The 65,000-nt window shown below is 43.8% G+C and overlaps 3 protein-coding genes and 2 non-coding genes across 6 annotated transcripts; 2 read left to right on the top strand and 3 right to left on the bottom strand.

The window, feature by feature from the left end:
• Window positions 1–8,921: 8,921 nt before the first annotated feature.
• LOC139366673 (carboxymethylenebutenolidase homolog (Pseudomonas)) lies at window positions 8,922–11,963 on the bottom strand. The gene is made up of 7 exons (XM_071104356.1): window positions 11,758–11,963; window positions 11,063–11,277; window positions 10,839–10,946; window positions 10,276–10,418; window positions 9,726–9,817; window positions 9,224–9,470; window positions 8,922–9,059 (listed from the first exon to the last, which is right to left on the bottom strand). The coding sequence occupies exons 1-6, from the start codon at window positions 11,944–11,946 to the stop codon at window positions 9,288–9,290; spliced, it is 930 nt and encodes a 309-aa protein (XP_070960457.1). The 5' UTR covers window positions 11,947–11,963; the 3' UTR covers window positions 8,922–9,059; window positions 9,224–9,287.
• Window positions 11,964–12,060: 97 nt separating this feature from the next.
• Window positions 12,061–12,134, bottom strand: trnat-agu (transfer RNA threonine (anticodon AGU)). Its single transcript has one exon. It is a non-coding gene; the product is annotated as a tRNA-Thr (tRNA).
• A 300-nt stretch (window positions 12,135–12,434) lies between these two features.
• LOC139366910 (E3 ubiquitin-protein ligase MARCHF6-like) lies at window positions 12,435–37,614 on the top strand. 2 transcript variants are annotated; one of them, XM_071104660.1, is made up of 26 exons: window positions 12,435–12,782; window positions 13,391–13,490; window positions 15,223–15,296; window positions 15,514–15,657; window positions 16,019–16,091; window positions 16,324–16,495; window positions 16,660–16,834; window positions 17,041–17,102; window positions 17,222–17,254; window positions 18,271–18,322; window positions 18,447–18,505; window positions 18,686–18,766; window positions 18,885–18,953; window positions 19,193–19,267; window positions 19,388–19,522; window positions 20,756–20,875; window positions 25,237–25,337; window positions 26,289–26,426; window positions 27,486–27,696; window positions 28,640–28,709; window positions 30,174–30,355; window positions 31,759–31,893; window positions 32,177–32,266; window positions 35,970–36,102; window positions 36,687–36,840; window positions 37,089–37,614. In XM_071104660.1, the coding sequence occupies exons 1-26, from the start codon at window positions 12,758–12,760 to the stop codon at window positions 37,174–37,176; spliced, it is 2,751 nt and encodes a 916-aa protein (XP_070960761.1). In that variant the 5' UTR covers window positions 12,435–12,757; the 3' UTR covers window positions 37,177–37,614. The 2 variants fall into 2 exon arrangements, with proteins under 2 accessions (XP_070960761.1, XP_070960762.1); XM_071104661.1 differs by lacking the exons at window positions 12,435–12,782; window positions 13,391–13,490 and adding an exon at window positions 13,656–13,690.
• Window positions 37,594–38,630, bottom strand: LOC139366911 (arylamine N-acetyltransferase, pineal gland isozyme NAT-10-like). Its single transcript, XM_071104662.1, has one exon. The coding sequence runs from the start codon at window positions 38,508–38,510 to the stop codon at window positions 37,665–37,667; it is 846 nt and encodes a 281-aa protein (XP_070960763.1). The 5' UTR covers window positions 38,511–38,630; the 3' UTR covers window positions 37,594–37,664.
• An 8,287-nt stretch (window positions 38,631–46,917) lies between these two features.
• trnaa-ugc (transfer RNA alanine (anticodon UGC)) lies at window positions 46,918–46,991 on the top strand. Its single transcript has one exon. It is a non-coding gene; the product is annotated as a tRNA-Ala (tRNA).
• Window positions 46,992–65,000: the final 18,009 nt, after the last annotated feature.

Below are 65,000 nucleotides of genomic sequence, written 5' to 3'. Positions count from 1 at the left end.
CATGTATGAATGAGGACTGTCCACACAAGGATGTGCATTTACAAATCCAAATCAGGAAAAATATGATGTACAAAAGGTCTGGTATTTTTAGAATGCAGTTTATTGGTTAAAGAGATCGGGTTTCTTTAACACCAGAACAGCTCACATCAGAAAGCTGGGGCGGCAGGTAGCCTAGTGGTTAGAGCGTTGGGCCAGTAACCAAAAGTTTGCTGGATCGAGTCCCCGAGCTGACAAGGTAAACATCTGTAATTCGGCCCCTGAACAAGGCAGTTAACCCACTGTTCCCCGGTAGGCCGTCATCATAAATATGCATTTGTTCTTAACTGACTTGCCTAGTTAAATCAAATAAATAAATAAAAATGATGCTGCCCTCATAGGGATGTGATTTGTGTCCTGAGTCAAGTCAAACCAACCGAGAAGGCCATTGTGTCTGTAAACACAGGAAAAACACAAGACAGCATATTAATGCTGTGCATTTAGAAAGTTACATTAGCAGTGTTCATAAAACCAATTTACTGGTTCCTCACTGGGCAAAAACTGGTAGAATCAATGTTGTTTCCACATCATTTCAACCCCAAAAATCAATGTGATGACGTTGAATCAATGTGGAAAACGGAATGGAATTTGAAAAGTAATCAGGTTGAAGTCATGTTTAGTTGAAAACTCAATCAAATGTCAATTAAAACTAGACGTTGAACTGACGTCTGTGCCCAGTTGATCATGTCTGTGTTACCTGCAGTTTCTCTCTTCAGAACCTCCACCTCCTCACTGGCACTCAATCTGGCCCCCAACATAGTAGTTACAGAAAGCTAGAGATTAAACTGAACCTTAACCTTGAGATAATGTTTCTTGGAGACATTACCTGTTTGCCCCGTCTCACCAGCTGTCACTCTACCATCCAGGGCTGAAATCACAGGAAGAGATTCACAGCCTTAACAACCCCAAACACAACTCAAATATGGGTTCCCAGGATGAAAACATTATCTATCTGATTGGTTTATTACCTGTGTTACCTATCTGATTGGTTTATTACCTGTGTTACCTATCTGATTGGTTTATTACCTGTGTTACCTATCTGATTGGTTTATTACCTGTGTTACCTATCTGATTGGTTTATTACCTGTGTTACCCATCTGATTGGTTTATTACCTGTGTTACCTATCTGATTGGTTTATTACCTGTGTTACCTCTCTCCAGGTCCTCCACCTTGTTTCTATGGAGCTGCAGCAACCTTCATTGTGAAATGACAACTCTTCAGAAAGGATGTCATTTTTATGAGTCTGAGTCCCAGTGAAAGTTCTGGAATAATACCAATGACATTATTTTGCACCATGCCTCTCTAGCTAGCAGACAGTGCAGGAGTTACCCCTGGTTACAACTGATTGGATAAGACCTAGCAGTGTGATATCCGCTCAACCTTTATCAGGATGCAGCTGTTATAGTTACTGTTGTTTAATGCTAGCATCTGCATGTAAAAAGGGAGTCAATGACCGACAGACATTAAGCCTTTGTAATGCCTTAATTAATAACCTCTTGAAGCTAGGGGGCACTATTTTTATGTTTGGAAAAATAACGTTCCCAAAGTAAACGGCCTATTTCTCAGGACTAGATGCTAGAATATGCATATAATTGACAGCTTAGGATAGAAAACACTCTAAAGTTTCCAAAACTGTAAAAATATTGTCTCTGAGTATAACAGAACTGATATTGCAGGCGAAAGCCTGAGAAAAATCCAAACAGGAAGTGACTCTTATTTTGAAACTCCTGTGTTTCTATGCATCCCTATTGCCCATTGAAAGGGATATCAACCAGATTCCCTTTTCTATGGCTTCCCTAAGGTGTCAACAATAGTTTCAGGCTTTTATTTTGAAGAATGAGTGTGAACGACCACATTGCGTAAGTGGACAGGTGGGGGCTCTCAGAGTGATTTTGTGCGAAAAAGAGAGAGGCGGCCATTGTTACTCCCAGTCCTAGTGGAAAGCCAACTGTCCCGGTTGATATATTATTGAATAGATATTTGAAAAACACCTTTAGGATTGATTATAAAAAACTTTTGACATGTTTCTGTGTACATTACGGATATAATTTGAATTTTTGTCTGCGTTGTCGTGACCGCTCTTTCCGGTGGATTCCTGGGCATAACGCACCAAACTAACGGAGGTATTTGGATATAAAAAATATCTTTATGGAACAAAAGGAACATTTGTTGTCTAACTGGGAGTCTCGATAGTGAAAACATCCGAAGATCATCAAAGGTAAACGATTAATTTGATTGCTTTTCTGATTTTCGTGACCAAGTTACCTGATGCAAGGTGTACTTATTGTTTTGCTTTGTTATCGATAAACTTACACAAACGCTTGTATTGTTTTCACTGTAAAGCATCATTTCAAAATCTGAGACGACAGGGTGATTAACAAAAGGCTAAGCTGTGTTTAGCTATATTTCACTTGTGATTTCATGACTATTAATATTTTCTAGCACTATTATTTGACTGTTGTGCTATGCTATTAAGCGTTGCTGACTACAAATATACCGGATCCGGGATTTTTGGTTCTAAGCAGTTGTGAGAAGTAGATTTGCACATCGAGGAAGCCCTAACTTCCGGACTCTTCATTTTAGCTCAACACAGAACAACTAGAGGTTGATCACACAGTAAATACTGTTCTCTCTTTCCAGCTCCTTCACCTCACTCTCACTGGTAGTGTTTTAAAATATAGAATATAGCTAAGAATAAATTGTTCTGGTGTTAACATAACATGCGTTCTGTCTCCACCTTGTTCTTCTGGAGCTGCAGTTCAGTGACAGCCAGCTCCACTCACTGTTCCACCACCAGGTCTCTCAGCTTCTTCAGCTCTGTCCAGATGTCAGGGGTGGTGGTGGTCTTCTCCACTGTGACCCTATTGAGTGATGTCATTTTCTCTGACCCCTCCACTCTCTCCCTGAGCCCATGTACCAGAAAGACAGAACAGCAACACCGGCACAGTTTCACGACCCCTCATTCTGAAATGGAACATTTTCAGAAATTATGAGGCTCAGTCCCTTCTCTACAGTATATACTGTACACTCAGAACGTAGTGAACTTGAAGTCTTGGTGACCAAGAGTCTTCTGTTCTTTCGACCAATCGACTGATAGAAATTTTAAAACGTGTTTTTTGTATTTTTCTAAAACAATTATATGTTGGCTACTGAGCTTGTCTGATGCTTTAAGAACACTGTGATTTTAAATAATTAAAACACAAATGACTCAAGGGAGGCAGAGATCAACATAGCCTAACCAGAAGAAAATAAATTATTCCCGAACCACCACCTTCTGATGGCCTTTGGAGATTCTGCCATTAAGCTCCCGAAGTTCCCAGTAATAGGCTCCGCCAGGAGTCAGCAACCTTTTCCATTTGGAATGCCAATTTCAATGACCAGTTCTATCGATCTGCATGCCAGTTATGATTTTTATATGCACATTTTCATGGAACAGTTTCATGTATTTTATAATAAAATCTACTCATCTCAAAATGATGTCTTAAACCAAAAGGAAAATTGTGCAAAATCTAAAAGTAACTTCCATTGCCAACTACTGTATGTAAAAAAATTGCCAAACAGAAAGCCAACAAATAAAAACATTGCAGGTAGAAAATATCTTGATTTTAAAAATAAATCACGTTGTCTATGCATGGCTTGTCTGCAAGGAAATTAAAAACATTGTATCAACTTTGTTCAGCCTGAAGGTTGCACTATCAAACTTGCATGTTTCCTGCACCAGTGAGCTCCGGAGAGACACAGCTGTAGGCTATTCGTGCAAGGGATGAGAAGTAATCAGGTGGGCCTATTTTATGACCTACAGTTGAAGTCGGAAGTTTACATACAGCTTAGCCAAATACATTTCAACTCAGTTTTTCACAATTCCTGATATTTAATCCTAGTAAAAATTCCCTGTCTTAGGTCAGTTAGGATCACCACTTTATTTTAAGAATGTGAAATGTCAGAATAATAGTAGAGAGAATGATTTATTTATTTCCGCTTTTATTTCTTTCATCACATTCCCAGTGGGTCAGAAAAATGCATGCACTCAAGTAGTATTTGGTAGCATTGCCTTTAAATTGTTTAACTTGGGTCAAACGTTTCGGGTAGCCTTCCACAAACTTCCCACAATAAGTTGGGTGAATTTTGGCCCATTCCTCCTGACAGCTGGTGTAACTGAGTCAGGTTTGTAGGCCTTGCTCACACACGCTTTTTCAGTTCTGCCCACAACTTTTCTATAGGATTGAGGGCAGGGCTTTGTGATGGCCTCTCCAGTACCTTGACTTTGTTGTCCTTAAGGCATTTTGCCACAACTTTGGAAGTATGCTTGAGGCCATTGTCCATTTGGAAGAACCATTTGCGACCAAGCTTTAACTTCCTGACTGATGTCTTGAGATGTTGCTTCAATATATCCACATAATTTTCCTCCCTCATGATCCCATTTATTTTGTGAACCAGTCCCTCCTGCAGCAAAGCACCCCCATAACATGATGCTGCCACCCCTGTGGTTCATGGTTGGGACGGTGTTCTTCGGCTTGCAAGCCTCCCCCTTTTCCCTCCAAACATAACGATGGTCATTATGGCCAAACAGTTATATTTTTGTTTCATCAGACCAGAGGACATTTCTCCAAAAAGTACGATCTTTGTCCCCATGTGCAGTTGCAAACTGTAGTCTGGCTTTTTATGCTGGTTTTGGAGCAGTGGCTTCTTCCTTGCTGAGCAGCCTTTCAGGTTATGTCGATATAGGACTCATTTTACTGTGGATAAAAATACTTTTGTACCTGTTTCCTCCAGCGTCTTCACAAGGTCCTTTGCTGCTGTTCTGGGATTGATTTGCACTTTTCGTACCAAAGTACGTTCATCTCAAGGAGACAGAACGCGTCTCCTTCCTGAGCGGTATGACAGCTGCGTGATCTCATGGTGTTTATACTTGTGTACAATTGTTTGTACAGATGAACGTGCTTCTTTCAGGCGTTTGGAAATTGCTCCCAAGGATGAACCAGACTTGTGAAGGTTTACAATTTTTTTGGGCTGATTTATTTTGATATTCCCATGATGTCAAGCAAAGAGGCACAGAGTTTGAAGGTAGACCTTGAAGTACATCAACAGGTACTCCTCTAATTGACGTCATTTAGCCTATCAGAAGCTTCTAAAGCCATGACATCATTCTCTGGAATTTTCAAGCTGTTTAAAGGCACAGTCGACTTAGTGTATGTAAACTTCTGACCCACTGGAATTGTGATACAGTGAATTATAAGTGAAATAATCTGTATAAACATTTTTTTTTTTAAATGACTTGTGTCATGCACAAAGTATATGTCCTAAACGACTTGCCATAACTATCGTTTTTTTAACAAGAAATTTGTGGAATGGTTGAAAAACGAGTTTTAATGACTCCAACCTAAGTGTAAACCTCTGACTTCAACTGTAGGTCAGAGCATGACATTTTTTTTCCCTTTCATGCTAAGTGGTTATCAAAAGGGAGAGAGCTGGAAAGAATTTTCAAATAGGCTACATTGAGGAACTATATTAATTCTCAATAGATGTAAAAATAGACTTAATTTACTTGCTGTTTGAGGTGAAGAAAAAATGACTTTGAGAAGCTCCACAGCTCATTAGTGGCGAGTTAAGACAATCAGAAATACTATCAGACCCCCAAATGGGCACATTTATAAGCCTACATTTGCACACAGGCCAGGTAGCCTATAGGCTTCTACTTCTATGCATAATCAGGTGCGTGTCCTTACTCAACATTGACAGGAGTGCTCCAAACAAAACACAATGAATATATTGACAAATCGTACATGGAATGAAAAAACTAAAACTTGTTTCTCACAAGTATAGACTAGGTTGTGTGCTCTGAAAACAACGTGTCCACTCTGACAATGAGAACTGTAAAATACTAATAATAATAATGTATTGAATGCATTAACAGAAATTACGTCAACCAAACAAACATTGTAGATTACAGAGGTGGTCAGTGCCGTTTAAGATGAAGACACATTGAACTAGATGAATGGCATATGAATGAGTCATCCAATATGCTGTAATAGAAATAAGGCCATGCTCATGAAAAAAAGAATTAACAGCGATAGGTTTAGGCTACTACATGATACTCTAATTTTCCCTATACACATCATGAGGTTGCTACAACCTAACCTATGAATGAAAGTTTACAACGTAGGTGGACACAGGTCGAGAGACCAATTTGAGGCGGCAGACAGTGACACATGGACAGTGACATTCAATACCGCCTTGCACACTATTGACTGCATCTAGCTGATATAGGGTGTAATCATTAGTACAACATTTGCAAACTAGAGTTTCCATTGGACAAATTCAGGTATATTTATCCCCGTTTTTGTTCCGTTTGCTTCCGTTTAAAAAAAATGTTTTTCAACAGAATGGGTGGAAGGAATACACCCCTGATCACGTGGAAACACAGTTCACTTTCATATCATCCACGTTGTATTCCTTCTATGCGCTCTCCTATGCTCACCTTGTCCCTTCTCTTGTGGACTTCAATGCACAACACATCAGCTGTATGTGACCAGGTGAAGTTGTGGAGAAGTACAGACCAGGGTTGGGTTATAAAAAAATATCTGAAACTTTGAACATCCCACAGAGCACCATTTAAATCCATTATTTAAAAAAATTAAGAATATGGCACCACAACAAACCTGCCAAGAGAGGGCTGCCCACCAAAACTCATGGACCACTCAAGGGGGGCATGAATCAGAAAGGCAACAAAGAGACCAAAGATAACCCTGAAGGAGCTGCAAAGCTCCACAGTGGAGATTGGAGTGTCTGTCCATAGGACCACTTTAAGCCGCACACTCCACAGAACTGGGCTTTACGGTAGAGTGGCCAGAAAAAATCCATTGCTTAAAGAAAAAAATAAGAATTTGTGTATGGCGTTTGCTAAAAGGCATGTGGGAGATTCCACAAACATATGGAAGAAGGTACTCTGGTCAGATGAGACTAAAATTGAGCTTTTTGGCCATCAAGGAAAATGCTATGTCTGGCGCAAACCCAACACCTCCCATCACCCAGAGAACATCATCCCCACAGTGAAGCATGGTGGTGGCAGCATCAAGCTGTGGCAATGTTTTTCGTCGGCAGGGACTGGGAAACTGGTCAGATGATGATGGATGGCTAAATACAGGGAACTTCTTGAGGGAAACCTGTTTCAGTCTTCCAGAGATTTGAGACTGGGACGGAGGTTCACCTTCCAGCAGGACAATGACCCTAAGCATACTGCTAAAGCAACACTTGAGTGGTTTAAGGGGAAACATTTAAATGTCTTGGAATGGCCTAGTCAAAGCCCAGAACTCAATCCAATTGAGAATCTGTGGTATGACTTAAATATTGCTGTACACCGGCAGAACCCATCCAACTTGAAGGAGCTGGATCAGTTTTGCCTTGAAGAATGGGCAAAAATCCCAGTGGCTAGATGTGCCAAGCTTATAGAAACATTCCCCAAGAGACTTGCAGCTGCTAAAGGTGGCTCTACAGACTATTGACTTTGGGGGGGTGAATAGTTACACACGCTCAAGTTGAATGTTTTTTGTTCTTGTTTGTTTCTCAATAAAATATATTTAGCATCTTCAAAGTTGAAGGCATGTTGTGTAAATCAAATGATCCCCCCCACACACACTATTTCTCTCTTGCTTCGCCTTCATTTTGGAAGAAATGTATTTGGTTAAAACTGTTAAACTATTTTCTCTCTTCCAACTATTCACCACATTTTATACACTGCAGTGCTAGCTAGCTGTATCTTATGCATGTCAGTTCATGCTGCAAGAGCTCTGATAGATGGGAGGATGTCCTCCGGATGTTGTAATAATGACTGTGTAAGTCAATGGAAGGGGGTGAGAACCATGAACCTCCTAGGTTTTGTATTGAAGTCAATGTACCCAGAGGAGGTCGGAAGCTAGCTGTCCTATGGCTATACCATGGTGCTACCCTACAGAGTGCTATTGAGGCTACTGTAGACCTTTGCAAAATAGTGTTTTATCAATTGTTTGGTGATGTGATTATATTTAGTATAGTTTTATCTAAAAATAACTTTAATGTTTTACAATTTTTATTTTTATTAAATTCACTGAGCAGGATGGTCCTCCCCTTCCTCCTCTGAGGAGCCTCCACTGGTAGATTAGAAATTATGGGAAGTAATGGTAAATGTACTACTGGTGTGCTGTCAATCAAGACGTGTCATCATTATTTTGTATTTTTTTTGCAACTGCCCTACTAAAAAATGATCGGTCAACCAACAGCCTACCTACCAAACAATCGTCCAGTCGACTAAATGGGGTCAGCCCTAATTAGATGGACATTTAACATATGTTTCTGACAGAAAAAAACATCAAGTGCCAAAGATTGTCATAGCAGGTTACTATCTGATATTCTCTCAGACCATGGGAGAAGTGAACTTGTTCATTAGTTGAAGGTCTCTCCCTTCCTGCTCAGCCTGTGTTGTCGTTTGTGGTCAGCCAAAGTAAACACCTGAACAACAGCTGTGGCTGGAGAGCAGACTGAGCCAGTCTGAATCCAGGATAAGATGTGCACATGAGATTACAATGATACATTAACATGAAGCATAATATCTTTATTGATATCTTTGGGTATTACATGATATTATACACAAACATCAAATCAGATATAAAATATACTTGCATTTATATAATGACATTTACACTTTGCAGTTAAAAGTAATTCCTTGTTTTTATAATGTATACAATGAAGAGGTAATGTGTACAATGCATACAAAATGAACAGATAACGTATGCAAAAATACAGAATGTATACAAGGAAGAGATCATGTATTCAAGGAAGAGATCATGTGTACAAGGAAGAGATCATGTGTACAAGGAAGAGATCATGTGTACAAGGAAGAGATCATGTGTACAAGGAAGAGATCATGTGTACAAGGAAGAGATCATGTGTACAAGGAAGAGATCATGTGTACAATGTACTGCAAGAAAAAAGGGACAAAACTAAAGTCTACTACAAATATGGCAACTACAGATTCCACATTAAAACACCCCGTCAGTTTGAATTTGATCATGATAAATCAAGGACATGATAATCACCAGATAGGCTGCTATTCAGAAAGGACATATGTGGAAATGACCTCAGAACTGATGATCAATTACATTAGCTATTTCTTTTTAATAAGGTTAGTGGTGTAGTGAAATTGGATTTGTGTTTTTATCCTTTCCGTTCACTCTACCATGGACGGCAGATGATTGACAACTGCACTGTAGATATTCTACATGTATTTCTGCAACCAGTTGAGTATGTCTGTCCTGGCCTCCTGGATGCAGGGCTGGTCTGTGGTGTTGATGTCCTCTCTCTTCCGGTGAACAAAGCCATGAGTCTGACCTGGGAAGACCTTCACATGGTAGTCTACACCTGTACACTTCTCCTGCAGGTTCTTCTCCAGGACACTCACCTGGAAGGAAACAACAGGGAATGAATTAAATGGTCATAGGATGGTTGAAACACAACTCAAATAATTTGATTGGATGATACTAAATTGTGGTATAAGGCCAGTAACCGACAGATACTGATGATGACAGTTCATTTCACTCGAGATGACTGGCTTGTAATAAATGGTGCTCAATATAGTTTTCAATATATGAATGATCTACATTGACTTTATTCTTTAAAAAAATGTAGTACTGTGTAGTATTTAATAATACCAGACCTGGTCCAGTGGGATGACGTCATCCTTCTCTCCGAAGATAAACAGCGTTGGGCTCTTCAGTTCATACCTGTCCTCCCTCTCTCTGATGATTCCTGCAGACACGCAGTCACATCCAAACAGCATAGCATTAGCATTACTAGCCTACTAGGCAAGCACAATGGTTGCGTTCCAGACCGACTACATTGCAGCTGTTGCACTGCATCAACCAATGGTTGTGTTTCATATTATCGAATGTGCAGTCGGGAATCAGGCTGCTAAATCATAAAAAAATATATATATATTAAAAAAATTGTCCTTTAGCAGAGGCTCTTATCCAGAGTGACTTACAGTAGTGAGCGCAAACATTTTTATACCTTTTTCGTACTGCGGTACAATCGCCATGCTCTGCCAACTGAGCAACACGCGACTACATCATATGATCTGGTTAGCTACACCTCACGAGATCTGGCCGGCATCTGCAATGTAATCAGCCTAGATTGCGACCGTTGGTAGACTACCTCATGGTTATTACTGTATTCTGATTGGACAGGCCTCTGACCCCTACCCTTACCATAGACAGATACCCCTGCTCTGACCTCAGGGTACTGCAGAGCCAGGTAGTGGGTGGCCACCCCCCCCCAGCAGAAGCCCACTGCCCCAATACGCAGGGCCCCACACTGGCTCTTCAGAAACCTCAGGACTGCGTCCACCTCCCTGGACGGACAGACAGACAGACAGCAGGGAGAGAGGGGAGGAAGGGGTTGGGTTACTAGGGGAGCACAGGGCACACACATTTCAGTTGTAAGTTAACAGAGGGATAAAGTTACTTTCTAATAAAGTTATATTCTATTGACAGAATATAAGACTAACGAGTCTGGCTTCGTGATGGTACCCTCTGCTGGCCAACAGTGGATGTGTGCTGATAGAGATTAATACTGTATACAGATGTGAGATTATGGAGTGAAGACTGGCTCTCTGAGACTACTTTCTGGCCAATGGAATGGAGTCTGGCTTTCTGCGACAACTCTCTGGCATAAGGGAGTGGAGTCTGCTTTCTGAGACTACTCTCTGGCATAAGGGAGTGGAGTCTGCTTTCTGAGACTACTCTCTGGCCAATGGGAATGTTTGCATTACTTGTTGATATTGGTGGGCTTCTTGTCCTCCAGCCACTGCTGAAAGGTAGACCAATCTTGTGATGGACTCCATGGCTCCTTTCCAACGTAGAGGTCAGGACACACTGCACTGAGGGGAGATAGACAGCCAGCATGACAATACTGGTAATACTTGTACTGTAATTCGCCAGTAAATGCCAGGTATACGGTAAGTAACAACATTGTTAAGTATGCATTGTTACGTACATGTATCCATTGGAGGCCAGCATGTCAGCCATGTATCTGGTGTTGGGTAGCTGCCAGCCATAGATGTCCTGGATGATGATGACGGCCTTGTCTGAATCAGAGGGAGGCTTGACCAGGTAGGCCTTGATGTGTTCTATCTGGACCTCCTGGCCAACACCTCCATACTCCATCATGTATCCCATGTCACATGGACACGGCTTCGCCTCATTGGCCATCTGGAAATAGATAACATTGAGAATCACCCACATAACCATACAAACACATACTGGTACACTGAAACACATGGGTTGTATTCATCGATACAGGGATACGGAATCCTTTGACATAAGTAGGTAATTAAAATGTTCCCACTCATTGCGGAGTGCGTCACGCTGACTCTGCTCTAGAGGGCAACATAGCCTACAAGCCTCAGTTATTTCCACATACAATGGAAAGCCCATAAACTCCAGGCACCCAAGTCATAGACTGTTTTCTCTGCTACCGCACGGCAAGCGGTACCGGAGCACCAAGTCTAGGACCAAAATGCTTCTTAACAGCTTCCACCTCCAAGCCATGAGAAAGCTGAACGACTAATCAAATGGCCACCGGACTATTTACATTGACACCCCCCCCTCCATTTGTTTTGTACACTGCTGCTACTCGCTGTTTATTATCTATGCATAGTCACTTCACCCCTACCTACATGTACAAATTACCTCAACTAACCGGTACCCCCGCGCACTGACTCTAAAAAATAGTATATTTCTCCCCTTCCCGTTAGAGTTTAGTATTCTTCCGCGGTGGAAAAGTGAAAAATATGTGAATGGCTGACTAGAAGGAACGCCCTCTTCGATGGCGTGAGCGTCGTTCCCAGTCCGAAGTCCAAACCCACCAAAATGGATCATTTTATAATCTGCATTTTGAGTGTAGAAAATGTAAACGTGTAATAATCATTCAATTCGCCTTAGCCGAGTTGTAACTGGGACAATTTCGAACTGTACAAACCTACCGTCTCAAAAAGGCACTGCTGAGATTCGAACTCAGGATCTCCTGTTTACTAGACAGGCGCTTTAACCAACTAAGCCACAGCGCCACTGATGCCATGTGCGTTAGAGATATTAACAATTCTTGACCTGGCTTTGGTAATGTGAGCATTTGTTGTAAAGTCAGCTGTGTGCAGTTTGCAATTACATTCCGAGATTAACAGTAAATACCATAACGGGGTAACGCGGTGGTGCAGGCATCAATTTAAAGAAATGGGATTCAGTCACAGATATATCGGTATGATGTAGTACCGGCTAAATACCGCAGGATGTCACTATCTACACGGGCCAGAAACCACAAAATGGTACCATGTGACGCAGATTCCGGATGACCGCTGACGGAAAACGGCGCACACTGTCGCAAGGTATCACTTGTGTCGGGTAAATTTCTTATTCGTCGCCTCTATCGTGTTGAATTTGCAAGGAAGAGGTCTGCTAGCGATCTCGGTTTGACAATCGCTACCGGTCCAACATACATGGTCCGAGCGTGTCACGAAACAGGAGGGATTCTGGTGTTCAAAGTGGACACCATTTTATGAAAGTCAATGTATCGGACTTCAAGGATAGTCTGATCCAGATCGGCTAAAAACAGTGCCGTTCGCATTGTGGATGGGTGTGCGATAGCAAACTAACGTTCCTGTATAACTCCAAAAAGAGGGGCAGAGCCTCATCTATGAAGATGGACATTGCAGATGAAGGTACATTTTTTATTTTTTTACAGTCCACTAACGTTGGCTAGCTGAGTTAGCTTAGTGAAACTAGCTAGTTACTCTGTACTCGGTCTCCAAGGCAAAGGTGGTCTCTAACTAACGTTACCTTTCCAACGTCAGTTTTCAGCACATTTTCCGTCCACTGACACCCACAGTGACACCAGTTAGGGCCTGGCTAGAAGCAATCGATCATCAATGGGCTACCAGTAGCTAGCTAGACCGGGGCTAGTTAGTTATATAACCTAGCACATTTCCCCAGTACAGATAATTGATGCGGCTGCTAACACTGGCATGTTAGTCGGTTAAGCTAACGTAATGTAGCTAGCTACAGTAGCGAGGTAATCAATGAAACGTAGCTAACTCCATAGCAAGCTAGCTATTTATTAGCTGATGTCTGCTCTCATGGCTGGTGTTACCATTTATCTTGTCAGTGTAAAGCTAACTACAATATTGTTTGATTAAGCACTGGAACAATGCATTAGGTAGCTTCAAATCGATTGCTAATACAGAAGGCTGTTCTTCCTATGTGTAGGCGGTGTGTGTGTGTCGTCTTGTCTGTCTCTCTGAACCAATGGACAAACATCTTCTCTGTGTAGGGGATATATGTCGCGTGTGTCGTTCAGAGGGGACCCCAGACAAACCCTTGTACCACCCCTGTGTCTGTACTGGCAGCATCAAGTTCATCCACCAGGAATGGTGAGTGTCTCTCTCTCTCTACCTCTCTCTCTCTGTCTCTCTCTCTCTACCTGTCTCTCTCTCTGTCTTTCTCTGTGTCTCTCTCTGTGTCTCTCTCTCTCTGTGTGTCTCTCTCTGTGTCTCTCTCTCTGTCTGTGTCTCTCTCTCTCTCTCTCTGTGTGTGTCTGTACTGGCAGCATCAAGTTCATCCACCAGGAATGGTGAGTGTCTCTCTCTACCTCTCTCTCTCTCTACCTCTCTCTCTCTCTCTACCTCTACCTCTCTCTCTACCTCTACCTCTCTCTCTCTCTCTCTCTGTGTCTCTCTCTCTGTCTCTCTCTCTCTGTCTCTCTCTCTCTGTCTCTCTCTCTCTCTACCTCTCTCTCTCTCTCTCTCTCTCTCTACCTGACTCAATCACTGTCAACTCCTGTCCTGATGAATGATTGACACGGCTTGGGAACATGCAGTCATCAGGAACAATTACAAACATTGTCATTGAATTGCGACCTCAAGATTGTTTTACACTTAAGTGCACTTATTATCAGGAGTCAACTATATACTGTTTTTTTTATTTTACCTATACTGTATTATATACTGAACTAGTATTTATAATCAAACTATAGCCTAGCCCCCACACCAGCTTCCAGTACTAGCCATAGAGAAATCTACTCACTCCTCTGATATAATGGCCATAGGAGAATCACATTTGAGTCAGTAGGATGAGGTAATGTTGATTTAGACACAGCATAGGGCCTCGCTATTGCCTAAGACAGTCCTGAGGCCATTATGTTGACGCGTGTCCCAAGTGATCATCCCACTTATGTTGCTGCAATCACAGCTGTTTTCTCTGCCATGTGGATCTAACAAAGGAAAAACAATTAACAATAAAGCAAAGGATAAGGGACTGTGAGTTTCTGATCTGTCATTTATTGTGCTAGCACTAGTGATGAGAAGCAGTCGGGACACTATTGAACTACTATAATGTGGTTTACTGCCATGGTTTACCACAGCAGAAACATAATAAAAGCCTTCGGGTGTGGTTACACAGTTACTACAGGCGTGGTTACACATTTGTGGTCTGCTGAGCCGGGTACAGAAGTGCATTGGAGCACTGTGTCATCATTCCATTTCTGGTACCGTCTGCTCTGGCATAATGTCAGTGATCTCCAGAGGGCCCTGTTGGTTCACACACGATTCATCCAGATGTACAGGAAGGTAACCACGGCGTAGTTAGTTACATGGAACTTGGGGCTCCCGAGTGGCCCAGCGGTCTTAAGGCACTGCATCTTAGTGCTAGATGCATCACTACAGATCCTGGTTCGATTCCAGGCCGTATCATAACTGGCCGTGATTGGGAGTCCCATAGGGTGGCGCACAATTGGCCAAGCGTCGTCCAGGTTTGGGTTTGGCCGGGGTAGGCCGTCATTGTAAATAAGAATTTGTTCTTAGCTGACTTGCCTATTTAAATAATAAAACAATATGTAACTTGGGTTGTCTTGGTGTTATTAACATATAGTCCTAACTGGCAGTAATAACAATATCATGAGGATTCAAATCAGTGTTTTTAGGATCCTCTGTGTGTACCAGTTCTCATTCACCAGGCGTGCGTGAGACAGAAATATTAAAGAAAGCATTACGAAGTGTTAAACGTCTGAATGAGTCGACTGCTGTGGGGTATGAACAAGTCTTTTAGGGTGTTCAGTTAGTTCCTCACCTAACATTCACCACTCTTACCTCTTGTTGTTGTTTACAGTTTGGTCCAGTGGCTGAAGCACAGCAGGAAGGAGTACTGTGAATTATGCAAGCACAGATTTGCTTTCACACCAAGTAAGTACCCGTCTGTGGCATTGACCTGTCAGTCTCAGAAATGTGAGCTGTTGCAAGAGGTTGACTTCAGACTGGGATGCTCTGTCATTGAATACACTCTTAGGTAAAAAAGGGTTTTACCTGGAACGCAAAGGGGTTCTTCAAAACGTCTCAACCTCCTATTTTTGCTCTGTTATTTATAAATTATTGTCTCATCCCTCTATCTGCTCTGCTCCAGTCTACTCCCCAGACATGCCCCCCCGTCTGCCCATCCAGGACATCTGTGCTGGCCTGCTGACCAGTGTGGGCACAGCCATACGATACTGGTTTCACTACACACTGGTGGCCTTCGCATGGCTGGGGGTGGTCCCCCTCACTGCATGTGAGTAGACTGATACACACACACACACTAATGTGTCAACACTTTACTCTTAAGTAGAGTATCACTCACATAAGGACCTGTACGCTAGCGCTGTGTCCATGGTTTAATAGGATCAGAAGTGGGATTTTGGGATTTTCCCAGTTTTGTTAATCCTATTGGTGTGTTGGTTTGTGTGTCCACTGCCTACACTCTTAGGATAGGGTGGATTACAATACCAGCATTAAGCATACAGTTACTGCCCCTGCCTAAACACATTTGTCCTCAGTCCTAACCAAGATCTTCCTACCTCTTTCTTCAACATGTTCTCCCTTGGTGAGATGATGCCCATATCTCCTCTCTGTCTCTCTCTCTCTCTCTTCAGGTCGAATCTACAAGTGTCTGTTTACCGGCTCTGTGACCTCGCTCCTGACGCTGCCTTTGGACATGCTCTCCACGTGAGTCATGACGTCATATCCTCCTCCTTCGCCAATCAGACTCTACCTCCTCACCTCCTTCCTGTATCAGATCACGTCATTGTTTATTCAAGCTTATGTGTCGGCCGCCTGGCTTTGGTCAGAGCTTACAGATGTTATTGCTTTATTCCCAGTTTCCCACACACATGCAACAAGATGTGCGAGTGCTTTTTTTTGTAGATCTTTGACATTTTCACATCCGGTCTCCCTGTAGAGATAACCTGCTGGCAGACTGTCTGCAGGGCTGTTTCGTGGTGACGTGTACACTGTGTGCCTTCATCAGTCTGGTGTGGCTCAGGGAGCAGATAGTCCATGGTGGTCCCCCCCTGTGGCTGGAGCACCACCAGCAGCCCCAGCCCAACGCAGCCGGACAACAGCCCAACGAGGTAACACACATTCATCACACACACACATACACACATACATACACACACACACACACACACACACACATACACACACACACATACACACACACACATACACACACACACACACACACACACACACACACATTTACAGCCCCTCCACCCACATTGCTCCCCTGCAGGCTGCCGGTCAAGGAGCAGCTGATGAACCCCCTGCCCCTGCCAACCCCCCAGCTCACGAGGCAGAGCCAGAGCCCCCGGATGGCCCACCAGAACAGGGGGAGGAGCCAGAACTAGACAACGAGGAAGAGGAGGGGGCGGCTGCCGAAGATGTGGATGCCAACAACGGGGCTCAAGGTAGGAGACTAGGGCCAGCACTCATCAGATGACTAACATATGGCAACAGCAATACTAAAAGTTATATAGTATGAGATCTGTCTCTCCCTCTTATTTCTCCTCTCTTACTATCTTTCTCTCTCTCTCTACATCTCCTTCTCTCTCCCTCTCTTACTATTTTTCTGTCTCTACATCTCTTATTTCCCTCTCTCTCCCTCTGTCTGTAGATGATATGAACTGGAATGCTCTAGAATGGGACAGAGCAGCAGAGGAGCTCACATGGGAGAGGGTAAGACTGGTTTAGTTTCTCCAACACATCTGTCCTGAATCAAACATATGACATTGATTGACATTGACACATCCATGATTATATCATCACCTCTTAATGTCTCTCTCTTTACCTCTCAGATGCTTGGACTCGATGGCTCCTTGGTGTTCTTAGTACGTATTTATTTACACACCTAGTATGGAGTGGTATTAACACACAGAATGGAGTGGTATTAACACAGAATGGAGTGGTATTAACACACAGAATGGAGTGGTATTAACACACAGAATGGAGTGGTATTAACACACAGAATGGAGTGGTATTAACACACAGTATGGAGTGGTATTAACACACAGTATGGAGTGGTATTAACACACAGAATGGAGTGGTATTAACACACAGAATGGAGTGGTATTAACACACAGTATGCAGTGGTATTAACACACAGTATGGAGTGGTATTAACACACAGAATGGAGTGGTATTAACACACAGAATGGAGTGGTATTAACACACAGAATGGAGTGGTATTAACACACAGAATGGAGTGGTATTAACACACAGAATGGAGTGGTATTAACACACAGAATGGAGTGGTATTAACACACAGTATGGAGTGGTATTAACACACAGAATGGAGTGGTATTAACACACAGAATGGAGTGGTATTAACACACAGAATGGAGTGGTATTAACACACAGAATGGAGTGGTATTAACACACAGAATGGAGTGGTATTAACACACAGAATGGAGTGGTATTAACACACAGTATGGAGTGGTATTAACACACAGAATGGAGTGGTATTAACACACAGAATGGAGTGGTATTAACACACAGAATGGAGTGGTATTAACACACAGAATGGAGTGGTATTAACACACAGAATGGAGTGGTATTAACACACAGAATGGAGTGGTATTAACACACAGAATGGAGTGGTATTAACACACAGAATGGAGTGGTATTAACACACAGTATGGAGTGGTATTAACACACAGAATGGAGTGGTATTAACACACAGAATGGAGTGGTATTAACACAGAATGGAGTGGTATTAACACACAGAATGGAGTGGTATCTGCACGCCGAGGACGGCGTAGTATTTGCATTGAAGGGGTTGTCTGGTCTATAAGCAGTAGCACTAGGATGTAGTGAGGTGACGTTTTGCTTTGTGTCTCGTCTTCCAGGAGCATGTGTTCTGGGTTGTGTCTCTGAACACTCTCTTCATCCTGGTCTTCGGTGAGTACACAAATGAACACTAACTCCCCCTAAAGTAGCACCCTTCTTACATTGAACTAGCCAGGTATGGTGGTTGGGCCCAGTAGAAGGCTGTGGGGTTTGATGCATCACTGTTCTCTTACAGCGTTCTGTCCATACCACATTGGTCACTTCTCTGTCATGGGCCTTGGCTTTGAGGAATATGTAAGAAACATTCTCTAATACACCACTCCTGTTAAACAGTACAAATATATTGTATTTACAAAGATGATTGCATTATTTAATCGATATAGTCAAGACTGGTCTGTTTTACTTTCTGCATTCAACAAAGTTGGCCTCACCAACATGGCAAATATGGTTGAATGCTCTTGTCTTGTCCTCTAGGTCCAAGCCTCCCAATTCGAGGGCCTGATCACAACCATCGTAGGGTACATCCTGTTGGCCATGACGCTCATCCTCTGTCATGTATCCTTCCGCCTACTGACCGGGATCCCTTCCGGTGACCATGCAGTGTTTCCATGGAGACCTTTCCACTGTTTTTGTGTACAAAAGTGTGTGTTTGTCCTTAACTTGTGTCTCTCAGGGGTTCGCTGCTCTGGTCAGGTTCCAGCGGTCCCGCCGTCTACTAGGGGTCTGCTACATCGTTGTCAAGGTAACATTTCGGTTTTAAATCTAGGCTTTTCATATTATTGTAAACCCGAAACGAAGAACGACTTGACTAAAAAATGAAATCTATATGAATGACGGAAGGTCAACTTTAAAAAAAAGAAAATGTAAATCTCCCATTGACATCAATGCATGATTTTGGGAATTGCCCGAGTTTCCCCTGGGGCTTCATAGTCCCTGAGGTCATGTGTCTGTCCATGGTGTTTAACGTGGTGTGTGTTCCAGGTCTCACTGCTTGTTGTCGTGGAGATAGGAGTCTTCCCCCTCATCTGTGGCTGGTGGCTCGACATCTGCTCTTTAGTACGTATAGACGTTTCTCTCTCTCTCTCCCCCTTTTCTCTTCCAACCTTGCCCCCCCATTTCCCCCCCACCCCACTCTTTCTTTAACCGTTCCCACCTCTTCTTCCGTCCGTTCTGCAGGAGATGTTTGATGCGTCTCTGAAGGACAGAGAGCTGAGTTTTAAATCTGCTCCAGGCACCACCATGTTCCTGCACTGGCTGGTGGGAATGGTCTACGTCTTCTACTTCGCTTCCTTCATCCTCTTACTGAGAGAGGTAAGGGACAGGGATCGTGACTCCATGTCTATTTCCATATGATGGTTATTTTATCAATATTTGTGAATAAAGCAGTTAACGCCATTTCTCACATCATCAATTTGACGCGAAAATATCGCACCATATTGAACGAACAAATTGTCTGTCGACATTTTATGAAATTGTGCCGACATTTCCTGTTTCCATCAGCTCGGTCCCGCCTTTTCTTATGCATCTGTTCATTCGTCCGCTTGAATTGGCTGTATGGAAACCTGGTTATAGAGCATGTCCCAAATGGCACACTATTCCCTTTATAGTGCACTACTTTTAACCAGAGACCTATGGGCCCTGGTCAAACGTAGTGCACTATATAGGGAACATCATCAACCATGTGTAGTTAACTCGTGATTATGATTGATTGATTGTTTTTTATAAGATAAGTTTAATGCTAGCTAGCAACTTACCTTGGCTTCTTACTGCATTCGTGTAACAGGCAGTCAGTCTCCTCTTGGAGTGCAATGTAATCAGGTGGTTAGAGCGTTGGACTAGTTAACCGTAAGGTTGCAAGATTGAATCCCCGAGCTGACATGGTAAAAATCTGTCTTTCTGCCCCTGAACAAGGCAGTTAACCCACCGTTCCTAGGCTGTCATTGTAAATACGTTTTTGTTCTTAACTGACTTGTCCAGTTAAATAAAGGTGTAAAAAAAATCGGCTAACTCGGTGTCCAAAAATACAGATTTTCAATTGTTATGAAAACTTGAAATCTGTCCTAGTTAATCGGCCATTCCGATTAATCGGTCGACCTCTAATATACACACACAAAAAGTATGTGGACACCCCTTCAAATTAGTGGATTCAGCTATTTCAGCCACATCAGTTGCTGACAGGTGTATAAATCGAGTGCACCGCCATGCAATCTCCATAGACAAAAACAGTATCCGTGAGCTGTTGGCTAGAGCGCACACAAACCGTCGTTATTTAACGCAACAGTTTTATTTGAAATGCCATGGAAAATGCATTAAACTTTTGGCTTTTATTCGGTACATGAAAATGTATGCGAAAAAGTAACTTAACACTACGTCATCACGCACTGCTTATTATCCGAAAAATGTGCATACTTACTTTATGCGGATTCTAGAATATTCACTTCACACAATCTGTTACCAATTAGATGGAAGCGTAGCCATTGACTGGTTTGTTATAGTGTACTGTTGATTAATTCCTGACTATAGTGTGGTGCTGTGTTGGATCAGGTGCTGAGGCCTGGGGTCCTGTGGTTTCTGAGAAACCTGAACGATCCAGACTTCAACCCAGTCCAGGAAATGATCCACCTACCTATCTACAGACACCTCCGCAGGTTCATCCTGTCTGTGGTACGTACATCTACAGACACCTCCGCAGGTTCATCCTGTCTGTGGTACATATAGTGCATTCGGAAAGTATTCAGACCCCTTGACTTTTTCCACATTTTGTTACATTAGAGCCTTATTCTAGAATGGATTAAATAAATCAAAATGAATCTACAGACAATACCCCATAATGACATCACAATACCCCATAATGACATCACAATACCCCATAATGACATCACGATACCCCATAATGACGAAGCAAAAACAGGTAGAGAACATTTAGTTAATATTATTTTTTCAACTACAATATCACATTTCCATAAGTATTCAGACCCTTTACTCAGTACTTTGTTGATGCACGTTTGGCAGCGATTACAGCCTTGAGTCTTCTTGGGTATGACGCTACAAGCTTGGCACACCTGTATTTGGGGAGTTTCTCCCATTTTCCTCTGCAGATCCTCTCAAGCTCTGTCAGGTTGGATGGGGAGAGTCGCTGCACAGCTATTTTCAGGTCTCTCCAGAGATGTTCAATCGGGTTCAAGTCCGGGCTCTGGCTAGGCAACTCAAGGACATTCAAAGTCTTGTCCTGAAGCCACTCCTGTGTTGTCTTGGCTGTATGCTTAGGGTTGTTGTCCTGTTGGAAGGTAAACCTTCGCCCCAGTCTGGGGTCCTGAGCACTCTGGAGCAGGTTTTCATCAAGGACCTCTCTGTACTTTCCCTTGATCCTGACTAGTCTCCCAGTCCCTGCCTCTGAAAAACATCCCCACAGCATGATGCTGCCACCACCATGCTTCATCGTAGGGATGGTGCCAGGTTTCCTCCGGACGGGATGCTTGGCATTCAGTCCAAAGTGTTTAATTTTGGTTTCATCAGACCAGAGAATCTTGTTTCTCATGGTCTGAGAGTCCTTTAGGTGCCTTTTGGCAAACTCCAAGCGGGCTGTCATGTGACTTCTTTCCGCCTGGCCACACTTCCATAATTGGTGGAGTGCTGCAGAGATGGTTGTCCTTCTGGAAGATTCTCTCATCTCCACAGAGGAACTGTAGAGCTCTGTCAGCTTGACGATTGGATTCTTGGTCACCTCCCTGAGCAAGGCTCTTTTCCCCCGATTGCTCAGTTTGGCTGGGCGGCCAGCTCTAGGTAGTGTCTGGTTCCAAACTTCTTCCATTAAATGAATGATGGAGGCCACTGAGTTCTTGGGGACCTTCAATGCTGCAGAAATGTTTTGGTACCCTTCCCCAGATCTGTGCCTCAACACAATCCTGTCTCGGAGCTCTACAAACAATTCCTTCAACCTCATGGCTTGGTTTTTGCTCTGACATGCATTGTCAACTGTGGGACATTATATAGACAGATGTGTGCCTTTCCAAAATCATGTCCAATCAATTACATTTACCACAGGTGGACTCCAATCAATTTGTAGAAACATCTCAAGGATGATCAATGGAAACAGGATGCACCAGAGCTCACAATACTTGTGTACATTTTTTTAAATAGTTTTTATACATTTGCAAAGATTTCTCTTGGGTATTGTGTGTAGATTGAGGATTTCTATTTTATTTAACCCATTTTGGAAAAATGCTGTAATGTAACAAAATGTGGGAAAAGTTAAGGGGTCCAAATGCACTGTACATCTACAGACACCTCTGGCAGCAGGGTTTCCGTTGGCCCGAAAAGAATATTCCATGATTGAAATACCAAGCAATCACATGTGTAGTTAAATAATAATAATATATATATTTTTTTTAACAATGGCCAAGATTAGAGCTGCTATTTGTATTTCTGAACTGATAATTAAAATGCTCTTCCCATTTGCCATTCAAGTACAAAGGCAACTTAACAGGCTTCAGCGCGTCACAGCACTTTACAATGAACTGGAGGCAGTACGCATTTTGAATACGTACTTAGTTGTTTGAAACCTGAACGTTTTACGACATATTATGAGGCATGTCTAACCTTGCTCAAAGTAGCTTAGCCAAAATCACACCAAACATGCAGGCCATTGAAACCAGTAGTCTGTTTCTCTCATGTTCTATTGATTTTCATTGTCCAGTAGCCAAAGGCACAATCCTAGTCATATTAGCAACCAATGCTAGTTGTTACATCAATAGTCATATTAGCAACCAATGCTAGTTGTTACATCAATAGTCATATTAGCAACCAATGCTAGTTGTTACATCACTAGTCATAGTAGCAACCAATGCTAGTTGTTACATCAATAGTCATATTAGCAACCAATGCTAGTTGTTACATCAATAGTCATATTAGCAACCAATGCTAGTTGTTACATCACTAGTCATAGTAGCAACCAATGCTAGTTGTTACATCAATAGTCAAATTAGCAACCAATGATAGTTGTTACATCAATAGTCAAATTAGCAACCAATGCTAGTTGTTACATCAATAGTCAAATTAGCAACCAATGATAGTTGTTACATCAATAGTCATATTAGCAACCAATGCTAGTTGTTACATCACTAGTCATAGTAGCAACCAATGCTAGTTGTTACATCAATAGTCAAATTAGCAACCAATGCTAGTTGTTACATCAATAGTCATATCAGCAACCAATGCTAGTTGTTACATCACTAGTCATATTAGCAACCAATGCTAGTCGTTGCATCTTTAGATCTCTTCTTTCTACATTTCTAACCACTAGGCTACCTGCCGCCACATGAAACTGCTCAAAATGTGTTTTCCTCTAATTGCATTATGGGGCGAACATTGGTGCATAGCTTACTGCCTTGTATGCATTGCCACATGTATAATGTGAAGAAATAATAGCTTATCAATGTGTTATGCTAAACATTCTGATCTTTTTTACGTTTTTGGGTGTGGCCTAGGACTACTGGTTGGATGAATTATGGATCTATCGTCCCACAACTGTCCCAGAGTCTGTTTTGGACAGGTTATTTCTTTCTCGCGCAGAACGATAAGCTGACCAATAGAATAGGTCAACTGTTCTACTATGGCGGATAGTGGATTGACGTAGGCTAGTAATTTTGCTGTTTGTTACCTGTTGGATGAGGAAAAGTAAATGTGGCCAGTTATTCTAACATATCAGGTTTTGGGGAAGCTAATTTTCACCATAAAAATGCATTTCATGCATCCTCCATTTGCAGACTTGTGTAAGATATTCTACTATTCATAATGTGAAGAGTAGATTGGATAGTCATAATTTAGGCTAATAACATAACTAAATCACCGTGCGTAAAAATACTGTTGAATGCAGGGTGTAGCGACTTAGTGGGTCTAGGCTACATATCTGCTTTTGTACAGGAAAATATTGGCCTTTTTTAATAAACACATTTTATGCAATTCTGCTACACTTTATATGACTGGAGACATTAGCAGAATCTTTTTTAATACGACAAATGACAGAGAAGCCTACTCTGCTGACACTGACAAACAGATCAATAAAGACAACGTTGTCTGATCTATATATTTGGCCAACGAGAGGGGGAGATACAAATTCAATATGACGTCCCATCTAACCTGGAGGGGGAAATGATTGTCCAAAAACAAACAAGTGTCAGTTAATATGCACAGTCACTGGGGTTCTGGCCCATGTTCTCCACTGGTGCCAATGGGATAGGCTACTTTTCGCTCAATTAAGTTGATCATTTTAATAACTAAAAGACAGATTGGAGTCTTCTCTTTACAGCAATAGACAATTGTTTTCTAAACTGTTTTTCCGCGATTTTATATATTTTTTAAATATTACGATATGCCTGGCTGGGTCTCTCTGCTTTTCACTGACTGTCAAAACTCATCACACATCTTTTTGGTATTTACCACACGCTCTGCCTAAATTGCAGGCCCTTCCGACTGGGCTATGCAATTTTAAAACAATCTACATATAATACAAGTTAATGATATTCTGTGGCCAAAACATGCTGTTTGGTGTAGTAGGCTATTTAGAATTTTGGGGGAAAAAATCAGTATAGACAGGAAAAAGCTAATTAGGCTATATCATTTTGGCAATTTTAATGAAATCTACTTTAAGGAAAGCTTCCCGAGCCTTATGGATACACCACCTATATATTCTAACATCTTCTATTGGCTCATCGGAATTCGGTAAGAATGACGCACGCTGTTGCAGCCGACTGGCATGTTCTGTGAAGATGAATTACCATAAACTAAATGTGATTTCTGCCAACCGTGGGTGGACGCCCTAATCAGGCTACGCAAACAATGCATATGGCTCTTGTATATTTGTTTAATTGTCCAGCAAATAAAAATGCTGCCTCCGCAGGTTCACCCTGTCTGTGCTCCGTCCATCTACAGACAGATTTGTTGGTAAAAAGTAGTCCCAGACAGCTATGGTTCTGCTTTGATTGTGTGCTGATCATTAAAGGTGTATGATGTATGTCCTCTCCTAGGTGGTGTTTGGCTCTATCGTTCTCCTGATGTTGTGGCTGCCCATCAGGATGATCAAGCTCCTCCTCCCTGCCTTCCTGCCCTACAACGTCATGCTTTACAGGTATACTCCTTCCTCCCCTACAAATTCATGCTTTACAGGTACACTCCTTCCTCCCCTACAACGTCACGCTTTACAGGTACACTCCTTCCTCCCCTACAACGTCATGCTTTACAGGTACACTCCTTCCTCCCCTACAACGTCATGCTTTACAGGTATACTCCTTCCTGTCCTACAACGTCATGCTTTACAGGTACACTCCTTCCTGTCCTACAACGTCATGCTTTACAGGTACACTCCTTCCTGTCCTACAACGTCACGCTTTACAGGTACACTCCTTCCTGTCCTACAACGTCACGCTTTACAGGTACACTCCTTCCTGTCCTACAACGTCACGCTTTACAGGTACACTCCTTCCTGTCCTACAACGTCACTCTTTACAGGTACACTCCTTCCTGTCCTACAACGTCACGCTTTACAGGTACACTCCTTCCTGTCCTACAACGTCACGCTTTACAGGTACACTCCTTCCTGTCCTACAACGTCACGCTTTACAGGTACACTCCTTCCTGTCCTACAACGTCACGCTTTACAGGTACACTCCTTCCTGTACTACAACGTCACGCTTTACAGGTACACTCCTTCCTGTCCTACAACGTCACGCTTTACAGGTACACTCCTTCCTGTCCTACAACATCACGCTTTACAGGTACACTCACATGGCTCAATTGTGGCCAGCAATGGTCACCAACCCTGGTCCTGGAGAGCTGCTGTGTGTGCAGGTTTTTGTTCCAGCCCAGCATCAAAATGCCTAGATATAGATGTATGCCCGGTAAGTGATGTACCTTCACCCACCTCTCTCCCCCCCTCCTCTATCCTCTCTCCCCCCTCCTCTATCCTCTCTCCCCCCTTCCCTATCCTCTCTCCACCCTCCCCTATCCTCTCTCCCCCCTCCTCTATCCTCTCTCCCCCCTCCCCTATCCTCTCTCCCCCCTCCTCTCTCCTCTCCTCCAGTGATGCTCCAGTCAGTGAGCTGTCTCTGGAGCTGTTGTTACTGCAGGTGGTTCTGCCAGCTCTCCTGGAACAAGGTCACACACGCCAGTGGCTGAAAGGTCTGGTCAGGGCCTGGACTGTCAGCGCAGGATACCTACTGTGGGTCTATCCACACTACACCTATACACACTACACCTATACACACTACACCTATACACACTACACCTATACACACTACACCTATACACACTATACACTACACCTATATACACTACACCTATATACACTACATCTATACACACTACACCTATACACACTACACCTATACACACTAAACACTACACCTATATACACTACACCTATATACACTACACCTATATACACTACACCTATATACACTACACCTATATACACTACACCTATACACACTACACCTATACACACTACACCTATACACAATAAACACTACACCTATATACACTACACCTATATACACTACACCTATATACACTACACCTATATGCACTACACCTATATACACTACACCTATATACACTACACCTATATACACTACACCTATATACACTACACCTATACACACTACACCTATACACACTACACCTATACACAATAAACACTACACCTATATACACTACACCTATATACACTACACCTATACACACTACACCTATACACACTACACCTATACACACTACACCTATACACACTACACCTATACACACTACACCTATACACACTACACCTATACACACTATACACTACACCTATACACACTATACACTACACCTATACACACTATACCTATACACACTACACCTATACACACTATACACTACACCTATACACACTATACACTACACCTATATACACTACACCTATACACACTATACACTACACCTATACACACTATACACTACACCTATACACACTATACACTACACCTATACACACTATACACTACACCTATACACACTATACACTACACCTATATACACTACACCTATACACACTATACCTATATACACTACACCTATACACACTATACACTACACACAAAACACACTATACACTACACTTATACACACACTCCCAAAGTGGTCTTTCATTATAGCTACAGACCGTAACATGAAGTATATATTTGTTAGCTCACTTTCTCTACCTTCTCCTTTTCACCTCCTCTCCTCTCCCCCCTTTCAGAGACCTCCACTCTTACTTGCTCGGAGAACAGGAAGACGATGCTAACCAGCCTGTCAACAACAACCATGCTCCCGGGCACCAAAACAACAACAACGCTAACCCCGCCCCTGCTGTGGGGGAGGGGCTTCATGCAGCCCATCAGGCCATATTACAGCAGGGAGGACCAATAGGTTTCCAACCCTACCATCGGCCCCTACGCTTCCCTTTCAGGGTCAGTGCACTACACACTACCATCGGCCCCTACGCTTCCCTTTCAGGGTCAGTTATACTACACACTACCACCGGCCCCTACGCTTCCTATTCAGGGTCAGTGCACTACACACTACCATCGGCCCCTACGCTTCCCTTTCAGGGTCAGTGCACTACACACTACCATCGGCCCCTACGCTTCCCTTTCAGGGTCAGTGCACTACACACTACCATCGGCCCCTACGCTTCCCTTTCAGGGTCAGTTATACTACACACTACCACCGGCCCCTACGCTTCCCTTTCAGGGTCAGTGCACTACACACTACCACCGGCCCCTACGCTTCCCTTTCAGGGTCAGTGCACTACACACTACCACCGGCCCCTACGCTTCCTATTCAGGGTCAGTCACACTACCATCGGCCCCTACACTTCCCCTTCAGGGTCAGTCACACTACCACCGGCCCCTACGCTTCCCCTTCAGGGTCAGTCACACTTCTCCTTCAGGGTCAGTCACACTACCACCGGCCCCTACACTTCCCCTTCAGGGTCAGTCACACTACCACCGGCCCCTACGCTTCCCTTCAGGGTCAGTCACACTACCACCGGCCCCTACACTTCCCCTTCAGGGTCAGTCACACTACCACCGGCCCCTACACTTCCCCTTCAGGGTCAGTCACACTACCACCGGCCCCTACACTTCCCCTTCAGGGTCAGTCACACTACCACCGGCCCCTACACTTCCCCTTCAGGGTCAGTCACACTACCACCGGCCCCTACACTTCCCCTTCAGGGTCAGTCACACTACCACCGGCCCCTACACTTCCCTTTCAGGGTCAGTCACACTACCACCGGCCCCTACGCTTTCCCTTCAGGGTCAGACACACTACACACTATCACCGATCCTTCCACTTCCCCTTCAGGAAGCTTGAATGTACTACTTGAATGTCTCTCTCTCCTGTCTGTAGATCGTCTTGCTGATAGGGTTCATGTGTATCACCCTGCTGGTTTCCAGTCTGGTGTGTCTGACGTTACCAGGTGAGACATCAACCTTAAGTCATTGTTGGGGGAGTCGTGAACAACATGTAGTTCAACGAGTAATTTAACTATATTTTGCAGTATCTCAGTGGGAAGTTGGAACTAAATTCAAATCTTACAGTAGAGGCTGGTGGGAGGAGCTATAGGAGGACGGGGTCACTAATGGCCGGAATGGAACGGTATCAAACAGCAAAGGTATGGAAGCCACATGTTTGACTCAGTTCCATTTATTCCATTCCAGCCTTTCCAATGACCCCGTCCTCCTATAGCTCCTCCCACCAGCCTCCACGGAAATATTGGTAGTGTTTTCAGTAATTAATTACTAAAAAAATATGTAGCTAACTCCTGGAACTACACACAAGTTTATTTTTTTTGCAAAAATTAAATATGGGTAAAATAGTCAAGAATGTCCTTTTTTTTTTCGGCATTAGACTAGCCTAATTCTCACTTGAATTAAAAAATAAAATACAAATGAATAGGTTAAATTACACATTCTGTTAACATCTGACTCCGTAGTGATATGTTTAGATATGATAATTTATCACAAAGTAGTTTGTTTTCAAATGATCAGCTTATCCGACGCACCCTAACACCGGTGGGAGGTATAACATGAACAGACCAGAGGCAGTCGTTTCTTTTCTTTTGTATCGTTTACTAAACAGGTCTTCTTTCACCCGAGTAAATAACTCCAGTACAGGCAACGTCCAACGCTGAAACACCAGCGTAACAAAACACAAACTAATCCGTTGACCAAAAGGCCGTGGCCGAAAAGAGAACGCAAAACAACAAATGGCTACTCCTGTCTTTAGACTGTCGTCTAGACAACAGCTACAGGGGGAACACTTCTCTCTACCTAAAGCCTGCCTTGATTGACAGAGAGACAGACCAGTCACAGAAGCTTTCTCTGAGGTAGGAAAAACTGACTTTCTCACAGGTCCCCCGCCTCTACTCCCCATCCTCACCCAGCTCCTCTCCTGGCACACCGATATAGAGGAAGACGCAAAGCAATTAGTGGGCCCAGGTGTGTACTAATTGGCTTTACACTGAGTACCTATCCCCTGAGGAGGGTGCTGTCGCATCGTCTTCCTCCGGCTGGTCACTGAACTCTCACATTTAGTTCAGTAAAACTATATGTTTCTTAAGGGTAGCTAGACTTCTTCCAGTGGTCAGTAATTGGTAGCTTGGTAAACTATATGTTTCTTAAGGGTAGCTAGACTTCTTCCAGTGGTCAGTAATTGGGAGCTTGGTAAACTATAATTTCAGAGTAGCATCCCCAACACTGACCTCTCATCTACCGACACCTTAGTATTGTTTTAAAGCTAATTGAACTGCGCGGAAATAAGTGGACTTATTTCATCTCAATACTGGAGTACTTCTTCAGGAATCTCACCTGGAATGACTAACCTGAATGTTTCGAAAGGACACTAAAAGCCATGGTTCTGTTTTTAATGTTGTTTGTTGCAGTGTTTGCGGGCCGTTGGCTGATGTCATTCTGGACAGGCAGCTCGAAGATCCATGAGCTGTATACAGCAGCGTGTGGTCTGTACGTGTGCTGGCTGTCCATCCGCGGTGCCACCGTGCTGTTGGCCTGGATGCCCCAGGGACCCACCATCATCATGGTCAAAGTCCAGGAGTGGAGCCTCATGGTAAGAGTCAGAGGGTTTTCCTTAATGGAAGCCTCTCGTGCAAATTCAGTTAAGTGTGGCAGCCGGCCTTGAATGAAGCCTGTTGTGTCTATGTACGCTGACGACTCAACAGTCAACTAAAACGGAGAGCTCCAGTCACTTTTAGAATGGGTAACTAGCAGTAGGCTGCCGCTAAGTATCTCAACTAAAATCATCATTTTGGAGACAAATCACTCGCTCAACGCTAAACCTTGTTTACACCCATTGTTGAATAATGTGGCTATTGAGCAAATTGAGGAGACGACTGCTAGGTGTAACCCTAGATAGCAAGCTTTCATCGTCAAAACATAACGACTCAATGGTTGCTAAAAATGGGAAGAGGTCTGTCCATGATAGGGTGTTGCTCTGCCTTGACATCTCAGTTGACCAGACATGTCCAACAGGCCTAAGTTTTGTCACACCTTGAATACTGCCCAGCTGTGGGGTCATGTGTAGTTTCACCTGGACTACTGCCCAGCTGTGGGGTCATGTGTAGTTTCACCTGGACTACTGCCCAGCTGTGGGGTCATGTGTAGTTTCACCTGGACTACTGCCCAGCTGTGGGGTCATGTGTAGTTTCACCTGGACTACTGCCCAGCTGTGGGGTCATGTGCGGCAGAGAAGGAAATAGGTCAATTGCAGTTGGTCCAGAACAAAGCAGCACGTATCTCACTGAGACGTACACGGAGGGAATGTGTCAGGAACGTGCATGTCAGTTTCTACTGGCTCAAAGTTGAGGAGAGATTGACTGCATCACTTTTGGTCTTGGTGTTGATGTGTTGAAGGTACCGAACGCTCTGTTCATGCAGTTGGCAACACAGTTCACACCCTCATCGGTACAACACAAGACATGCAACCAGAGGTCTCTTCACAGTGCCCAGGTCCAGAACAGAGGCTGGGAAACACACAGTATTAAATAGAGCCATGACTACATGGAACTCTCTGGTAACCCAGGTAACTCAAACTAGCAATAAAACCAGTTTCAAAACACAGACAACAGAACACCTTACTGCACAAAGGGGACTGTGAAGAGACAGACATTTTATGTGTCTTGTATTGTCATTTGTGCTGTATGTATTACAGCTAGGTATTGTTTGTATGTACTGATATATAGACTGTGATGTTTTTGATGTGTGTTTCAGTCCTTAACTCTATTCTGTACTATGTGTCATGTTTCATGTGGACCCCAGGAAGAGTAGCTAATGCTTTTGCAGCGGCTAATTGGGATCCTAATAATGACCAAATCCACTTTTCTGGAAGTCTGTATAGTAGGTTGTACTAGTTATGGAGATGGCTGTATGTCCAGGGTTAATATCTTCATTCCATTATCATTTATATTTCAACATCCAATCATGTCTTACCTTTAATGTTGTGTGTGTGTGTAGATTCTGAAGACCCTTGTCGTAGCGTTGCTGGTGGCTGGTGTTATCCCTCTACTATTGGGCCTGCTGTTTGAGCTGGTCATCGTTGCTCCCCTACGCGTTCCTCTGGACCAGACGCCTCTCTTCTACCCCTGGCAGGTACTGTGTGTGTGTGTAGTGGCAAAGGTCACTGGTTTTTATATGGTGTGTAGTGGTAAAGGTCACTGGTTTTATCTTGTGTGTGTGTGGTAGTAAAGTTCACTGGTTTTTATATGGTATCGTGTGTGTGTGTGTGTGTGTGGGGTAGTAAAGTTCACTGGTTTTTATATGGTATCGTGTGTGTGTGTGTGTGTGTGTGTGTGTGGGGTAGTAAAGTTCACTGGTTTTTATATGGTATCTTGTGTGTAATAGTAAAGATCACTGTTTTATCTGGTGTGTGTAGGACTGGGCTCTGGGGGTGCTCCATGCCAAAATCATCGCTGCCATCACCCTCATGGGTCCACAGTGGTGGCTGAAGACTGTCATAGAACAGGTGTGTTATCCTACACCACGTCGTTATCACTTCGACAATGATCAATCTCACACGAAGTTTGACCAACTCTTTCCGTTGTTACTAATTGAACTGCTCGGCATCTGACCGTAAGGCCAGTGGATAGTGCATAGGGCTCAGTACATCACTGGGGCCAAACCTCCTGACATCCAGGACCTCTATACCAGGCGATGTCAGAGGAAAGCCCAAAAAATAGTCGAAGGCTCCAGCCACCCAAGTCATAGACTGTTCTCTCTGTTACCGCACGGCAAGCGGTACCGGAGCGCCAAGTCTCAGACCAAAAGGCTTCTTAACAGCTTCTACCTCCAAGCCATAAGACTCCTGAATTAATTAATCAAATGGCCACCTGGACTATTTCCATTTGTTTTTACACTGCTGCTACTCGCTGGTTATTATCTATGCATAGTCACTTTACAAATGACCTTGACAAACCTGTCCCCGGCACACTGACTCGGTACCGGTGCCCACTGTATATAACCTCGTTATTATTATGTCATTTTCTTCCGTTACTTATTATTGTTTTCACTTTAGTTTAGTTTTGTAAATATTTTCTTAACTCTATTTCTTGAACTGCATTGTTGGTTAAGGGCTTGTAAGTAAGCATTTCACGGTAAGGTCTACTATACCGGTTGTAATTCAGCATTTCACGGTAAGGTCTACTACACCGGTTGTAATTCAGCATTTCACTGTAAGGTCTACTACACCGGTTGTATTCAGCATTTCACGGTAAGGTCTACTACACCGGTTGTATTCAGCATTTCACGGTAAGGTCTACTACACCGGTTGTATTCAGCATTTCACGGTAAGGTCTACTACACCGGTTGTATTCAGCATTTCACGGTAAGGTCTACTACACCGGTTGTATTCAGCATTTCACGGTAAGGTCTACAACACCGGTTGTAATTCAGCATTTCACGGTAAGGTCTACTACACCGGTTGTATTCAGCATTTCACGGTAAGGTCTACTACACCGGTTGTATTCAGCATTTCACTGTAAGGTCTACTACACCTGTTGTATTCAGCATTTCACGGTAAGGTCTACTACACCTGTTGTATTCAGCATTTCACGGTAAGGTCTACTACACCGGTTGTATTCGGCGCTTGTGACAAATAACGTTTCCCCCTACGTCAGGGGTGTCAAACTCAAATACCCAGTGGGCCAAAATGTAAAACCTGAACAAAGTCACGGGCCAACATTGAACAAATTAACCTTTTAATATGGACCCAAACAAGTTTTGCTTTAACACTGAATATGGAACAAGCATCGCTTATTACCATACAATATATAATTTAATAGTGGAGACATGCAAAATCGAATTTCAAATGAAAAAACACATCAATGGCATTCATTTATTAAATAAATAAAATTTCAATAAAAATTGTATGCCTCTTTTCTATTTGCAGCCTTCTGATTTAAATACCAAAATAAACTTTTTCCACTGGCTAATAATTTTACAAATAAAATGATAATAAATCAATCAACCATTCAAGCCCATGCCTTGTAGCAAGAAAAAGTGCATAAAGAAAACGTTAATTATTGCACACTGGTCTAATCTGATGTGCCCAAGCCAGATACCTGGCATCTCTTCTTGGATGCTAGTTCATCAATGTCTGGGCTCAAGCTCTGAGCTGAAGAAATCCTCAGTATCGAGCGAAGATGTTCATCAGTCAGACGTCTCCTGTGAGTTGTTTTGGTCATCTTCATCGAGGAGAAAAGTTGCTCGCATAGATAAGTGCTGCCGAACATGGGGAGCATCTGAGCAGCTTGGGTGCGGAGCTGAGGCATTGTGTCAGGGATGAACCGTGGAAACTGTGCGGCGCCCACAGCATCATACTTTGACTTCAGCGTGTCGTTGCACTGGAGTTCAATCAGCTCCATTTGGATGTTGGTTGGTGCATTTTCCACATCAACTGCGAAGGGATTACTAAGCAGTTCAAACTTGCATTTCTGGGCATCGAAGTCGGCAAATCGCCGGCTAAACTCAGCGGCGAGAACACTGAGTTTTTCAGCAAACTGTGCGCATGGGAACACGGCGGTAGAGATCTGCGCTTTTATGGATTGGCAGCAGGGAAAATGGCAAGGGAGTTCCTTGCAGCATCTGATTCTCCCACAGGCACAGTTTAGTTTTGAAGGCCCTCACTGCAGCGTACATGTCTGTGATGATGCGCCCCCGCCCCTGATGCTGCAGGTTCAGCGCATCGAGATGGCTCGAGATGTCACAGAGAAAGGCCAGCTCACACAGGAACTTTTGCTCCCGGAGCTCTGCTGTATCCTTCCCTTTGGTTTCCAGGAATTGACATATTTCCTCACGCAGCTCGAAACCTCTGTTCAGTACTTTTCCTCTGCTTAGCCATCTCACCTCTGTGTGATACGGCACATCTGCGTATTCCGAACCACACTCCTCCAGAAAAGATTTAAACTGGCGGTGATTTAGACCTTTTGGCTCTTATAAAGTTAACTACCTGTTACTGTGGTCATAACATGTTCCATCTTTAGGGCTTTGGCACACAGTGCTTCCTGATGTATGATGCAGTGGTAAACAGTTAGCTCACCTGCACAGTTCTCTTCCCGCATCTTCTCCCGAACCATGCCCACCAGTCCACTCTTTTTACCGCACATCGCTGGCGCACCATCTGTCGTTAATCCAACGAGTTTATCCCACGGCAGCTTTATTTCAGTTACACATTTGGAAACCTCCTCAAAGATTTCCTTTCCTGTGGTTGTGCCATGCATTGATTTGAATCCTAATAGCTCCTCCGTAACACACAGATTTGAGTCCACTCCACGGATGAAGACTGACAGCTGAGCAGTATCAGATGCGTCGCAGCTCTCATCCACAGCGAGGGAGAACGCAACAAAATCTTTTCCCTTTTCCATCAGCTGGTCATACAGATTGGTGGCAAGATCACATGTGCGATCAGCTACTGTGTTCCTGCTCAGGCTCACGTTTGAAAATGCTTGTTTTTTCTCTGGGTATACGAGGTCACAAACCTTCATCATGCACTTTTTCATGAACTCTCCCTCATTAAAGGGCCGGGCTGATTTTGCGATCTCTGCTGCCACTATATAACTAGCCTTTACAGCAGCCTCGCTTTGTGATGTGGCTTTTTTAAACATATTCTGTTGTGAAACCAAACTTCTTTTCATCTCCTCTACTTTCTGGCTCCTTTGAGTCATGTCCAGGTCCTTGTATTTGTCATGGTGTTTCGTTTCATAGTGTCGTCTAATGTTGTACTCCTTACTTACAGCCACGTTGACTCCACAAACAAGACAAACAGGTTTGTCTTTTACATATGTAAACAGATATTCTGCCTCCCACTTGTCCAGAAAGCTCCTGTTTTCTGCCTGTCTTTTCGCCATTTTTGGGAAGGGTTAGCTCGCTGACAGTTGTAGCGTCTATGTTGCTATGACTACTGTCACAGAGGAGAGAGCGTTTCTGGGTCCTGTCCTGATTGGCGCGCGAAAACAGCAGAGCATTATGGGATTCGTAGTATTAGTGGTGAATGCGCTGTATAATACCGGCGGGCCAGCTCTAGTAGTAATTTGGTATTGTCTCGCGGGCCAAATATAATTACCCCGCGGGCCAAATTTGAGTTTGACACCCATGCCCTACGTGAACAATAGATTTTGACCCTGTGTAAAGTGACCGGCGAGGGGTAACGTTGCCACCTCTCCTCCTGTCAGGTGTATGCTAACGGCATCAGGAACATCGACCTCCATTTCATCATCTGTAAGCTGGCTGCCCCTGTCATCTCAGTGCTGCTGCTGTCCCTGTGTGTCCCCTACGTCATAGCAGCCGGGGTCGTACCTGCCGTAGGTCAGTCAACAGTGTGTGTGTGCAGTGTGTGTGTGCACGTGTTTGTTTGTTTCCATGTTCATGTGTTCATGTGGGAAGTGTTTGCATGCACACTTGTGGGTGAGTATGAAGTGTTCAGCTCTAACTCTACTAATAGATCTGTTCTCCTCCTGGTTTGGCAGGTGTGACTCCAGATATAACTCTACTAATAGATCTGTACCCCTCCGGGTGTGACTCCAGATATAACTCTACTAATAGATCTGTACCCCTCCTGGTGTGACTCCAGATATAACTCTACTAATAGATCTGTACCCCTCCTGGTGTGACTCCAGATATAACTCTACTAATAGATCTGTGCCCCTCCTGGTGTGACTCCATATATAACTATACTAATAGATCTGTACCCCTCCTGGTGTGACTCCAGATATAACTCTACTAATAGATCTGTACCCCTCCTGGTGTGACTCCAGATATAACTCTACTAATAGATCTGTGCCCCTCCTGGTGTGACTCCAGATATAACTCTACTAATAGATCTGTACCCCTCCTGGTGTGACTCCAGATATAACTCTACTAATAGATCTGTTCCCCTCCTGGTGTGGCAGGTCTGTCAGGTGTGTCAGGTGTGACTCCAGAGATGCAGATTCTGATTCAGAGGAGGATCTACCCGTTCCTCCTGATGGTGGTGTCCATCATCGGCATCCTCTCCTTCCAGATACGACAGTTCAAACGTCTCTACGAACACATCAAGAACGACAAGTAAGCACCCACCCCTATCTCCATACCTGGCCTGTTCCTAAACAGCTCCATGTATAGGGATAGTACAACCCTGGTCCCAGGGAGTTTCAGGATATGCAGGCTTTTGTTCCAGCCCAGCACTTCCACATCTGATATGAACTATTCAAGGTCTTGATCTGCAGCTGACACACAAACTAGGTAAATGCTCTAGTATTGTGATTGACATGTGACTGTTTTTTAACCCCTGTGTACTCTTTGCCTTCCTGCAGGTACCTGGTTGGCCAGCGGCTTGTCAACTACGAACGCAAGGCTAGGGGAACCAGCTCTGTCCCGCCCCCTAACTCTATCCCAGAGTAGTCAAGTTTGCTTTTGGAAACCACCCATCTCGTGTTCTCCCTCCCCCTCTCTCTCACCCTCCCTCCCCCTCTCTCTCTCCCTCCCCCTCTCTCTCTCCCTCCCTCCCCCTCTCTCTCTCCCTCCCTCCCCCTCTCTCCCTCCTTCCCCCTCTCTCCCTCCTCCCTCCCCCTCTCTCCCCCTTCCCTCTCCTCTCTCTCTCCTTCCCCCCTCCCTCTCCTCTCTCTCTCCTTCCCCCCTCCCTCTCCCCCCCCCCCCTCCCCCTCCCCCTCCCTGTCATGTTCATGCCTTGCTAAGTGTTAAGTGCAGCCTGAGGATTGTACATATGTAAATACTTTGGATGCAGACTTGTCTGAAATTGGACAGATTTGGATTAATGCAATGACCATTGTACATCTTAAGTGTATGTATATTAATTTATTAAATCAAACTGACAATTTGTTTCTGTCTTGTTGTTTATCATGAAGAAGAAGAAGAACAAAAAAAACATTTTAAAAAATGTTGAGTGGTGGTGTCATAGTTTCATCCTTTGGGACAAGTTGAGATTCCAGTATTATTCCAAACTCCTCTTTTAGTATGTCAGGTATCTCTTCATCAGTCAGCTCTCTGCTGGCTTTAGTCACAGTCCCAGCTTCATCTGAGGGAAACTGGGTGGTGATGAGTTTATGGCCCATGTAGGTGAGCCTCCCGGTAGGCTTCAGCATGGAGCAGAGAGACTTGCAGAAGAAGATGGAGCTAGGGGAGCTCTGATGGTAGTCACACATCTCTATGAAGTCTCCTCTGTGTCTTGTGTCCAGAGTGAACTTGTATAGCTCAGTCCAGAGCCCAGTTTCTCTCTCTTCATCTTGCCACTCCAGAAAGTGCATCTCTCCCGCTCGTCTGATCCTGTACACTCTGTGGCCCTGCTTCTGAGGTTCTTCCGTCTCTAAGGACATGGGGAGCTCGAACCCTGATCCACCAAATGCCACGTCGCACAGCCACCGATGCCCCTCGAGCGTCACCATGGAGATGAAGTGGTCGAACGGCGGGCCGTACCACCCTGTGATGGCGTCTCTCACTTGGCCCGCTAGGATGGTGACGTCGAATCCCATTTCCGACAGAAGCCAGGAGAACAGACCGTTATTCTCGAAGCAGAACCCTCCGCGGCGGTGATGAACGATTTTATCATAGAGGTGCGGGAGTTCGAGTCGTACGCGCCCCCCGCTGTGGATGGTGAGGTTCTCGAAAGGGATAGTCCTCAGATGACAGCGGTGTACACGCTGGAGCGCGTCCAAGGTCGGCGTTGGCAACGCTGGTCCCTCATACCCAATGCGTAGAAAATACTTCTGAACATCCATTTCTAATCGAGAACTTTCTAATCGAAAATGTTTTTAAAAAGTTTTAAAAAGTAAAATATTTCGTTCACTTTATACAAAATACGATGTATCTTTAAGAACAATGTCGATGGGAAGATATGCTATGCCTGGGATTTTTAAAATAGATTAGGCGAAATCTGCAGTTTCTGCGGTGTGTAGGATATTCCTTTCAATTTGCTTTCAGTCCTGCCAAAGGTTAGTAAACGGACGTGCTGCCTCCTGGCGGACACACAAATCATTCATTAGTGATTTGGAAAGAATAGTCCAAGCAGACTGAACGCTAATAAAGCAAGCAGGTATTGTAGGTCCAGGTCTAAAAATCATATAATATACAATCCTAATTAAAGAGACGCCTAGATTAGTAGAATATGTCTAGGGACCTGATTAAGGTTAATTTAACAAAGGCATCCAAAATCGAAACTAGAAATCAAGAGATTAACAAAAGTTGGAACTCCAAAGCTTCTCCTTTTATTTTATTTCCGGGCCAGGGCTTATTCATTACCGTTTAACAACCAGACGGAAGCAAACAGAAAGGGACCTACCATTGCATGTAATCGGTTGCGCAACAGAGAGAATATTTTGCAACAGAATCGGCGTAATGAATACACCCCAGATAAACTAGCGCCGAATACAACAGGATGTAAAAACTTACATATATACTATATATATATATATAAGTGTGGGACACTTGCACACTCTACCGGGAGACGAAGGGAAATGCACAGGGGAGTGTGGTCGGTGACGTCACGCAAACTCTCCCATTGAGTGGAGACGTTTGAACACATTTCTACTATTTATGTCTTTAAAATTAGATTTTAAACCTAACTTAAACCTCAGTGCTAACCTTAAATTGAGACCCCCCCCCCCCCCCCCAAAAAAAAAAAAAAATATATATACTTCATGTATTTTTACGTTATAGTAGTGCTAATTTCCCGGAACAACTCAGCGAGATGGGGTGGGTGGGGGTATCCGGGGGGCTCAGAGGTACCGGAACACAATGAGGAAAAAAGTGTCCAAAACACCATGGCAGCCAAGTAGCCTACTATCTATGGAGGTGAAACGGGACAGCACTCTCCAAGTAGCCTACTATCTATGGAGGTGAAACGGGACAGCAGTCTCCAAGTAGCCTACTATCTATGGAGGTGAAACGGGACAGCAGTCTCCAAGTAGCCTACTATCTATGGAGGTGAAACGGGACAGCACTCTCCAAGTAGCCTACTATCTATGGAGGTGAAACGGGACAGCACTCTCCAAGTAGCCAACTATCTATGGAGGTGAAACGGAACAGCAGTCTCCAAGTAGCCTACTATCTATGGAGGTGAAACGGGACAGCACTCTCCAAGTAGCCTACTATCTATGGAAGTGAAACGGGACAGCACTCTCCAAGTAGCCTACTATCTATGGAGGTGAAACGGGACAGCACTCTCCAAGTAGCCTACTATCTATGGAGGTGAAACGGGACAGCACTCTCCAAGTAGCCTACTATCTATGGAGGTGAAACGGAACAGCAGTCTCCAAGTAGCCTACTATCTATGGAGGTGAAACGGGACAGCACTCTCCAAGTAGCCTACTATCTATGGAGGTGAAACGGGACAGCACTCTCCAAGTAGCCTACTATCTATGGAGGTGAAACGGGACAGCACTCTCCAAGGTGCTAAATTATTCAAAGTATTTTAGAATTCACTGCAGTATGTCCACATACTTGAGTATAGCGGCGTTTACACAAGTCCAAATTTCGTATAGCCCAATTTTCTAGACATCAATGTACAACAAACTGCTTAGAAGACACTGCAAAACACCCGCTGTGGGGTTCACAAGACCCGAATTTCAAATAATTTTCAAGACATCGATGTAGCAGTAAAACATATGGCGCAATATCGGAATATAACTGACTACAAATGAAATAAATCAATGTAGGCTACAGAAGAACACACACATGAGAATATATAGGCCTGCCTATGTGGTAATATGAAGCACATATCAAGCTTACAAGTTAAAGGGAAAAATGTCCTGCCTTAGTTTTCAAAACCACCCACAATTACTCTCCCCGTGTCAAGTCCATTTAACTCCTGAGAGTCAACTTCTTGCTCAAAGCCATGAGCGGGCTTGTGGCTGTGATGTTTATAACCTCCTTCTAAGGCTGTTCTGAAGACTGGCTGGGCCTGTGGCTGTGATGTTTAACCTCCTTCTAAGGCTGTTCTGAAGACTGTCTGGGCCTGTGGCTGTGATGTTTAACCTCCTTCTAAGGCTGTTCTGAAGACTGTCTGGGCATGTGGCTGTGATGTTTAACCTCCTTCTAAGGCTGTTCTGAAGACTGTCTGGGCATGTGGCTGTGATGTTTAACCTCCTTCTAAGGCTGTTCTGAAGACTGTCTGGGCATGTGGCTGTGATGTTTAACCTCCTTCTAAGGCTGTTCTGAAGACTGTCTGGGCATGTGGCTGTGATGTTTAACCTCTTTCTAAGGCTGTTCTGAAGACTGTCTGGGCCTGTGGCTGTAATGTTTAACCTCCTTCTAAGGCTGTTCTGAAGACTGTCTCGGCATGTGGCTGTGATGTTTAACCTCTTTCTAAGGCTGTTCTGAAGACTGTCTGGGCCTGTGGCTGTAATGTTTAACCTCCTTCTAAGGCTGTTCTGAAGACTTTGGCTGTAGTTTCTATCTTTTGTTCCATCTTCTTCGTCTTGAGTGTTAACCTGGGTGTCCTCTTTAGCCTTGTCTACAAGGCTTGCTGCCACAAAATGCGCCTTGGTTCAGGCATGTTCAAAAATCTTTTTACTGAGGGCTGCATAGGATGGTGCATAGGATGGTCATTTACTGTACACTCCACCCACTCTTTTGATAGTTGAATCCCTCCAGTTGTTTCTAGACACAAGCGCCATACCTTTTTGCATGTTGTACAGCCCAACCCCATGACAAGCCAGGGGTTAAACTTTTGCTTTGTAGGTGGATGCACTGCCCCCCTCCCCCCAGCTCCCCGTCTCCCTCTCCCACTGAGTCTAACTCACTAGCAGGCCTACTAGCTAGTGGAGGTGCCAGTGGTCATGCTGAACTGGCGGGATTAGCATCGGCATCAGGAACAGTTTGCCCCTCACTCCTTTCCTCCGGCACTGACAGTTCTCTGGCTTGTTCTGGATTCAATTCACCATCTTTCTCTGGATTTTTGGCTTGAAAAATGTTAAACTCGATTGCCTTTTCTTATACATTTTTTATTTGGCTTTCCCACACTTCAGATTCAGTAGGGACATGACTAGACTAGGCAACGTGACGTGACATGATTACGTTGTGACCTAACACTGATAGTTTTTATTAGAATGTCTACCGTGCGAACAGTGAAATAATTCATCAATCATGCTGCGAGAGGTCAAGTCAAATCTGAGTGGTACCGGATCTGGGCAAATAGGTCCCGGAACAAACCAAATCAAATCTGACTGGTACCGGATCTGGGCAAATAGGTCCCGGAACAAACCAAGTAAAATCTGAGTGGTACCGGATCTGGGCAAATAGGTCCCGGGAACAAACCAAGTCAAATCTGAGTGGTACCGGATCTGGGCAAATAGGTGTCCCGGAACAAACCAAGTCAAATCTGAGTGGTACCGGATCTGGGCAAATAAGTGCCGGAACAAACCAAGTCAAATCTGAGTGGTACCGGATCTGGGCAAATAGGTCCCGGAACAAACCAAGTCAAATCTGAGTGGTATCGGATCTGGGCAAATAGGTGTCCCGGAACAAACCATGTCAAATCTGAGTGGTACGGGATCTGGGCAAATAGGTCCTGGAACAAACCAAGTCAAATCTGACTGGTACCGGATCTGGGCAAATAGGTCCCGGAACAAACCAAGTCAAATCTGAGTGGTACCGGATCTGGGCAAATAGGTCCCGGAACAAACCAAGTCAAATCTGACTGGTACCGGATCTGGGCAAATAGGTCCCGGAACAAACCAAGTCAAATCTGAGTGGTACCGGATCTGGGCAAATAGGTCCCGGAACAAACCAAGTCAAATCCGAGATGTTCCTGATCCTGTTCTGGCAGGATACAGCTCAAATGAAGCACTGGTGCCATCTAGTGGAAACCCTTCAGATGGGAGAGTAAAGATGGCGCCCACCCACATACTGCAATGCTGTCAACAGGGCTTAGCTTGGATACCTGTGGTTTTTGTCGTCCTAGTCATATGTTGATGATATTAGAGACCGTGTGAGGATATGACGGATCCGAGTGACTTGGTGTATAGAGAGAAGAGGAGAGGTCCTAGAAGCGTGCAGAGCCTGAGATGCCCCTGAGAGGGTCGAGAGGAGGATCTGATGGTTCACGATGTCCAAGGCAGCGGATAGATCTAGGAGGATGAGAACAAAGGAGAGATTCAGCTTTTGCAGTGCGGGGGAACCTCGGTGGCACACGCAAACACACACACACACACTCAGTTCAGAGTCAATTATGAAACTACTACAAAATGCAACCCTTCGTAGACCTGAATGTTTTGACTGTGTTTCCTGCAATGTGTCTCTGACTGGGACTGTGTGTGGCTCTTGCAGTCCTCTACATAGTGTTCTTCCACCTGTCCATCATGTTTGTGTGGTCCTACTAGAACACCATCTTAACCAGTCCTGCCAACCTCTCCAAAGAGATACCTTTCCTTTAGATACCTGCCCTGAAACATCTTCAATGATGTGTAAGTCTACTGTTGAAGTAAGGTCATAACTCAACTTCGTTTTTGACTCTCTCTCTCTCTCTCTCTCTCTTCAATTCTAAAGGGGCTTTATTGGCATGGGAAACATATGTTAACATTGCCAATGAAAGTGAAATAGATAATAAACAAAAGTGAAATAAACAATAACAAATGAACAGTAAACATTACACTCACAAAAGTTTCAAAGGAATAGACATTTCACATTTCATATTATGTCTATATACAGCGTTGTAACGACGTGCAAATTGTACAAAAAGGAAAATAAATAAACATAAATATGGGTTGTATTTACAGTGGTGTTTGTTCTTCACTGGTTGTCACAAATCTTGCTGCTGTGATGGCACACTGTGGTATTTCACCCAATAGATATGAGAGTTTATCAAAATTGGATTAATCAAAGTCTTTCTTTCAGGGTGAACAACTGTGTGGGATATTTCTGTTTGTTCATTGCAGCCACGTACTGCAGTATTCCATCAAGTTCTGGACAGGGAGTAATGATTTCCCATCTCCTCCAGCCCTCAGTCTGTTCACATGTTGCCTCCCCTCTGACCCCCCCTTTCTCTCTCTCTCCATCACACACAGACATGATTATTGTCCCCCGGTCTGTCCGTTCATTTCTACCATGCCCCCCCCCCCCCCCCCCCCCCCCTTCCTCTCCGTTCATGTCTACCATGCCTTCCTGTCCCCCCCCCCTTCCTTCCTCTCTGTTCATGTCTAGCATGCCTTCCTGTCCCCCCCCCCCTTCCTTCTTCTCTGTTCATGTCTACCATGCCCTCCTGTCCCCCCCCTCTTCCTTCCTCTCTGTTCATGTCTACCATGCCTTCCTGTCCCCCCCCCCCCCTTCCTTCCTCTCTGTTCATGTCTACCATGCCCCCCTGTCCCCCCCCCCTCCTTCCTCTCCGTTCATGTCTACCATGCCCTCCTGTCCCCCCCCTTCCTTCTTCTCTGTTCATGTCTACCATGCCCTCCTGTCCCCCCCCTCTTCCTTCCTCTCTGTTCATGTCTACCATGCCTTCCTGTCCCCCCCCCTTCCTTCCTCTCTGTTCATGTCTTCCATGCCCCCCTGCCCCCCCCCCCCTCCTTCCTCTCCGTTCATGTCTACCATGCCTTCCTGTCCCCCCTCCTTCCTTCTTCTCTGTTCATGTCTACCATGCCCTCCTGTCCACCCCCTTCCTTCCTCTCTGTTCATGTCTACCATGCCTTCCTGTCCCCCCCCCTCCTTCCTCTCCGTTCATGTCTACCATGCCCTCCTGTCCCCCCCCCCACTCCTTCCTCTCCGTTCATGTCTACCATGCCCTCCTGTCCACCCCCTCCTTCCTCTCTGTTCATGTCTACCATGACCTCCTGTCCCCCTCTCCTTCCTCTCTGTTCATTTCTACCATGCCCTCCTGACTTTGCCACCCCCCTGCTCCTCTGTTCTCCTCTGTCCTCCTCACCTACAGTCCCACCGTGAAGCGTTTTGGACTTCTAACCCCTTTTAAACACGGTGTTTAATGTGGGCTGAGATAGAGAGGTGTTTGTGAGACAAGGGCAGATCCCAAATGTGGAGTCCGAATGGTAATCATTTCTTTAAAATACTTAATTGTGAGGCTAAATATAAGGGCTGGATATGCAGACAAAAATCTGATTTTTTTGCAGGGGTCTCGGGACTGACAGGGTTAACACACTTTCTCTCTTTCACCCCCTCACATACACATGGTTAGCAGATGATATTGCGAGTGTAGCGAAATGATTGTGCGTCTAATTCCGACCGTGCAGTAATATCTAACAAGTAATCTAACAAATACCAACCTTTCCCCCTCTCATTCGCTCGCTCTCTCTCTCTACCCTACGTCTCTCTCCCCTATCCTACCACCCACCCTCCCTCCTCTCTCTCTCTCTCTCTCTCTCTCTCTCTCTCCCTCCCTCCCTCCCTCCCTCCCTCCCTCCCTCCCTCCCTCTCTCCTCTCCCCCTCCCTCTCTCCCCCTCCTTCCCCCCTCTCTTCCCCCTCTCTTCACCTCCCTCTCTCTCCCCCTTACTCTCTCTCCCCCTTACTCTCTCTCCCCCTCCCTCTCTCTCCCCCTCCCCCTCTCTCCCCCTTCCTCTCTCCCCCTCCCTCTCTCTCCCCCTCTCTTCCCCTCCCTCTCCTCTCCCCCTCCCTCTCTCTCCCCCTCCTTCCCCCCTCTCTTCCCCCTCTCTTCACCTCCCTCTCTCTCCCCCTTACTCTCTCTCCTCCTCCCTCTCTCTCCCCCTCCCCCTCTCTCCCCCTTCCTCAGAGGCATTCAAAGCTCCACAGGAAGAAGTTCTGGCAGCTACCCATCTTCACCAGGTTGGAGGGAGGGAGGGAGGGATGAGGTGGTGGGAAGGAGGAAATCTGAATCAGATGTATGGATGTGCACTACTTGTAACAACCAGTCTCTAAACCAGAGTGTCTTCTCTCTGCCGGTGTGGTGTGATGTGGTACTGTGTGGTGTGGTACTGTGTGGTGTGGGATTTGGTGTGGTGTGATACTGTGGGATGTGGTACTGTGGGATGTGGTACTGTGTGGTGTGATGTGGTGTGGTGTGGTACTGTATGGTGTGGTGTGGTGTGGTGTGGTACTGTATGGTGTGGTGTGGTACTGTATGGTGTGGTACTGTATGGTGTGGTGTGGTGTGGTGTGGTACTGTGTGGTGTGATGTGGTACTGTGTGGTGTGATGTGGTGTGGTGTGATGTGGTGTGGTACTGTGTGGTGTGATGTGGTGTGGGATGTGGTGTGGTACTGTGGGATGTGGTGTGGTACTGTGGGATGTGGTGTGGTACTGTGGGATGTGGTACTGTGTGGTGTGGGATGTGGTGTGGTACTGTGGGATGTGGTGTGGTACTGTGGGATGTGGTGTGGTACTGTGGGATGTGGTACTGTGTGGTGTGGGATGTGGTGTGGTACTGTGGGATGTGGTGTGGTACTGTGGGATGTGGTGTGGGATGTGGTGTGGTACTGTGGGATGTGGTGTGGCACTGTGGGATGTGGTGTGGTACTGTGGGGTGTGGTACTGTGGGGTGTGGTACTAAGGTGTGGTGTGATGTTGGATGTGGTGTGGTACTGTGGTGTGGGATGTGGTGTGATGTTGGATGTGGTGTGGTACTGTGGGGTGTGGTACTGTGGGGTGTGGTATTGTGTGGTGTGGTACAATGGTGTGGTGTCGTACTGTGGAGTGTGGTACTAAGGTGTGGTGTGATGTTGGATGTGGTGTGGTCCTGTGGTGTGGGATGTGGTGTGATGTTGGATGTGATGTGGTACTGTGTGATGTGTTGTGAATGGTGTGCTGTGTGGTGTATTAAGGTCAGGGCTGGTCAATATTGACCCAGAACAGCCCACAATCCCCCCGCAGCCAAAGGCCAATAGAAGGTCATCAAAACTGATCAGTCATCCAGAAGGTCAATCAATGTGACAGTACCAACAAACGGTTATCAGATGTAGATGAATAAACTGAAACGTGAGAGATTAAAACTGTTTTATCTCGTGTAACGGCAAATATTATTATCTAAATATGTTCAGTAATGCACAATCAATCAGATGTTTGTAAATATATTATTTTATTCCCAGTCCTGTCAGCGAGTCTCAGAACTGTCTCCTAGGCAACGAACAACACGCCAACGTGACAACACCTGGAGAATGACACCCTGAAGTTTGGTAGGTATCTGGTCTGGTCAACGTTAATCTTTGGCTCCATGACATTTGGTACGTCCTGAGTGGCTCAGTGGGTAGAGCATGGCGCTTGCAACGCCAGGGTTGTGGGTTTGATTCCCACGTGGGACCAGTATGAGAAAAAGTTTAAATTAAAAATAAAAAGATCCATTCACTACTGTAAGTAGCCCTTGATAAGATCTAAAATGTGAATACATTCTGCTCAGGCACCTTTAACCCCTGACCCTTGGTCTCTGTTGGAGAACGAGTCATAACGAGGTGAGCCAATCAGATTTCTGCACCTGATTACAGCTGTCTTCAATGTGACTAGATCTGGGTTGTGTCTCAAAATACACCCTATTTCTCCATATAGTGCCCTACCAGAGCCACATAGGGTTTAGGGGTTAAAGTAGTGTGCAGGCTGGGGAATAGAGTTTGAATTGGGATCAGTCTGAGGTCACCGTTGGTTGCCAAATAAAGGGCTGACCAATCAGCTGCTCCGACCTCTGAACTGGAAGTGTTTCCAGCACGTGCGCAATCCCAAAAAATCTGAATCATAGACCATTGAAAGGGAATGTCTTGTAGTATTGCAGTCATTCTTATTCTATGCCTGATACCTTAATGCTCTCACATCATTGGGCAGTGTCATGGAAACCAAGTGACTTGATGTTTAAGGTTTACCTGCATGTTCCAAGTATCTGGGCCACCTTGCAGTACTTGTGCTGGCCAGCAGGTGGTGAAACCTCCCAGCCTGTCTAGCTGCCTTCTTTGTGTTGTACAGTACTTGTTCTTCCTCACAGGTTCCTCTGAGGTACCTCACAGTTAAGGTCTATAGTGGACCTAATATTTTGTACACTCAGTGTATGTTCTGTCTCCACACAACTGCATTACACTAATTCAAATTCAGATGCTAATCTGGCTGACGACAGTAGCTAGCTTAGTTAGCTTGCCAACCAAACCCATTATCATATAGATTCTAAACCCAGAGGCGCAACATCGCAATACGTCTGGGAACCGATGTCTCAATAAGAAGTTGAATATGTGTGACGTAAAAGTGTGCGGGGCTCAGCTTGTGTGACCTTTGATGGTGAGGTGTTATTTTGTATTATTTTTTTTAATTATATTTTTATTTCACCTTTATTTAACCAGGTAGGCCAGTTGAGAACAAGTTCTCATTTACAACTGAGACCTGGCCAAGATAAAGCAAAGCAGTGCGACACAAACAACAACACAGAGTTACACATGGAATAAATGGGATATGGGATAAACAAGTGTACAATAGAAAAAAAGAAAGTCTATATACAGTGTGTGCAACTGGAGTAAGGAGGTAAGGCAATAGTAGCGAAGTAATTACAATTTAGCAAATGAACACTGGAGTGATAGATGTGCAGATACTGGTGTGCAAAAGAGCAGAAAAGTAAATAAAAACAAAATGGTGTCTTTATTATATTGCCAATTTATTCTCTAAATATTGCCACAAATACCACCACCCCTCCATTATCGTCTCTCATCCCTTCGCCTTAATACTCTTCTGCATGTTTCCACAGCCATTTCGCACAAAATTAATTTTAACAAACACAAAAAGATCTCACCATGTTGAACAAACAACGTGTCTGTTGGCATTTAAAATGATACCAGTTTCCATCAGCCTGGTTGTGACTTTTCTTATGTCAGGTAATCATCAACATGAAGGTAAGCATCACTTACCCCAGGGGGCTAGCTACCCCCCACTACCCCACTACTGCACTGTTGGAGCAAGGAACACAAACATTCGCTACACGCACAATAACATCTGCTAAATATGTGTATGTGATCAATAACATTTGACTTGAATTGAACAAATTCATTTGATTTGAACAAAAAAAATAATTATACCATAACTTCCTGTTTCCATCACAGCAGTCTTTATTTTTTAATATTTTTTTAAATATGGTATGACTTTACTCAAAAACTGTCGATGGAAACGAGGTTAGTGGAACTGATCCAAAGATAAAGATATTGAATTTGTGTGCACTCACCAGGGATTTGACCGATGATTTCTTCTGGTGCCAATAAAATAGTCTACTGTTCGCTTAATTGGGAGTTGAGCATTTTGAAAAGTAGAAACATATTAGTATTTTCTTTGTCTTCTCTATTCAGCATTAGCCATTTGCTTTCTGAACTATGTTTTTCAAAAGATTGTGGTTTGAAGTAATGCAAAATACCTATTTAAGTGCTTTTCACTGACCGCTGCAACTCAACAATCAGCTATTTGATGCGCAGATTTAATTCAATTTACTTTAGGTGAAGTTTATTTTCTCCTAGCCGCTTATGCCGACATCAATGTTAAAGTAACCAGAGCATAAAATAGCTGGCAGTGAGGCTTACAAGGCCGAGTTCAAATGTCAACATCAATTCAAAGCAACACGCACTGCCTAAACGTCTGACTGACAAAGAGAACAGGCTGGCAGCCTCTCTGAGCGATGCTCCGCATGGTCCTTTACACTAAAGAGACGTTGTATTTTAATCGGGATTGGAATGAGTTTTGTCCATTTTTTATAGCCTACTTTTACATTTTTGGTCTTGAGCTAGCTGCCCTACCCAACTGAAGCCCCTTCTAATAATCTGTATTGTGCTGTATGTCACGTTCTGACCTTGATTTCCGTTGTTTTGTATTTATTTAGTATGGTCAGGGCGTGAGTTGGGTGGGCAGTCTATGTTTGTTTTTCTATGTTTTGGGGCATTTCTATGTTTTCGGCCTAGTATGGTTCTCAATCAGAGGCAGGTGTCATTAGTTGTCTCTGATTGAGAATCATACTTAGGTAGCCTGGGTTTCACTGTGTGTTTGTGGTTGATTGTTCCTGTCACTGTGTTTGTTGTCACAGGATAGGCTGTATAGGTTTTCACGTTCCGTTTGTTGTTTTGTAGATTTGAGTTATTTCATGTATCGTTCAGTTTTCCATTAAAGAACATGAGTAACCACCACGCTGCTTTTTGGTCCGCTTCTCCTCCTACAGACGAACGTAGTTACACTGTAATACTAGGCAGAGCTCCCCAATCTCTTCTAATAATCTGTATTGTGCTGTAATACTAGGCAGAGCTCCCCAATCTCTTCTAATAATCTGTATTGTGCTGTATCACTAGGCAGAGCTCCCCAATCTCTTCTAATAATTTGTATTGTGCTGTAATACTTGGCAGAGCTCCCCATGCTCTTGTTTAAACCTGGGGTGGCATTGGCATTGATCATCAACAAACTTGGCATAGATCACATAGGTCATCAGCACATCCCTCTACAACTATATATATATGTGTGTGTGTGTTTATATTACATGATATGATTTTCTTTTCATCAACAAGTAATATTATATCGATAGAAAACCCTGCAGAGTGCACATCTTATGGAACTGGCACCTAGACCAAAATCAAATAATTTTTTTTTTTTAACACTTTGTAACAGGAAAACATATTACAACGTAGCACACACAGACGTTTATGTTAATGATGAATGAGATACATAATGACTTGCCTAGTTAAATGAAGGTTATATTAAAAAAAATAGTTAAAATAAAAACGTGACATAACAGCATGGAAATGTATTGTATTTGGAGCGGTATTGGCAATGCATTTGCCAAACAAGACTGGCCTGGAGACAGCAGTCAGGATTTATTAAATCATATCAGCAAACAAAATATGTAACCAACATGTAATGAATCATTAGTTTATGATAAAACAGTTTCAATCAAACACATTTGATTCACTTTTTAAGTCTATCTCGTGAGGGTTAATATTCCCGTTTGATAAACATCTGTCAAAACAGACAACCTCTTGTGTAATTATGCCTTTAGAAGCATTTAGGTTGGGCAGGATCCCTCACAGCAGTGCGTGCCTTTTCTTGTCATGGCGGAGACTGTTGTAGACCACAGCAGCAGCCACCTCTTTCACTTCAGCTTGAGTTAGTGGTGTGTGGCATTCATCCAGCTCTCCCATGGAAAGGAGAAGAAAAAAAACTGCAGTATGAGTCAACACATGTCTGACTGTTAGAAGTATCCTCAATGGCACTGGGCACGGACTGTAGTGCGCAGCTTGTTGTTGTTGTTGATATTATAGTGGGCTAGCTAGCCATAAAGACAAACCACTTTAGTGAGGGAAAAATACATGTTGAATTGAGTGGGTAACTGCCATTTCAGTGCTTTATCAGATTAAGTTTTGACATTCAAGATTCATGAATTGGAGATATTCATTAGAACAAATAACACATTTAACATAGCAAAGTGCCAACTGGCTACATAGCCAGACTGGAATACAGATAAGTAGGCTAGCTGAGTAGGGGATATCTGTGGCCGGCAGACTAGGGTGTGTGGCGTGTGAGGCACAGTGTTGTGTTGCTAGCTATATAGTGGTGTACTAGCTAGCTAGTGTAGCACACTCCTCAGCCTGAAGTGTCCCCACTTGCACCAGCGAACAGCTTGCTTTTTGCGTGGCACCGACTGGTAAGATGCCTCAGGAGGGCGGTCACGTGTGCTAGCAAGGTCGAGGTCCTGAGTTTGTATCAGGTATGGGCCGAATCAAGAGGAAATGGTACTCGGCTGAGAGTCAGACTTCGGCCAACGTGATGTGGCCCGAGTCTGGGCCGCCTTCGGCAGTATTACTTATGGCTAGGACGGGAATTGACCTTGGGCCGAATCCGGTGAGAGTTATCTGGCCCAAATGTATTACTTGGCGCTCGGGCTGATTTTGGCTACTCTCTGGCAGATGATTACACGGGCTGCTTTAGATCATTAACATTTCCCTATTTATCTTTCTATATTTTCCTCATTGTTTGTGATCAAAAAAACACAATTAACATTTTAAAGAAATTATTTGAGTTCTGTGTAGTATTTTAGTATTCTGATACTTTGTGCAAATTGATATGCATTAAAAACTTTGTGGATAGAGCCTCCCGAGTGGCGCAGCGGTCTAAGACACTGTATCGCAAATGCATTTCTACAGATGCTGGTTCGAGACCAGTGCCGGCCGTGACCAGGAGTCCCATGAGGCGACGCGCAATTGGACCAGCGTTGTCCGAGTTAGGGGAGGGTTTGGCCTGCAGGGATGTCCTTGTCCCATCGCGCTGTAGCGACTCCTGTGGCGGACCAGGCACATGCACACTGACACGGTCACCAGGTGTATGGTGTTTCCTCTGACACAAAAAAAAACATTTTTGTGGATGCGTATAATTTGTATGTATAAAATGTAGAATAGTAATATTTAAAATGACTAAATCAGGTCGTTTTGTATACATTTATTTAAATTAGCATCGGGACACTTTTGGGGGGATTCTTGTAAGATGTCGGCAAAGTCGGCTGAATTCCGGTCGATGGAAACGGACCGATGTACTTGGGCCTATTCTGGAGTCATTCAATGTGATTCCTGTCCGAGTCCGACACCGGGCCGATTCAATCAGTTCCGTTTCTGGACCGATTCCTCATTGCTAGCTGGGCTAGCTAGTGTGCATGCAGTGACGTAATGCTAGTGGGCGTGGCCTGTAGTGACGTAATGCTAGTGGGCGCGGCCTGTAGTGACGTAATGCTAGTGGGCGCGGCCTGTAGTGAGGTAATGCTAGTGTGCATGCAGTGACGTAATGCTAGTGGGCGCGGCCTACAGTGACGTAATGCTAGTGGGCGCGGCCTGCAGTGTCGTAATGCTAGTGGGCGCGGCCTGCAGTGACGTAATGCTAGTGGGCGCGGCCTGTAGTGACGTAACGCTAGATATTATTGGGCTAGCAAAATGATTAGCTAAACGTAGCTACAAACTCCAAAATAGCTCTTATAGCTAGCTATATGAAGCTACATTTGGTCATGAAATTCACAACGAGTTTATAACATAATATAGCCTCTTAGCTATAGACATGCAGTATAGGCTACACACAAAATGTCTGCCACTGTCACAACAAGTACTGTAGTGAGCTAGCAATCCAAATGTCCACTAACCACTAGCAACATTAGTTGACAAATTAATGTGTAACCGACACATTTTGCAACAATCAATTATACATATTAATGCTTTTGTTAATATGTTGTTTTCTGGGGCATACTTGCTGATACAGATTTAAAATAAATTGACAGGATCAGATTAGTGTCATTTACTGCATTGGCTTCATGAGTTGTGTAGCCAGGACACTTCACCTCAGTGGATTCCTGGAGTAGCTACTGGACACTTGGTGAACCTAGCCTGATGAGCCAATTTACCCTGTGTTACTTCTGATCAACAAATCATACAAGCATAGCTAATTGCCTTCAATAGGCTATACATAATAATGAATACTCTAAGCATCACATTGAATAAATGTATAATTAGTGTGTGCATTTTGATAGAAATACTGAATCAGTAGGCTATGATACAGCAATAAAAATGTCCTGCTCAGTCTTTGAAAATGACACTAAACTAGTTTTGAAGTGTGTGGAACACAGGCTTAATACAATATCACCACAGAGTTCACGTCATACAGCAGCTAATTGCATTCTGAGGTCAAGTAATAAAAATTCCACCACATAATTACGCAATAAAGCATGAGGGGCTGCGGTATATGGCCAATAAACCACGGCTAAGGGCTGTTCTTAGGCACAATGTGCTGTTCTTAGGCACAATGTGGTATGTTGGTCATATACCACAAACCACCGAGGTGCCTTATTGCTATTAAAAACTAGTGGTACTTGCTAAGCAAGCACCGTGATTACAAAACTGAGTGTACAAAACATTAGGAACACCAATTATTTTTCCATGACCTGGTGAATCCAGGTGAAAGCTATGATAGACTGGTTGGTTGTTTATCAACAAAACCTACACGTGCCCAACTATGGGGCAAGAAAGACAGGGTTGGCTTAGAATGTTGACAACATATATTTTGTCTCCAATGTTTATTGAAAACATAAATACATTTGCACAATGAGCACTTGTCTCTCAAATACATAATTACAGTTGTTGGTTAGCTAGCTAGCGAATTTTAGCCATATTATCATTGACATGAAATCAGTCAAAACACCTCAAAATCAAGAACAAGATGAAACTAGCTGAAACGAACCCCTTACGTTTCCTCACATGGCAGTTCCTTTGTAATTGTTATTAGCCATCTGGCCATCCAGAATCACAACACACTGACTTCTGCCCCAATGAAGCACGAGCAACGTTTTGGTGATGTTGTCAGCAAACCCATCTATTGATGTCATTTGTTATATCCACTTCAATCAGTGTAGATGAAAGGGAGGAGACCGGTTAAAGAAGGATTTTTAAGCCTTGAGACATGTATTGTTTGTGTGCCATTCAGAGGGCAAGAAGGCAAGGCAAAATATTTAAGTGCCGCCTTTGAAAGGGTTACAGTAATAGGTGCCAGGCGCACCGGTTTGAGTGTGTCAAGAACTACAATGCTGCTGGGTTTTTCACGCTCAACAGTTTCCCCATCAATAATGGTCCACTGCCCAAAGGACATCTAGCCAACTTGACACAGATGCGGGAAGCATTGGAGTCAACATGGGCCAGCGTCCCTGTGGAACGCCTTCAACACCTTGAGTCCATGGCCCGACGAATTGAGGCTGTTCTGAGATTTAAAGGGGATGCAACTCAATATTAGTATAGTGTTCCTAATATTTTGTACACTCAGTGTATGTTCATACCATTGTCTCCACACAACTGCATTACACTAATTCAAATTCAGATGCTAATCTGGCTGACGACAGTAGCTAGCTTAGTTAGCTTGCCAACCAAACCCATTATCATATAGATTCTAAACCCAGAGACGCAACATCGCAATACGTCTGGGAACCGATGTCTCAATAAGAAGTTGAATATGTTATTAGGCTACTACAACAACCTGAGTGACAAAATTATACTTTTTCATCAAAATCAACTTTATGTCGACAGAATCCCTTTGATTTTGACGGTCTGCACATGCGCAGTTTGGCGTGAGACAACCGTTAGACCCGATGACGTGTTTCTGCACCTGAACTTAGCTAGCCAACGTTGCCATGACATCCCCTAAAAGTGTGATCGGGGATTTCTATTGGAGAAGCAGTTCTTCATACTGTACTGTCTTTGCCATTATGATTGTTAGCTAGTATGATAGCTAGCCTGACTGCTACATCCAAAATAATTGTGTTTGCAAAAATAACAGTCAAGTTTTAAACAGTCCAAAACAATATATAAGCCTGTTCTATTCATTTATTTGTATTATTATAAAAAGGTACAGGCAAAATAGGTCATAATTCATCCAAAACTGGTTACACTTCAAATCAAATCTCATTGGTCACGTGCACATATTTAGCAGATGTTATTGCAGTTGAAGCTAAATGCTTGTGTTCCTAGCTCCACCAGTAATATCTAACTAAATGCTTGTGTTCCTAGCTCCACCAGTGCAGTAATATCTAACTAAATGCTTGTGTTCCTAGCTCCACCAGTGCAGTAATATCTAACTAAATGCTTGTGTTCCTAGCTCCAACAGTAATATCTAACTAAATGCTTGTGTTCCTAGCTCCAACAGTAATATCTAACTAAATGCTTGTGTTCCTAGCTCCACCAGTGCAGTAATATCTAACTAAATGCTTGTGTTCCTAGCTCCAACAGTGCAGTAATATCTAAAAATACACACAAATCTAAAAGTTAAAGAATGGAATTAAGAGATATTGAAATATTAGGATGAGCAATGTCAGTGTCCGAAGTATAAATATATACTGTATGTGATGGGATGTATAGACATTATAGACATTATGGACAGAATATATAGCATATCTGTAGCGTACGTAGGATAGAATAGTGTATGTAAAGCAATAGTTGAATAGGATGTCCTTGACTAGAATGCAGTATATGCATATGAAATGGGTGAAACAGTATGTAAACATGATTAAAGTGACCAATGTTTCATTATTAAAGTGTTCCATGTCTATGTACATAGGGCAGAAGCCTCTAAGGTGTAGAGTTGAGTAACCAGGTGGTAGCCGGCTAGTGACAGTGACTAAGTTCAAGACAGGGTACTGGGTGGAGGCCGGCAAGTGATGGCTATTTAAAGAGTCTGATGGCCTTGAGATATAGGCTGAAAAACAGCTTCTTGGTCCCAGCTTTGATGCAGCTGTACTGACCTTGCCTTCTGGATGACGTTTAAGGGGTCTTAGGGGCCAAGACAAATTTCTTCATCCTCCTCAGATTGAAGAGGTGCTGTGGAGCCTTCTTCACCACACGGTCATAAATTGGAGGCATATTGGAAAATAATATTTCTCTATTTCAAGGAGCAATAGAAAATAGAGTACACAACAATGCAGTCTTTATCTTGTTGGGAATGAACCTCCCAGTAGATGAATCACATGCTTCCATGCTCAGGTCACTAACTCTAATTGCTAAAAGGATCATTTTAAGGTGTTGGGAGGAGGAGCAGCCACCCTCATTTGCAGAATGGCTCAAACTGTCAATGAACACTGTCAAATTTTAGAAAACTATTACCAATGTAAAGTCAAAGGAATATGAAAATATATGGGCCAAGTTTGAAGTTATTGTCTTGGGGTGAACGAAAACAGGGGAAATATGTTATTTATTATATGTAATTAATAGCAATCATGTGTATTGATACAAAATTGTTATACCAATTTATAATATGTCATTCATACAAATCATGTATATAATGACAAACTGTCGGCAATTTTAACATGACTCCAACTTTATCATCATTCCCAATATTAAGAACCTATTTAGTTATTTCTTATTTTAGACATTTTGTTGCTGCCCTCCCACATATGCGACCATTCTTATTTAGATTTCTTGTTAGGATGAAACTGGGATTTGGCTCAGCTCACCAAAAAGAGCCGGCTCTTTTGGCTCCCAAGCGGCTCTTTAAAAAAAATTTTGTTTTGTATTTTTTTCAAGTCAAACAATTTAGCGATAGTTTGACTATGATTGGTGTCGAAACAATTCTAATTAAATTACTAAAATTACTAAATGACTGAAGCCCGTCTGTTGTGGAATAAGTGATTTTGAAAGTGTTTTCCTGCTTGGAATTGTGTACATTGGATTTAGACTATTGCTATAATTTCTGAAACCTCGGTCCCCCATGATCGAAAATGGCTGGAAATCGGTGGCAATCATTTTAGCCAATGCAATATCAATTTGGCCTTGTTTTGCTACAGACAGACGTTTGGCATAAACTGGTCCATAGAAGACTGCGTTGCTGTGGGTCGCGGAGTAGGCCTACATGACTGAGGATACATCTCCACGTGTGGAAGTGCTGGTTCCACCACTATCACTAGCAGGCCCGCTAGTTTCTTGAAGCTCCGCTACAGATAGCTTCACAGTTGGGTGCACAGTTCGCATATGCCAGTGTAGGTTGTCCGTAGAACCGACTTTATATGAGATTTTGTTTTGGCAAATTCTACACTGTGCTCTAACATTGTCTACATTATTAAAATGCATCCAAATGCTTCTGTGCTTCCGACTCATTTTCCAGCTGTTTTCACAGCTGTCCTTCCTCTCTCTCCTCGGCTGCTAAGTGTGTGACTAAGTGAATTAGCTCGGCCCTCCCTCACGCATATTTGGCTCATTGGTTGACACTGCGTTTCGGACAGAGAGGGCAGAGATATGAAAGCCCAGTCATTGCCAAATTTGCTTTCTTAATAATGGTTAATAGCCTGGGTAAAAAACACGAAAACAAGACATAAATTATCAGTTAATAACAGTTAATAGCCTGGGTAAAAAACACCAAAACAAGTCATGAATGATCAGTTAATAACAGTTAATAGCCTGGGTAAAAAACACCAAAACAAGACATGAATGATCAGTTCCGGAAGGTAATTGCAGAACGGCTCAAAGTCCTAAATCCAGTCTTCAAGGAAAATAGATTGAAAGGGAAACGTGTAGCTCTCGCAGTCGATAAACTGTATATTGATAGTTCCCAGAGGCGTCATGTAACAGAACACACAATACTGGACATGGTAGGGATTGTAATAAAAATATATATAGAAAAGCAATAAAATACAATCATTGTTACAGAAATACACTACAACTACACTATTCCATTCTAAATAGGGAATGTTGAAAAAGTATGTGTTTTTAGGCTTTCCATGTATAGTATTTCATCAGTTAATAAGACAGCATATAAGACAGTAATAAGACAGTATTGTGATGGAAAGTGGGGTGTGTGTTTTTGTGTTTGGAAAAGTTTGAAGTTAAGTGAATGAGAAAGGATAATGGTTGCAAATCCCAGAGCTCATGTGTGTTTGTGAGCAGCGGTTATGAGAGAGGGCCTTCAATTGTGTGCAGATATGGGATATACATTTTAAAATACATTATTAATATGTATTTATTTACTGTCCTATCATGATGGAATGGTTCCCGAACCCTACACAGTACCCTAGACACCCACCTGAAAGACCCATACACTAAGGATAAGTCCTTGTCTGTTTTATGGGCCTACTGTAAGTATAAGCAGCCAAATCAGAAAGACGAATGTGATCAGAGACCTACTAAAGCAGCATGGCCCCCTCAAGATTCTGAGCCTGCCTGGCAGGGTTGGTCCTACAAAGCCAAAGCACCCTAATGGGTGAGCATAATATACAAGGAAATTCTCAAAACTGCTAATGGGAACCTTGATGAACTTGTACCTAGCCGGGTGGGGATTCCGGGGGAGGTGCCCCCACCCAGGCCGTGGCAACACTGGCTGCAGTAACGCATGGGGAGGGGGGGGGGTCACACTCAAACATTCTGAGGGGGCATATTATTGTGGCCCTGGTGGCACAAAAATCATCAAAGGTCTGACTGCAGAGATACTTGGGAATATGGTCAACGGGGGACCGCGTGTGGGTGTTTCAGGGGAAGGGGGTATATCTGATCTCCATCACCTAGGACGTGACAATGGTTAATCAAATCTCCCCATTTTTGCCAAATCAAGGCCTTTCTTGAGTTGGGCTCTGGGATGGAACAACTGTTGAGCATCTGAGTGTATGGTTGTTTGTGGGGGAAAGGGGTTGTGTCACTTCCTGATCTGTTTCACCTGGTCTTGTGCTCGTCTCCACCCCCTCCAGGGGTCCTCTTTATACCCGTGTTTGTATACCTTTCCCAGCCTCTCATTTTCTCATCCTCCTGGTTTTTGACCTTTGCCTGTCTTGAACCTGTACCCCCCCCCCCCCCCCCTTGACTACTCTGCCTGTCACTGAGCCTGCCTGCCGTCCTGTACCTCTACTCCTACTCTGGATTATCGACCACTGCCTGCCTTGTCGTTTGCCTGCCCCGTTACAATAAACATTGTTACTTCACACAGTCTCCACTTGGGTCTTGCCTTGATTACTGATAGGTTGGGTGATTGTGTGTGTATATCCCACATCTGTTGCTAGGGAGTAAGCAAGATTTATCGCACACACAAAGTCGGAAGTTTACATAGACTTAGGTTGGAATCATTAAAACTCATTTTTCAACCACCACACATTTCTTGTTAACAAACTATAGCTTTGGCTAAGTAATTTTTTCAACAATTGTTTACAGACAGATTATTTCACTGTATCACAAGTCCAGTGGGTCATTAGTTTTAAATACACTAAGTTGACTGTGCCTTTAAACAGCTTGGAAAATTTCAGACATTTGTCATGGTTTTAGAAGCTTCTGATAGGCTAATTGACATCATTTGAGTCAATTGGAGGTGTACCTGTGGATGTATTTCAAGGTCTACCTTCAAACTCAGTGCCTCTTTGCTTATCATGGGGAAATCAAAGGAAATCAGCCAAGACCTCAGGAACAAAAAAACTGTAGACCTCCACAAGTCTGGTTCATCCCTGGGAGCAATTTCCAAATGCCTGAAGGTACCACGTTCATCTGTACAAACAATAGTATGCAAGTATAAACACCATGGGACCACACAGCAGTCAGACTGCTCAGGAAGGAGACTCGTTCTGTCTCCTAGAGATGAACGTACTTTGGTGCGAGAGGTGCAAATCAGTTCCAGAACAGCAAAGGGCCTTATGAAGATGCTGGAGGAAACAGGTACAAAAGTATCTATATCCACAGTTAAACGAGTCCTATATCGGCATAACCTGAAAGGCCGCTCAGCAAAGAAGAAGCTATTGCTCCAAAACCACCATAAAAAAAATCCAGACTCTGGTTTGCAACTGCACATTGGAACAAAGATTGTACTTTTCGGAGAAATTTCCTCTGGTCTGATGAAACAAAAATAGAACTGTTTGGCCATAATGACAATCGTTATGTTTGGAAGAAAAACGGGGACGCTTGCAAGCCAAAGAACACCATCCCAACCATGAAGCACAGGGGTGGTAGCATCATGTTGTGGGGGTGCTTTGCTGCAAGAGGGACTGGTGCACTTCACAAAATAGATGGCAACATGAGGGAGGAAAATCATGTGGATATATTAAAGCAACATCTCAAGACATCAGTCAGGAAGTTAAAACTTGGTCGCAAATGGGACTTCCAAATGGACAATGACCCCAAGTATACTTCCAAAGTTGTGGAGAAATGGCTTAAGGACAGCAAAGTCAAGGTATTGGAGTGGCCATCACAAAGCCCTGACCTCAATCCCATAGAGAATTTGTTGGCAGAACTGAAAAAAACATGTGCAAGCAAGGAGGCCTTACAAACCTGACTCAGTTACACCAGCTCTGTCAGGAGGAATGGGTCCAAATTCACCCAACTTGTTGTGGGAAGCTTCTGGAAGGCTACCCGAAATGTTTGACCCAAGTTAAACAATTGAGGCAATGATACCAAATACTAATTGAGCGTATGTAAGCTTCTGACCCACTGGGAATGTGATGAAAGAAATAAAAGCTGAAATTAATCATTCTCTTGTCACGGGGGTTGTAGGAAGTAGACCAAAGCGCAGCATGGCGAGCGTACATTTTCTTTGAATAATGTCGCCAACAATAAACAATACAAAACGACCGTGAAGCTTAACGGGGCATTAGTGCCGCTAACAAAGATAACTACCCACACTGAAAGGAGGCAGAAAAAAGGGCTATCTAAATATGATTCCCAATCAGAGACAACGATAGACAGCTGTTCCTGATTGAGTGCCATACCCGGCCAACACATAGAAATAAAGGACATAGAATGCCCACCCAAATCACACCCTGACCAAACCAAAAAGAGACATTAAAAAAAGGCTCTCTTAGGTCAGGGCGTGACATCTCTCCTATTATTCTGACATTTCACATTCTTAAAAATAAAGTGGTGATCCTAAATCACCTAAGACAGGGAATTTTTGCTAGGATTAAATTTCAAGAATTGTGAAAAGTTTAAATGTATTTGGCTAAGGTGTACGTGAGCTTCGACTTCAACTGTATAGTGTATATACACCACCGTTCAAAAGTTTGGGGTTACGTAGAAATATAAAAAAAAATTGAAAGAAAAGCTATTTTTTTGTCCATATAAATAACTTCAAATGGATCAGAAATACAGTGTAGACATTGTTAATACTGTAAATTACTTTTGTAGCTGGAAACGGCTGATTTTTAATGGAATATCTACATAGATGTACAGAGGCCCATTATCAGCAACCATCACTCTTGTGTTCCAATGGCATGTTGTGTTAGTTAATCCCAGTTTAACATTTTAAAAGGCTAATTGATCATTAGAAAACCCTTTTGCAATTATGGTAGCACAGCTGAAAACTGTTGTTCTGATTAAAGAATTTGTATTGGATATTTCAAACTTTTTTAACAAATCAAAAACTGAAAAATTGGGCGTGCAAAATTGTAAACTAAGGGTTAGAAATAATGCATGTTTTGTTTTAATCCACCGGACATCATTCTTTTCCTTTCTGCATCTTCTATTTAGTTAAGTCGCCATTTAGCATGGCACAGCAGGTTACTAGCGTTCTATACTAGAAAAGTAGAAAAAGACACATGATAGCTTTCCAGGAAGTGGGTCGCTGACCTGTTACGGTTTTCTTCCTGGGAAGGAGAGGAGGACCAAAATGCAGCGTGGTTATGGTTGAACATCTTTAATAATAACGTGAACAATATACATATACAAACCACGAAAGCGTGGAAAACCCAAAACAGTCCTAACTGGTGCAAAACACAGAGACAGGAAACAATCACCCACAAAATACCCAAAGAAGATGGCTGCCTAAATATGGTTCCCAATCAGAGACAACGATAAACACCTGCCTCTGATTGAGAACCAATCTAGGCAACCATAGACTTACCTAGAATACTACACTGAACACAACCCCATCAATCTACAAAACCCCTAGACAAGATAAACACATAATCACCCATGTCACACCCTGGCCTAACCACAATAATAAAGAAAACACAGAATACTAAGGCCAGGGCGTGACATGACCACTGTTCTAGAGTCAGAGAGAGAAAGGGATAGACGAGTCAGTCTTGCTATTGCAACATTGGTCAGTCACTCTCACGCACACAATTCATCCAACCTTGAATCATTCTAGTTTCATTCTAATCAGGGATGAACACAGTCTTCCAGAGGGACTCATCCCGGGTGAGTCAGAGCAGTGTTACTTATCATCCTTATCCTCTATCCAAACTAGTAACATTACTGGCTGCTAACGTGTTACTTACCTGATGGTGTTAACACCGCCATGGTTATGCCAGCTCAGGTAGACGGACAGTGAAATAACATTTTGAACTGTCTGAGGATGAGTGGGGAGGAAGTGATGAAGAATGACTGGTTTGGTGAAATACTTTCATTGCTGACACTGGCATATCCTTCACACTGACACAGTTTCCTGTACAGTAACAAGTGATATTGGCATATGTGTGTGTGTGTGTGTGTGTGTGTGTGTGTGTGTGTGTGTGTGTGTGTGTGTGTGTGTGTGTGTGTGTGTGTGTGTGTGTGTGTGTGTGTGTGTGTGTGAGAGAGAGAGTACTCTCGGGTGAATAGTGGCTGTGCTGTTATCTGACACACAGAGTTTAGGGAGAGCGCAAACACCATTCAGTTCAATACCAGACCCACTGGAAACCCCACAAGGCCAGGTAAGGTGTGCCACAGGTGTGTGTGATCACCAGTCTTGTACACACCTGTCTGGACTCAAGTGTGGTGATTCAGGTGTCATTCAGGTAAACACACACCCTGAGTTGGACCTGATCAGACCAGCATGGACTAGGGTACGTGTGTCCTTGTGTCTTTGTGTGTCAATCTTTAAATGTGTTTGCACATGCAGCTCAGAGATCTTAGATTTAGAAAAGAAAGCGAGAGAGAGAGGGGGGAGAAAGAGAGAGCGAGAGGGGGGGAAATAGAGAAAGAGAGGGGGGAGAAAGAGAGGGGAGAGAAAGAGAGAGAGAGAGAGAGAGAGGGAGGGAATAGAGAGAGAGAGAGAGAGAGAGAGAGAGAATAGAGAGAGAGAGAGGGAGGGAATAGAGAGAGAGATGGGGGAGAAAGAGAGGGGAGAGAAAGAGAGAGTGGGAAGAAAGAAAGGGGAGGGGGAGAGGGGGGAGAAAGGGAGGGGGAGAGAGAAAAAGAGGGAGAAGGGGTGAAAGAGAGCGAGAGAGGGGGACGAGACAGGGAGAGTTTTTAGTTTCATCCCTATGTGGCGTAAGAAGCACAAACAAAAATGTATCTGAGCATTTGAAGGAGCCATGGTCAGAGAAAAATTCAGGAGAGGGTAATATTTATGTAAAAGGTATCTGGGGGAAACAGCAGGGTAAGCTCAGATGTATGGTCAGGTGTCTGGGAGAAACAGCAGAGTAAGGTCAGATGTATGGTCAGGTGTCTGGGGGAAACAGCAGAGTAAGATCAGATGTATGGTCAGGTGTCTGGGGGAAACAGCAGGGTAAGCTCAGATGTATGGTCAGGTGTCTGGGGGAAACAGCAGAGTAAGATCAGATGTATGGTCAGGTGTCTGGGGGGAAACAGCAGAGTAAGATCAGATGTATGGTCAGGTGTCTGGGGGAAACAGCAGAGTAAGATCAGATGTATGGTCAGGTGTCTGGGGGAAACAGCAGAGTAAGCTCAGATGTATGGTCAGGTGTCTGGGGGAAACAGCAGGGTAAGCTCAGATGTATGGTCAGGTGTCTGGGGGAAACAGCAGAGTAATATCAGATGTATGGTCAGGTGTCTGGGGGGAAACAGCAGAGTAAGATCAGATGTATGGTCAGGTGTCTGGGGGAAACAGCAGAGTAAGATCAGATGTATGGTCAGGTGTCTGGGGGAAACAGCAGAGTAAGATCAGATGTATGGTCAGGTGTCTGGATCAAACAGCAGAGTAAGGTCAGATGTATGGTCAGGTGTCTGGGGGAAACAGCAGAGTAAGATCAGATGTATGGTCAGGTGTCTGGGGGAAACAGCAGAGTAAGGTCAGATGTATGGTCAGGTGTCTGGGGGAAACAGCAGAGTAAGGTCAGATGTATGGTCAGGTGTCTGGGGGAAACAGCAGAGTACGGTCAGATGTATGGTCAGGTGTCTGGGGGAAACAGCAGAGTAAGGTCATATTTAAGGTAAAGGTATCTGGGGGAAACAGCAAGAGATAGAGAGGGTTAGTACTATCAAATCAAATGTTATTGGTCACATACACATGGTTAGCAGATGGTTAGCACATGGTTAGCTGTCTGTGTGGGTGGACCATTTCATTATTTTTGTGATCCGTGATTGACTGTAGACCCTGCCACATACATCTCGTGTTTGAGCCCTTGAATTGCGACTCGACTTCTGACGCTTAACTTGTTTGATTGCCTTGCGGAGGGAATAGCTACACTGTTTGTATTCGACGTATTCGTCATGTTTCCGGTTGCTATGCCCTGTTTAAAAGCGGTGGTTTGCACTTTCAGTTTAGCGCAAATGCTGCCATCAATCCACAGTTTCTGGTTAGGAAATGTTTCAATAGTCACAGTGGGTACCACATCTCCACTGTACTGGCTAATAAACTCCCTCACCGAGTCAGTGTATACATGAATATTATTGTCAGAGGCAATGCGGAACATATTCCAGTCCGTGTGTTCGAAGCAATCTTGAAGCGTGGAATCCGATTGCTCAGACCAGCGTTGGATGGGCCTGAGCACAGGCGTTTCCTGTTTTAGTTTTTGCCTATAGCAGGGGAGCAATAAAATGGAGTCATGATCGCTGGAGACTTACATTTCCCTCACTAACTTTAAACATCTGCTATCTGAGCAGCTAACTGCTTGCTGCAGCTGTACATAGCCCATCTGTAAATAGCCCATCCAATCTACCTTCCTCATTCCCATA

Source organism: Oncorhynchus clarkii, chromosome 15 (assembly GCF_045791955.1).
Source record: "Oncorhynchus clarkii lewisi isolate Uvic-CL-2024 chromosome 15, UVic_Ocla_1.0, whole genome shotgun sequence".
NCBI lineage: Eukaryota > Metazoa > Chordata > Actinopteri > Salmoniformes > Salmonidae > Oncorhynchus > Oncorhynchus clarkii.
This window is presented reverse-complemented; position numbering and strand designations above follow the sequence as displayed.

Coding starts and splice junctions, on each gene's coding strand:
- LOC139366911 (XM_071104662.1), bottom strand. CDS start 38,510: ATGGATGTTCAGAAGTATTTTCTACGCATTGGGTATGAGGGACCAGCG.
- LOC139366910 (XM_071104660.1), top strand. CDS start 12,758: ATGAAGATGGACATTGCAGATGAAG. Junction 18,323..18,446: donor TCTCTTCATCCTGGTCTTCG/GTGAGTACACAA, acceptor GTTCTCTTACAG/CGTTCTGTCCATACCACATT. Junction 36,103..36,686: donor CGGGGTCGTACCTGCCGTAG/GTCAGTCAACAG, acceptor CTGGTGTGGCAG/GTCTGTCAGGTGTGTCAGGT.
- LOC139366673 (XM_071104356.1), bottom strand. CDS start 11,946: ATGATCCATTTTGGTGGGTTTGGACTTCGGACTGGGAACGACGCTCAC. Junction 11,278..11,757: donor GGGGGTACCGGTTAGTTGAG/GTAATTTGTACA, acceptor ATCTATTTCCAG/ATGGCCAATGAGGCGAAGCC. Junction 9,471..9,725: donor ACGTCATCCCACTGGACCAG/GTCTGGTATTAT, acceptor GTTTCCTTCCAG/GTGAGTGTCCTGGAGAAGAA.